A 71325-nucleotide genomic window follows, 5' to 3' on the forward strand; every position below is an offset into this window, starting at 1 on the left:
GGCTTTTCGGATGAGGATGTTCAATGATATGCTGACTAAGCAAGCTGTTGGGATGTTCGAACATGGACTTATTGATATCTGTGATGCATCAATTACGTATGGGCACAGAACAAGCACCACATTCTTTACAATTGGATCACTATTTACAAAAGATTTGGCTATGCTTTCTGTTTGTGCTGCTTCTGTTAGGACTCTTCTTCGTCGACAATACCCTGGAAGAGTTCATCTTCTAGAGACATTAGATAAAGAAACAACATGTAAAAGCTCTCTCTAATCATGATAGTCACTAAATTTAAAATATCTTTGCATTGTGTAGCTTCCAAGAGAAAGCGGAGTTCTGCAAGCTTAGTAGCATTGCCATATGCAAATGGTCCATGAGGTGAAAGCTTTACAAACTCTGGTAACTATACTACTCAGTGATTCACAAAGTTAATTTCTTTTCTTGATTCATTATGTAGGTACAACCTGATGTTGATCATGTTAAAGTCAGATGGATCCCAACCAATTATAAGTTCGCAATAACGGTTAGCATTATTGATCAAGACCTTGCTCAGAAAAAAAAATGTGTACCAAAATCAAGGTGTTTCCTTTCCGGATTTGTGCTGAACTGAACATGAAGCTATGCAGAGAAAGCTTGAAGCCTGGCAGAATGTAAGCTTTTTCTTTCTCAGATAATCAATATGTGGCAAGAAATAATGATTGCTGGATCGATTTTTACAGGAGGAGAAGTTGCACAATCTGCGGAATTAACAGTCAAAAGGACAGTTTCAGAGACCATACAGCTTATGCACTCAAGAAGGCACGCAAGGTATTGCTGCTCAAGTTAGTCAAAATCACAGACCCTCCTCTCTCTATCAAGCTTGGATTTTTTTTCTCTTTTTAGAAAAGCAACCTTTGGTTCAGTTTTCCATGTTGACCAAGGAAGAAGGGATATTCTTAATATCTCAGACGTTAATTCTGCTCAAGTCCACCTTTAATTCGAACCGGCTTCCAACCTTCAGGCTTCACAAAACAGATAATAAATTAAGATGTTCTTAATATCTCAGACGTTATTGGTGAGCTCACTGCTGTGAGAAGTGATGATGTTGATCAATAGAGACCATAAGAGGCGTTGTTGCGGGAGGAAGTGAGGGCTTTTTCAGAGATGGAGGATGATGACTTGAAGGCAGCGATTGAAGCGAGCTGAGTTTGCTAGATGCTTCTGCGACTGGTGTTAATCTTGGAGCTGTTTGGACTTCTCAAAAGAAAACTGAGAAACAAAAGTGGCAGAGCAAATAGAGAACGAAGCAGCTTTTAATTGATGTGTGTGAAGGAACATTCAATTGTTTTTTTTTGTTTTTGTATTTGATAATTACTTACAGAACATAGAAGCTTATATCGACAGAAACCAAAGGGTTTGTGATATGGTGTTTTGTGTTTGAGTTCTTTATTGATAAATCAAACCATCTCTACTTCTGGCTATTTTTTATTTTGATATCCAAACACCAAGCCACATTTGATGCTGGCATCAGCAGTTGCAGTCTTGCAGATTTGATGCTGTGGAGGAAGAAGAACGCGAGTGTTGGTTCTGTTAACAGTGATATTAGAGTTGCGTGGATTGTGTTTGAGTTTTGCTTACAACCATCTTTATTCTTTCAAAGATTTGTTTAGATGATCATTTACGAAAATTAAAATTAAATAGATAGCTACTTTTTTAACTGAAAAATAATATCAGTTTTCCGTTCATGACTATCCATAAATTGTAAATATCTTAATAAAAACTGGCATAAATTTTTGTTTTTTTTCCTACAGAAAAATTAATAGTAGTACAAAACAAATAATTTTGACAATAAAACAAAACCGCAACAAAGCTAAAACATCTTTGCATATTAGCAAACAACAACTGTGGTAGATGTAACTAACTTGGTAAGTATCTTTATGCCAGAATTTCGCTATACATGGAAAAACATAAAGAATGTATGAAATTTATAGATCGTCGTGAACGGCAGACCAACATGTCTGGAACAGACAAATGATGGAGTAGATTAAATGTTCCTTATGCAATGTCTCTATCGAAAAATAAGTGTTATAGAATTAATAAGATCTTTATAATGCCACTAAAAAAGCGCCACATCAATAATCTAAAAATCGATGCATTGATTGTTAATACTATAAACAAATGGTGAAGTTCTTGGAGTTGATTTTATGGTGACTAACAAGTGGCTACACTCATCGAGCGCTACTTAGTTTTCACACTTTTCATTTGCAGTGTTTTCTATATTTTGATTAGGTTTACTCTACCTTCTTCACATTCAATATAACATTTTACTTTCAACAAGAAATGTAGCTTCAAATAATCACCAATTCCACTCCAATTACATGTCGAAAGACAATGATCTACACGTAAAAGCTACTCACAACCCAATCATTCTGAACCCAAAATATTGCAAACCATCTGAATATGGGATCAGATTATTGTTAAAGAAAATGACATGAAGATCATTTGAAGCCTTCACATCATATCAATGCCACACCTTTTTAATATAGGAACAACTATTTATTTTAAATATATCTTATCATATATAATCTCTCCATACTTAATATTTTTGGAAGAAAAAAATTATTATCACACATTTCTCTTGCAAACACAAACCTAAAACACAAATTACAAAATTATTCAAAAATAATAACATAGATCACAAATAAAGAATATCCCGCCCGTAGGGCGGGCCGATCCTAGTCTTATATAATAAAGTAGATTTTTTTATCTCCATAGGGGAAAAATGCCATGTGTCATCATCATTTAATTCTTTTTATATTGAGTCATTAAAATTATTTATATGCAAATTTATTTAATTAAGATGTTGAGACCCAATTCCAAAATTTTTGACAACCAAGCCCAATATTTTACATACTTCTTTTTTTACTGTTATCGTGTATTCAGATCTATGTTCCACCTGCAAAACTTTTACTGAATTATAACGTTTCCGTGTCACTGAAACATGCTCATCAAGTCTGGCCATTAATTCTTTCATTGAAGATATCTCTCATGACGTTGATTTTAAAAACTTTTTATAATAAAGTAGACTATTTTATCTCCATAGGAGGAAAAATGCCATGTGTCATCATCATTTAATTCTTTTTATATTGAGTCATTAAAATTATTTATATGCAAATTTATTTAATTAAGATGTTGAGACCCAATTCCAAAAATTTTGACAACCAAGCCCAATATTTTACATATTTCTTTTTTTACTGTTATCGTGTATTCATATATATGTTCCACCTGCAAAACTTTTACTGAATTATAACGTTTCCGTGTCACTGAAACATGCTCATCAAGTCTGGCCATTAATTCTTTCATTGAAGATATCTCTCATGACGTTGATTTTAAAAACTTTTTTCCTAATTTCATAGATGCTAATAAATAGGAATGCAAATAATCAAACTTTTCCTGCTTCACCAGATTCAACCTTCTGCTTCCTTACACACATATGCCGCCACAATGGTTTCATCCTACATCCTTCTTTCTAAGTTGAAGTTCGGTTGTTGCTCTCAGATGGTGGTTACACGTCTTTTCCGTCTCTGGAAAACATGCAATCTTAAGAAAGTAGAGGAGTTATGGGAGTTCACGAATGCCATCAAGAAATCTTATAACGAATGCCAATAAAAATCTTACAAAAATGCAATTCATATAAAATATTCAACAACAAATAAAATATTTATATTCAAATAAAAATAAAATACAATTTATAATGTTAAACTGTTAATCTTAAAACAGCAAATGCAAAGTTATTGAAATTTAATATGTTTTACATCAGAGACTTTACTATAATATACAAAACATATTATTGAAAAATACAAACACAAAATATATTAACCTATAACCTATTACGATATAACATAATAAAAACATTAAATAATGTTCTTAACAAATAGAGATGACCACATAATTACAACATCCAAAAAAATTTACTCAACAACAATAAATATCAAAAATTTTAAAATTTAATACTAAGATTTAGGATTAAAAATACACTGTACCAACTTCGAATGTATCTTTACGATCAATATACATCTGATTGGTTAAATCGATATAGTCACAACTTCTTAATTTTGATAAATCCAGAGCGAGAAGAAACTAGCGGTTAATATAACACATGTGATTATTTGAAATTATCATCATAAGCACCGCTCATAAAATATAATTCATAGAAATCAACCTAGAAAAGTCCAAAGCATCAAACTATTATAACACCTCCCCATCATCCCAATATACAAAACTAGGTCTGGGCATAAATCTCAAACCCGAACCCGATCCGAAGTAAGAATATCGGTTCAGTTATGGATCTAGCCAAAAACAAGATCAATTTCATTTACTTTGGGTTATCGGTTTGGTTCCATTTTAGCCGATAGCTGAAGAGTAACCCAAGTTGAACCGAACAAATACAAAGCTGATAGTATAAAACGTGACAAAAAAAATCATCTTATTCCAAATGAGATGACGCAAAATAAAAGATAAATAAAAATGCAGTTTATATAACTAGCATAGATTTATCAATTTAAGTTTTTCCACATATTTACTATCATATCTAATTATTGATATATATAATGTGAAAAGTAATATTTTTCACAACATATATATATATATATATATATATATATATATATATATATATATATATATATATATATATATATATATGTATATACATATAAATATATATGTATAAACTCTAATTTAATATAATCATTGTAAGATGAAGTCCACATTTATAAATTTTCTAAATCATAATTTAAATTAATAAGTTTCAATTAAATAATAAATAATCCAGCTATTACACTTTCAAACTCTCATGCATATATTTAAACTTAAATTTCTTTCATGGTAACTTTGCAAAGACTACAATCAAATTAATAAATTCCATAAAACCATATACATATTTTGTTTTCTAAAATACTGTTGAAAAATGTTCTAAATAATAAAACTATAGTCAAATTATAACAATATTAGCAAAACCGGCGCGTAGCGCCGGCAAACCCCTAGTTAAAACATAAAACATAGTTTTTATGTACAGAAAATAATAAAGTACATACAATAATATGTTTGTATTTTAAATATATATTATATTTTTGCAGATACAAAATTAATGTCAATGCTAATAGATGAAAACTAGGTGATTTTCCCGTGCTCATGCACGGATATAAATATTTATAATATATTATAATAATTGATTGTTATTTAATTTTAATTTTATTAATTTATAAACTTTATGCATAATATTATATTAATTATAATAATATTAAACTAATTTAATTAGACATGATTTTAGATATGTTATATCTAGTTGGTTTATTGTTTTTACGGTTAATTTAGTTATCATTTGGATATATTGAATTGCATATATCTCTCTAAATTTAAATATAATATTTTTTACTAAATATATTAATTTTTAATTTTGTTATTCATATTTAGGTTGGTTGTTGTCTTAGATATATAAATATATTTACGAATATTATGTATAACTTAAGATATATTGTGCTTAGATTGAAATAAAAATAAACTAAAATGTCTGATTCCAAATTACATAAATTAATATAACGATAATATATTGTGCATATATATATATTATTTTTTTACCAAAGAACTAAATTGTAACAGTTGGTTAATATTGTATTTTCATTGTTAATATGTTTTGATTTATCCTATAATCTATATTTAAAAATAAATTATTATTCTAAAATTATATATATTTTTATTGCAGTTAAGTTTATGAGTTTATATTTAAGTTGAATTAGTTGAATCACTCATGTTGTGAATATATTGAGTTAAATATATTCTTTCAAATTCAAACTTAAATATAATTATTTTATTATATTTAAGTTAAATCAAATTAGTTTTATTTATCATTTAAATGTGCATGTGTTTTCATAGTATTTATCAAATTATATATTGATTATTAAAAAATATTAGAAAATAAGCGATGATCAATATGAAATTACAATTTAAGTAACTGATACATTTTTGAAAGTTCATGAATACATATCAATATTACTATAATTAAAATGTTTTATAAACTCTAAATATTTTTTTCCTTAGATTTATTGAATTATAACTAAGCTGAAATTTATTTTAAATAATCTTAAAATGAGAATTCAGATTTGTCTTGGTATTTTGATTATGGTTATATTAACTTTCACAAACATTAAAACATAAAATTTAAAAGTAAATTTAATATTAAGAAAATAAATAATTTCACAAGTGATAAAATGTAATATATCTACCTTGTCAGAGTATATAGTGCTATGTTATTTTAAATATTTTGTAATTATTTGATCAAAAGATGTTTAGTTTTATTTTTTTTTAGTTTTAATATCTCTTAAAAATAAGCAATAAAAATATTGTGATAGTATTTGAGAAGTCATATTATATAATTAAAAATATAGTTTTAGATATTTGTTTGCACTAACTGAAAGATATTATAGTCAACTAAATATAAAAAAATAAATAGAATATTTCAATACTAATTATAAATTTTTTTGAGTCAAATAAAAATATATCAATTAATGTTACTTAAGAAAATGATAGATATATAAAAATACTTCTATTACATTGAAAATATATGTTTTTATATTATTAAAATTATATTTTAAAATAAATAATCTTTCTTTTTCTATATCACGATTATATGTGTGAAAATTCTGTTATTGAATCACATTATATAAAAATATAAATTTTTCATCTAAGAAAATATTCTATCACTTCAGAAGTATTTTTATTTTATTTAAAATATTTCTTTTTTAAATGGAATATTACTATTTTGTGAAATTTCCGTTTTGATAAAATCACATTAAATATACATATATTTTCGTTTTAAATTGTTTTTTACTTTATACATGTTTCCTTTATATTATATATGTTATTTGTAAATTTATAAAAATAAAAGTAAATAAAATTTTAACAATAATATTTAAATGTAATAATTTTAATTCATTAAGAGTATCACTGTAATCAACCATCGTGAGAGTAAACGTGAGCGCGACACATAAGAAACTGACTTAATATATTATAGTCAACTAAATATAAAAAAATAAATAGAATATTTCAATACTAATTATAAATTTTTTAGTCAAATAAAAATATATCAATTAATGTTACTTAAGAAAAGGATAGATATATAAAAATACTTCTATTACATTGAAAATATATGTTTTTATATTGTTAAAATTATATTTTAAATAAATAATATTTCTTTTTCTATATCACGATTATATGTGTGAAAATTCTGTTATTGAATCACATTATATAAAAATATAAATTTTTCATCTAAGAAAATATTCTATCACTTCAGAAGTATTTTTATTTTATTTAAAATATTTCTTTTTTAAATGGAATATTACTATTTTGTGAAATTTCCGTTTTGATAAAATCACATTAAATATACATATATTTTCGTTTTAAATTATTTTTTACTTTATACATGTTTCCTTTATATTATATATGTTATTTGTAAATTTTTAAAAAGAAAAGTAAATAAAATTTCAACAATAATATTTAAATGTAATAATTTTAATTCATTAAGGGTATCACTGTAATCAACCATCGTGAGAGTAAACGTGAGCGCGACACATAAGAAACTGACTTCTCAAATAATATTATAGAGATTTATGACTGATAGTACAAAAAATCAAAAAGGAAGTCCATAGTACATTCATGGAAACCCTTAACTTAAGAACCAATACTTTGTAATAAAAAATCTTCATAAGTGTTAATGGAAAATAACGTAATTTGCGTCTTTATTAAGCTATATTTCCTTTCTAATACACTGATATTACCATTAGTTTTTTGTTATTTTGAAAATAATATATGAGCCTTAATATCAAATGTGCTGATTGTATAGTTACGAAATATAAATAAGGATGTGATCAATATATGATTGCCCCCAATTAATCTCTAAATTTATTAGGAAAAATCAAATATCTGACACAATTCGGTCAAATGCAAAAATAACCTGTTTATCCTGGACAACTTACTAGTAAGTCGTCTGGAGTTTTTTTTTTAACAAACAAAATTGGACGACTTACAAGTAAGTCGTCCCATTTAAAAGTCAATTGCAAAAATGACCTCTCCAGACGACTTACTTGTAAGTCTTCCAGACGACTTACTAGTAAGTCTTCCAGACTTATGTCATTTTCTCTAATAATATAAAGACTTTTTAACATTTTCTTATTAATTCATGTATATTAATCAATATTGGGGATACTGAATGAAATTTATAACATAATTGGTGATATTTATGAGGTTACCAATAATCATGTTACTCAAAGTTTCTAGCTAATATGTTTTTAACTCATACATGTTCTATCTTTGTTAATGTGTTTTATTTTGAATTTTTGCAGATGACGCGTTAGATACATGCATTATATGGAGAATAAAAGCATTCATATGTTGCGTATAAAACAATACAAGTTTGAAGATTTAACAATTACAGAAGACTTACCAGTAAATCTTCTGATAAGTCTTATACACAAAAGATTTACCAGACGACTTACTGGTAAGTCTTCTACACAAAAAAAACATTTTCAACACAAACTTGTAAAAAATGTGATATGTTATAAAACTAAATGGGGAAACATGTTTCTTCTTATTAATCTTGACCAGAGGTCTTATATATATATATATACATCAGGTCGTGTTTATCCTAAGTGGATAAGTATAACAGTCGATAAGCATTATCTCCTGCGGTCGGTACGGTCCTGGTCGGTCCGGTTATGTCGATCACAATCTGGTACATAACACTCCCCCTTGATCGACACATCCGGTACTGGTTCGTTGCATGCTTAATGTTGCCTCATTAAAACCTCTCATGGAAAACCCCAAAACCAATGTGGCAAAATGGGAAACCATGGACATGAAAAAAAGTACAACACATGAACTCCCCCTGATGAATGCATCACTGTTGATCTTTGGACGATGCATTCATATCTGGTCGATGAGCTTCTTGTAATACTTTGTAATTTCGCCGGCCTTCTGGAACTTCATTTGGACATGGTCAAGACATGCTCCTTTGATGCTGACCACTCGACAATGTCTTCATGTTCTGGTCGGATGGATGATGCTCAATCAGTACTCGGATAGTACTCGACCAGTACTTGGATGTACCTCTATCCTGCGATTAAATCTTTCTTGCATGTCCTCTCATGTCCCACGGTTCCTCTAGTCTCATGGCTTTGCCATACCGTGGACACTTTCATTTTATTATTGACTCAGACATTGTTCTGGTCACTATCTCTGGATGATGTCTCATGACTTCTTTCATTTTGTAGTAGACAATGCTATGTTTTCGAAAACATACATGTTAAGTCATAGACCTTGTCATCACACGCCAATATACTCATATATGGCTAAGGTTTCTAGTCCCATCATATTCTGTCCAAAATCAATCGATAACTTGTATCATTGAAATCATTGAACCATTGAACCTCTCTTTAGGTTGGTTTGGTATAAACATAAACACAAGGAATTATAATATCCTCTATAAGGATCTATGGACTGATTGTACTAAGTATTTTCTTAGTCTATCATTTGCAGCTGCCTTGTTTCAGTCCATGAATAGTTTAGGAACAAAACTATTCTATGAGAATTTCTTTTCTCATCTTTTTGATATTCTTATCATTTCTTTATCCAGTGATCAACATGCTGCTTACTACATTTCTTTCTTACTTATATCCAGACATTTATCATTTTCGAATTTATAGTAGCATCCACCACATAGGAGTACATCTCCTTATAATCTGTTCCTTAGTCTTTGTGTGTATCCTTGTGTAATCAAGCCATTCTTTGAATGCTGTAAATAGGAATATGAACACCTTAGTCCATGTCTCACGATTTCTTCTTCTTTCCCACACATGACCTATTTTTCACTGGTTTTATCTTATCAGATGGTGTTTCTATATATGGCCAATACACCCATCTCTTTTATAGATTCTTTGAATCTTTCTTTTAAACCCCCACGGTTTCAACCTTTTAATCTATGAATGCATTCTTGTATTCACGTGGGTTCTGATCCTCGCTTATATATTTTAAACTCAAGTGCTATTTCCTTATGCATCTTTATCTTTTATGTGTGTATGTGTCGACACTCTATTATATGTATGGTTCCATTGTGTTCCAGACATGAACTAATCGATTAGAGATTTCATTGTTACTAAGAACCTTCATTACCTTGTAGTTTGGCGTTCCAAACTACATGGTCTGGTTCATTTGATGTTTAGCTGCGCAGCCTTATCTCAATGTCTGGTATGGTTTCCCTTATGACCTCGGATATATCATTTCTATGCACCTTTCTTTTCATTTCCGAGGTTCCTTATCTTATGGAACATATTGGTCTATCTTTAGACTCTATAGCAACTTGATTATGTCTCTTCTAGGACATTAATTTCGTGGTGCTTAAGCTGGTATGACTTAGTCATTCTTTTTCTTTTCTTTTCGGGTCTAATCTGTCTGGCATTCTTTTAGCTAGCTTTGTATGATCTTTCTTTGGACGTCTTAAATCATATTCTTTGGTCCGAGGATCTTGCCAAGACAAGGATGGTTAATACCATTCCATTTCTTTATACTTGTACCAGCTTATTTCTTTCTCCCCCTGATGTTGGATAGTCGGATTTAATCATGCAATCCGTAAACCTGGCCTTAATCTGATCACCCATATTTGGCTCAAGGTTTCTTATAAAATCGTGGGAGAAAGCATTCTCATATCCAACATATATTCCCAATCTTATCTCATCTTTTTATGAGGTTCCATCCTAGACGGCACATATTATTGTGGTGGTCTATACATAATCTCTTAGGATGGTCTATGTCTGGATCATGACCCTTTATCATTCTTAGATGGGAATATCTATGCTCACTTTATATGGCCTGATGCATATTTTTATTACATGTAAATCCATGTGTTCCCAAGCATTAGCTAGTGATCTTTGTATCACAAAGAATTCGGCCAAGTTCTATTCACTCGGATTTTTAGTGTTGTTCATGGACCACGGGAGTGTCATTTCTCCCCCTCATGAACATGCTATAAATATTTTAGATGCTTGGAACATTATAGCCTATTGAGTTTCCCTTGTGTACATGTTACACAACGTGAGATTCTATGGGATAACTCTTTTGTGCCTTTTTCGATATCAATCTTTGCATCAATTTTAAAGACCTGGATGGCTAGTCCAGTCATGCCATAAAGTGTATAAAATTTCGTGGTCAACCTATCTGGTTACCTAGGCCTTTTGCCTTTATCATACTGATCCTTTAGCATAGTTTAGATCAGTTGGGAGTACAGTCTCGACCATTTTTATGCCTTGGGCGATTTTTACTTTCTTTATAATCTTAAGGAATTTATATTTCTTTTGCCCATTGGTTCAATGTGGAAACCATTCATTTTCAAAATTTTATAACTCAAATGGGTCTTTTATTTGAGTGAATAATTCATGCCCCCTTTAGGCAATGCCTTTGGTCGGATAATTTTAATTACTATACTCTTTTTTAAAAAAAAAATCATTTGTCATTTATCATTCAAGAAATTATCAAGCAAGTCAAACATGATAATATAAAACTAAAACAACTCTTATTATATACAAAAATATAAATGACAAACAAATCAAAACATAAAATCAGAATGTCGAAATCTCGATTCTTAGGCAATGTATAAGCCGACCACTCCTTTTATTATTCTGGACGTGGCTTCTTTGGATTCACCCTTATTCTCTCCAGCCTTATTGGCTTCAGGAAATCTCATCTCACTGGTTTTCTTTAGTATCTCATTATTCTTCTCAGCTTGTAATAGATACGAGATCAAATTCGTATAAGTGGTGAAACATTTTTTCTGTAGGTATATTGTAACAATAGATCCCTTGGATCAGCTGCGAGGAATGACTTTTCCAGTAAATCTTCCTCTGTTACCTCTTCACCACATAGTTTCAATTTAGAAACGATTTTGATTAGAGCTAAGTTATATTCATCTACGGACTTAAAGTCCCGAAATCTGAGATTTATCCACTCATGCCTAGCCTTTGGTAATAACACTATTGTGTATCTGGATTTTAACTATGTCCAAAGTTCTAGAGGGTTCGCAATATTTAGATACTGATCTCTGAGATCCTCAGTGAGATGTTGGCGAATAATTGTTACTGCCCCATATTTTTCATTTTCAGTTGCATACTCGCCTTTGATGATACATCTGTCAAATCCTCTTATCTTCAGGACAATTGCAGTGTTCATGGCCCATTTTAAATAATTATCTCCAGAGAGATTAAGGGCTTGATAATCCAAATTTGACATCTGAAAATATAAATTTTAGAGTCTTATTATTTGACTTATAATCGGATTCAAACAATGCATTTTGGTTTCTTTCAACCTTTTATTTATGCAATGTGATTTGGTTTCTTTCAACCATTTATTTATAATTCAATCCAATTTTTTTAGTCAATATAGCAATGCAGGTTTTAGTTTCTTTCAACCTCTGAATTTATACAATGCAATCCAATTTTTCTTTCAATCTAGCAATCTGATTTTCTCATATGATCAATCAATTAAAAAAAATGTTTTTTTTTTTCTCAAAATAACTTTCCATTAATCAAAATAGTCGTTTGACAAGGCATTGTGTAAGAAATTTGGTACACAACTATAATAATAGAAAGAAACAGAGCCAGGGATGGTTTTTTTTGCGAGAATATCTGCACAAGTATTGGAATTCCTCTTTGCCCAGGTGAAGCGAACCTCTTGAAACTTTGCTGCCCATCTCCTTATGTCACGAATCCAATTGATGACATCAATATTTGTAGTTTCTCCTTTGACCAGCTTCATAACATTAATATTATCACCTTCAAAAATGATATGTTGATAACCTTTACTCCAGCAGTGCATCATGGCTAGTAGTAATGCCTGTAATTCTCCTTCCAAAGCAGACGTTGGTTGTTGATTTGAGGCGTGTGCTGCTCCTTTGAAAATCCCCATCTCGTCTCTGATTAACCATCCTGCCGTTGTAGTTGGTTGCATCCTGTTGTAGGCGCCATCATAGTTGCATTTAAGAAAGCCAGTAGGTGGTCTTGTCCATTTGGATTGTTGGTTCTCCATATTACTCCTCTGCTGTTGCCTCCGAGTATCAATATCACGATGTTGATAGGCTTCTAACCATTCTTTTGTGTCAAAGTAGGCTGCCTGCAATGTTGTACGCCAATGTATAGTTTTTTGCTGAAAGATCATTTTATTTCTACACTTCCATATACGCCAAAGAATCCACCAAGGAAGATGCCGTAAATGTTCTGGTAGTGTTGGTATTCGTTGGAGTAAAGCTGTGATTTTCCCTTCTGTTGTAGTAGGTGATTGAAGAAGAAAACTCTGTGGTAGACCAGATGCCCGCCATATACGTTGAGCATAGATGCAATCAAAAAACAAGTGATCTGTAGTTTCGTCTTGTAGGCAGTGTGGACATTTGACAGTAGTAGTAACATGACGCCGTTGTAAATTGCTTCCCAACGGTAATGAACCAGTGATCATTTTCCATAGAAAGTGTTGTAGTTTTGGTGCAGTCGGTAGCTTCCATATCATTTTCTTGATGTTGAGATCGCCTGGAGGAGCTTGGACTGGAGGAACCATAGGGTCATGTGTTGCTAACCAATACGCTGACTTAACTGTATACTCTCCCGACTTGTTGTAATGCCAAATAAGCGGGTCTGTAGTAGCATAGGGGCAGAGTTTCATTGCTAGTATTTTCTCTGCATCAGGAGCTATGATTGTTGCTCGTATAAGTTCCTCATTCCAGCCAAGTTGATTTGGGCTTATTAGCTCGGAGACCTTTGTTAATGTATTTGTCGAGTCTAAAGGAGTTGGAGCTCTTGGTGGAGAAGTAGGTAACCACGGATCAGACCACAAGCTGACTGATTCACCATCACCAATAATAAACCTCAAGCCTCTTTTGAGTAAACTTTGACCATGTAATAAGGACGACCAGATATATGAGCCTTGTTTCTTATTCTTAGCATTAAGAATATTAGTAGAAGGAAAATATTTCCCTTTTAAAACTCTTGCCATCAAACTGTTTGGCTTTGTTAAAATCCTCCAGACTTGTTTCCCAAGCAAAGCATCATTAAACTTTTCAAAATCACGAAATCCCATACCTCCTTCTTTCTTTGGAATGCTCATCCGTTGCCAAGAGAACCAGTGCATTCCTTTAGTTCCATCACTTCGACTCCACCAGAACCGGGATAGAGTACCATTTATATCTTCACAGACCTTCTTCGGTAGTTTAAAAACATTCATAGGGTAGACAGGCATAGCAGAAACTACAGATTTAGTAAGAACTTCTTTTCCACTAGTAGAGAGGAACCTATGATGCCATCCATTTGTTTTGGCTTGAACCTTTGCTGTAATATACTCCATATGCTCTGTTTTTTTACGTCCAAATAACTCAGGGATACCAAGATATTTTCCTCCTCCTCCATCGTTGTGGATACCAAGTATGTTTCGCATTTGTGTCTTGACTTGGTCTTTAACACGGCTGCCAAAAGTGATTGCAGATTTACTCAGATTAACAGCCTGCCCTGAGATCCTTTCATACTGACTTAGTACAGACTTAATAGCTCTCCCATTCTTTGGATTTGCAAGAGTGAAAAACAATGAATCATCAGCAAATAAGAGATGATTGACCGCTGGACTCTGAGTGCTTATTTTCATTCCTTGAATCTTCCGCGTATTGGCTGCTTTAGTCATCAAATGGGACAGAACATCAGCACAGAGTATGAATAAATAGGGTGATAACGGATCACCTTGATGTATCCCCCTTCCTGGTTTGATTAAACCGCGAGGTGAACCATTGATGAGGACTGAGAATGTCACAGTTGATACACAGATCATGATAAGATGAATCCAACGATCACAAAATCCCATTCTTCTCATGGTCTCCTCTAAAAAGCTCCATTCTAGGCGGTCATATGCTTTTGTAATATCAGTCTTGAGTGCCATGTAGGACTTAGAATGCCTTTTACTGACTTTCAAAGCATGATATACTTCATGTGCAATGATGATGTTGTCTGAGATGATTCTTCCTGGAGTAAACGCATTCTGGTTTTCAGAGATGATGTCTGGAAGATGTGTTTTCAGTCTTGAAACTAAAATCTTGGAGATGATTTTATAACTTACATTGCACAAAGCAATGGGTCTGAACTCAGTCATTGTAGTGGCTGGTCGAACTTTTGGGATAAGGCAAATGTTGGTGTGATAATGGCTCTGATCAAGGAATTCTCCATGAAAGAACTGAGTGACTTCTTCTACTATACTCGGACCAATCTCATCCCAAAAATTGTGGTAAAAGGAGGCAGTAAAACCATCAGACCCCGGCGCCTTATGTGCTCCTATAGCAAAGGCAGCAGTTTTAATTTCCTCCACCGTGACTGGTTTAGTGAGGTCTGCATTAATCTCAGCAGTGACTCGAGGAATATAACCACTGAAGGCATCATCAAACTCCGTTTGTGATGGTTGTTGAGAGCAAAACTGAGTGTTGAAAAGTTCCTCAGCAGTATGAGCAATGTTGTTGTCTCCATGAATAAGATTGCCACTTGCATCTTTGAGAATACTGATCCGGTTTCTGATTCTTCTGGTTCTTGTAACAGAATGAAAATACTTGGTATTTCGATCTCCCGCGCGAAGCCAAGGATTTCTGCTTTTTCGTTTCCAAAAGTGTTCTTCATCCCAGTAAGCCTGCTGAAGTTGTGTATGAAGTTGTTTACGTTCTTGTACAGAGTGTCCATCTGTGCAAGCAATATCAAGTTGATGGCGTAATGCATTGATTCTTTCTTTAGCATTGAAAACGTTCTTACGCTTCCACCTAGAGATGTGAGTTCTACTTCGTTGAAGCTTCTGAGCCAGACTCACATTTCCATTCCTCTCTTGTTGTTTCCATTGTGCTGTAACAGACTGTGTGAATCCTTCGTGATGTCTCAATCTATCATCATAGATAAATTTGTATCTCCTGTCTTCCACTTGACCATCAAAGAAGGTAATCAAAGGTCTATGGTCTGATTCTCCCAGCTCTAAGAAATGTGTTTCTGCAGCAGGAAATTGTTGATGCCATTCCGTATTACCCATAGCACGATCAAGGCAACAAGAAACATCATGATTTCCTCTCTTTCCTGTCCAAGAAAAACGGTTTCCAATAGGCTTAATATCAGAGAAATCACATGTTCGAATCATTTGTCTGAAGTCATTGAAACTGCTGTCAGAGCGCACGTTGCCTCCTGTCTTCTCATTGTGATTCAGTATTTCATTAAAGTCACCTGTAATGAACCAGCTTCCTTGTCTATGAACTGCAATACGTTCTAACCGTTCCCATAGAAGATGACGGTATTGTCGTTCAGGGTAACCATAGACACAAGAGAAATAGAAACTGAATCCATTAAAGTTGATTTTACAATCGATAAGATGAGCAGACTGAAACAACACAGTGATATCTACTTCTTGCTTACAGAACAGAACTAGACCACCACTTAAACCAACAGGAGGAACAGAAACAAAGTTTTGGAATCCTAAATCACAGCATAAATCTCTGATGTAGTTGTCATTTTGCTTCGTTTCTGAAAGGCAGATTATGTCCAAGAGATACTTCTGATGTATCTCTTTCAGGCGTCGAACCGTCGAGTCTTTACCTATCCCTCGACAGTTCCAAGCGGCTACTCTCATGGGGGCAGAGGTGGTTCAGGGCCCACCGCGCCTCTCCTTATGTTGGACGTTTCTGCATCAGTGTCCTCCTCCCTCTCTGCTTCTGGTGTGATCTCTTTCTTTCTCTTTCCATCAGACTGACGACTCTGTTCTCCTCTGATCATATTAGTAAATTTACCAGTGTTGTCTGCAGTTTCCTGCATCCAGGCCTTACGCTTCAGCAATTGTTGACCATCATTTCTTGTCGCAAAAGGCTGGTTTGCAAACATCTCCTCTGTATTCAGTTCATCAGAATACATTGTGTGCATAGCTGCTCCATTCCAGAAGACGTCTTCAGTTGTCTCTCCCATGAAACGTATCTGCTCATCAACAACTTCTTCATCTTGTTGCACTGGCATCGCTTCTTCTTGCAAAACAGGTTCACCCGGGTTAGCATCTCCTTGATCTTCAATGATAGCATCTTCATCAGGTATCTCTTCAATGAGGACACCAACATTGCCATGATGTGGGATAGCATCATCATCGGGTGCTTGATCATTGCCATCATCATTATCCTCATCAGGATCTTCTCCTGGGCCTCCGTTTTGAATCAAACAGCGGCCAGAATCATGGGTTAACAGCCCACAGGTCTCACAGAAACCCCTTAGTCGTTCATAGGTCAACTTGAGCAGTGTGTTGACGCCTGGTGTGAACTGAAAGTTGCGTTGGAAATGCAGAGGAGTGTTGATGTTCCAGTTCAGACGCACTCGCACAAACTCCATCCTGCCACCATTTTCTTCGTTGTAGTCCATTTGGATGTACTCTCCTAGTACTCGAGCAATGGATACAATCACTTCCCGATTCATATATTGAAAAGGGATACCATGAATTTGAATCCAAAATGGAATCATGTTCAACTGATTCAGATCCATCAAAGGAGACCACTTCTGGAGAGTGATCATTCTTTCTGCATACGACCATGGTCCTCTTCTGATGACTGTCTCCATTGATTCTTCTGAAGGGAATACAAACTGAAAGCGGCGTCCCTCCATTGTACGGCCACGTACAAGACCTTCAAGACCCCAACTTCTGGGCATTGTTGCAATGATGGCTCGGATGTTTTGACGTCGAGGGATGGTGGGGCGACCAATGAGGATGAAGCGGTTTTCAGCCGCTGCCTGTTGCACCACTGCCTGAGGGAGGACAAATAATGTTTTATGATGCAACCTTAGCAATCATTGTCTACATGATCAAGATGAAAAAAAAAATTAAATCAGATCAAATAATTGATTCTAGATGATTTAAAATATTATCGGATTCTAGAGAGAGAAAATAGGGTTTAGGGTTTCGAAAATATATGGTTTCATTTTTTAATAATTATTTTCGAAACCATTATATGACTTAAAAAAAATCAGATCAATCTTAACAATTATAGCATTTTTCTAATCTTCCAAAAGAAAAATGAAAAGTTTCCAGCAACTTATAAAAGACAATTTCTCAAAAACAGAAGTTTTTAGAAAAGTTAATTTTGCATTCTATCAATCTGGAAAACGTTCAATTATGGTTTTAAACTAGTTTTACCAATCTTCCATTATTCTAAAACTAATATGGAAGTTTTCAGAAACCATAAAAAGTTAATTTTCACAAAACCGGAAAGTTAAAAAAAAAAAAGTAAAATTTGCAACTTTGCAATCTGGAAAAATCCAAAATTTTTCAAGCAATCTCCAATGATTCAACCAAAATCAGAGTGAGATCCTAACAATCGTTTCTAGGTGATTCAAATAATTCAAACAATCACACACTTTTTATGCACTTTTTCGGTATGAAAAATTTACACTATGACTATGTGATTAAAAACGAATCTGAAGAAACTACTTATATGATTTCTTAGTTAGGATTTATCATGGTTTTTGGTGAATTTTAATTAATTTTTCGGAATTTATTTGAAGGGGTCAATTTCTGACCAGAAACCGAAAAATCGTTTTCCACATAGTTCCAGACCAATGGGTCGGATTCTGATGATGGAAAACTAACTTTGGGGATTTTTAGGAGATTATCATGAATTTTAAATAATTTTTAGACCATAATACATAATATGTCATATTTAGGATTTTAGTTACTTTATAGATCAATAGATCAAGCTGTGAGATTCAAAACCATTAGGGTTTCGAGTTTAATTGTTAGAAACAATCTCTGTTGGACTTGAAAGCTCCAACTTACTCAAAGTATTTTGGGATCTATTATCTTAGGGTTTGGGGTTTTGCAAATTTGAATAGTCTTAAACCTTTATCAATACAACCAAATTCAGTATGGGTTCTCTTTTAGATTTCAGAATTTTAATTACCTAAATTTTGATGTTTGTAGAACCGGACCACCGAGAGCAGGAACGAGTCGGATCGCGAACTGCATGACCGGAACGGATAAAAAATCGGTCGCCTCTTCTTAACCTCCAATTGGGTTGAATGGAATTTATGAATCAAGGGTTTGATCTTGGTTAGATCTTAAACACAAGAGTCAAAAACAAGTTAAAACAATGATCAAACACAAATTGTAAAACAAAAGAGGAGATTAGAGTTTTAGGGTTTTTAGGGTTTCTGGCGGCGCTTATTGAAATAGAGCGTGAAAGCGCGTCTAAGATCGGATCGATACAAGGTTTACGGTGATCTGTTCGTCTCGTCAAGAGCTTCAATTTGATATATTACTTGGCTTCTGGTTCCTCAGGATTGAAGAGATCGATCGATTTGAAGTTGCGCCAAAATTAGGGTTTTTAGGGTTACTGGCGGCGCGTATTGAAATAGAGTGTGAGGGAGCGTCCGAGATCGGATTGACACGAGGTTTACGGCGTTGGATTAGTTTCGTCGAGAGCTTCGATTTGATATGTGGCTCGTTGTCTGGATCCTTACGGTTGGAGAGATAGAGCGATTTTAAGATGCACCGTTTTTAGGGTTTTTGGTGGTTTTAGGTAGCTCGGGTTTTTGGAGAACGTATCGTGCTGATAACGTGTTATAAAACTAAATGGGGAAACATGTTTCTTCTTATTAATCTTGACCAGGGGTCTTATATATATATATATATACATCAGGTCGTGTTTATCCTAAGTGGATAAGTATAACAGTCGATAAGCATTATCTCCTGCGGTCGGTACGGTCCTGGTCGGTCCGGTTATGTCGATCACAATCTGGTACATAACATGATATGCTTTGACTAGTTACTATTATTTTTTTCCATCACATAAGTATTTTTGTTATAGAAACCAATAATGATTATTGTTATGAGTTGGAACAATGATTAAAATGCTTCTTAAAATGTTGTATCAGTATGAAGATACCAACATTTTTATTTATTACATATATTACATCTTGGGAAACATTATTAATGATTTTACAAAAAAGTCACAACTAAGGGAGTACACATGCAAATCACAAAACATACCACAAACAAACTATTATATATCATTTCTCTACAAAGACAAGTTTAGACTCCACTTAATATGGAAGAAGACTTCTTCAGAAGACTTCCAGGAGGTCCAGACGATTTCCAGGACGTCGAAAAGACTTCCAGGACGTCCAGACGACTTCCATGAGATCCAGACGACTTCCAGGATGTCCAGAAGACTTCCAGGAGGTCCAGACGACTTCCAGGAGGTCCAGAAGACTTCCAGGAAGTCCAGACGACTTCCAGGAAGTCGTCTGGACTTCCTGGAAGTCGTCTGGACTTCCTGGAAGTCTTCTGGACCTCCTGGAAGTCGTCTGGACCTCCTGGAAGTCTTCTGGACCTCTTGTAAGTCGTCTGGACCTCTTGTAAGTCGTCTGGACCTCTTGGAAGTCTTCTGGATCTCCTGGAAGTCGTCTGGACCTCCTGGAAGTCGTCCCAGAAGTCTTCCAGATCTGAAAAACCTGCATATCCAGATCTGAAAAATCTGCACATCCAAAAACGTTCAAATGGCTTAAAAACATAGAAAATGAGTGGAAGATTAGATAGACATACTTATATAGAACACACAACATACATATCCAAGTGGAAGTTGAGAACCATCTGATTAAAAACCTGCAAAAAAATAGATTATTCAGAAATACATGAGACAAAATTGAAAAATTCATATAAAGTTTGGTGTTTTGAAGTCTAAGAGATTAGAGTGGCTTTGGAGAGTATTAGTTTGAGAAAAAGGTAAGAACTTTATGCAATAAGAAGTTACAAAATGAAGAAAAATGAGACATAAAAATACATACCTAAAATTAATAGATCTACCTTTAAATGAGTGGAAGATGAGAATCATGTGATGAAAAACCTGCAAAAACAAGATAAATTAGTGAGAAAGACATGAGACAAAAACAATCAATTGATATAAAGCTTGGTGTTTATAAGTTCAAAGAGATTAGAGAGAGGTTTGAGAGTTTTAGAATGATGAACATTACATTTTTGTTGCAGCCATTTGAGAGGAGAAGAGAGAATGTGTAAATTTTTCTTTATATAGGGAGACAAAAAATCCAATTAGGTTAAATATTTTAGATTCAGAAGACTTTCAAGTAAGTCTTCTGAATAGAAGACTTCCTAGACGACTTACTTGTAAGTCGTCCAGAAGACTTCAATATTTTTAGCGGGAAACTCAAATATTTTTAGCGGGAAACTAAATACTTTCACTTATCTATGTTGAAAACAATTCACTTTTATTGTATCTTAATTTATATCACTTATAACATATGTTAATTACATGATTTCAATTTTTCACTTATCAAAATATTTTTTACAAATTTTATAAATTATTTTTAATATCAACTATACCAGAAGACTTTCAAGTAAGTCATCTCGTCCATAAGACTTACTTGTAAGTCGTCTCGTCTAGAAGACTTACTTGTAAGTCGTCCAGTCGTCTAGAAGACTTAGTTGTAAGTCGTCTAGTCGTCTAGAAGACTTACTTGTAAGTCGTCCAGACCCTAAATTTAACCTCTAAACTAAATTGACTAAAATTAACTAACTAAACACGTTATAAAATCAAATTAAACTTGCTTAGTGTTTACTATACACGGAAATAAACACATTTGGGTAAATTTCATATTTTTCAAAAATACTTTTATGTTTTCCAAAATCTAACCCTAAGAACATATACAATACTACAACATATGTTGGCAAAATCTAAAACAAAGAATATCATGATTCACTACTTTCTTTCATCTATGTTGAAAACAATTCACTTTTGTTATATTTTAATTTATAACACTTTTAACATATCTTAATTACATGATTTCAATTTTTCACTTATCAAAATATTTTTAAAAAAATTTATAAATTATTTTTAAGATTAACTATACCAGAAGACTTACTGGGGTTAAAAACGTAAAAAAAAAACTGTTTTTTTTGTTTGGTCACAAGGGGCTGGTTGTAATTTCAATAGTCTTTTAAGTTACTTCTGCATTTGATTCAAGTTTGGATATACTTTTGCATTTGAAATCAAGTTGTGAGTCATATTTGGCAATTTTCCCCATACATTATTGAGAGAATTGAGTCTTTTTAAACCTTTACTTTCAGTTCGTGTTAAGATTATCTGCAAGAAAAAACAGAAGTTGGATCGAGGTTCAAGAAAACCAAACTTATACGGGAGGATGGGAAAGTGAGTTTTTTATTGTTAAAACTTACATGGATTCATTATATTAATTTATCTAAGTTTTTACTAACGCATTTTTACGTGTCTCAAACAGAGAAATGCCATACAAGCCACATTTTTTCTTATGTTGCGGTTTTTTCAGTATTGTTTATAGACTTTTTTTTTATAAGTTCCGCCTTTCATAATTTATTTTTATATTTCGTATGTTTTGGTTTTATCTTATGTAAGCAATAATTCGATTGTCTATTTTTTCATTTTATCTGAAATTCATAACTAAGTTTATATAAGTTCTTGCTTATTCTATAGACTTACTTCCACATACTAAACTTTGATTTAACACAATTTTTTTTTAAATATAATTTACCTTATATAAACGTAATCAATTTAATTCAATTTTTCATTATATAACATGTAATATATGTTATCCACACTTTTACTTTTCGAATATTTATATATTAAAAATTACAATTTTTTAGTCTATTCACCCTGCACAGGGCGCAGATAATCACCTAGTATCAGTTATTATGTATGTCAAATATAATTCATATATTTTTGTTTGTCTGTTATTATCCATGAAGATACATAGTATTAATATTTAGTGTTGCAGTAAGCACCATTAGAATTATATTCTACTCTGAATTATATATATATATATATATATATATATATATATATATATATATATATATATATATATATTACAGTTATAATGTGATATAATATATAATATTTATACGAATATTCCAATACTGTCACATATTATAAATATGAGTATTTGCAAAATTGACTCAAAATTCAAAGTCAAACACAAAATTAACTTATGTTTTGTTTTGGAAATTCCATTTGTCCTATACACCCCATAAGTTCAGATTATTCACGAAAATGTCATTAATTTTTTTTTTCCGAAAATGACATTTTTACTATTTCAACTTCATCATCTTCAAATATTTACAAGATTGACATTGTCATCAATACACAACCACCATGAATAATCAATTTGAATCTCTTAATGCACCTAAAATCGAATTACACTACTTCTTTTTCATTTCTTATGAACTAAAAGCAACATCTCTTCCACTCTTTCTCTATATTCATCCAAAAAATACAAGATTTTGATTCTAAAATTTCTATGGTTCATAGAGCTATTCAAGCTTACGATTCTTGGTGGGTCACTTTTGTTTGAGTTTATGGGTGCTTGGAGAAGATTTCTGTGTGTTAAAGAAGTTATCTCACTGGTTGAAATATGAAATCAGTTTTTTCCAGATTTGTTCCTCAGACGATTTTCACGGAAGTCTTCTGGCAGTAGACGACTTACATGGAAGTGAATGCAGAGGTCATTTTTAAAATTGACTTTTAAACGTGTTTTCCAGAGACGACTTATTTGGAAGTCATCCAACTTTCTTTGTAAACAAAAACTCTCGAAAATATCAGAAACGACTTCCCCGTAAATCGTCTAGAGTAAACATGTTACTTTTGTATTTGACCGAATTTTGTCAGAAATTTGACTTTTCCTAGACGATTTACAAAAAAGTCGTCCAGAAGAAAAGTATAATATTTTATTATAATTAGACGACTTATGTGTAAATCGTTTCATATTACTTTTTCAATTGAAAAAATAAAACTTAAATATACTTTTATCTGGACGACTTACACGAAAGTCTTTCAGAATTTTATTCCGAGATTCTGGTCAAACCTTATTTGTTTTGGACGACTTCCATGTAAGTCGTCGGACGAACGACTTCCATGTAAATCGTTTAGAAAAAAAATAACTTTTTAAATTTTATTTTTCAATTGCTGGACAACTTATATATAAGTCATAAAATTCAATTTTTTGACAGAATTCAGTCAAATGCAAAACTAACCGATTTAGACTAGTTACATGGAATGTAAGTCGTCTCTGAATTTCTCTCGAAGTCTACCAGAAACAATGACGGATGAACATAAGCATGAATCTCCGGCGGTTGAAGTTGTAGAGAGGGAATTATTGATGATGACGAGAAGAAACCTCCATCAGATACTCAGATGACGAGAAGAAACCTCCATCATATACTCTAATGCCACCATGTTCATTCACAAGTAATACTCACGTTTTGTTATCCTATTAAAGTGGCTTTCTTCAGTTTACTGATTCATTCTCTTTCAGGTCTCCACCAAAGATTCCTGAAGTTCATATCCCTGAAGAACCTCTTCTTCAGCTTGCCTCTGGGCTTGGAATTGAAATCAACCGTGGGTTCTCTTCTCTTCGCGATATTGCATCTGGAAGAGATCTCAAGAAGTTCCTTTCTGTAAGTTTAAGCTGTTTCTTCTATCATAGTATCTTTTTAAGCTTGAATGCTTGATTATAACTCTACTGTTTGATCAAATTAGGCTATCTTCGGATTGTGGGTTCTATCAATCTTGGGCGGATGCTGTAGTTTCTTGACATTGGCATACATAGGTAACAACTCTTGAAGTATTGCTTCTCTCTTCTTTAACACATCTTTAATTAATGGATATGGTTCTTGGTTCAGCTTTGGTTATACTCTTCACTGTTCCTCTTCTCTACGACAAGTATGAAGACAAAGTGGACTCGTATGGTGAGAAAGCAATGGCTGAGTTAAAGAAGCAATATGATGTGCTGGACGCAAAGGTATTGAGCAAAATCCCAAGGGGACCGTTGGAGAACAAGAAAAAGGATTAGGAGTTTTTAATGTTTTCTTTGCATGCACTTATGTACATGCTCTGTTTTAAAAATGTGAGTTGTGTTGTGAAATCTTCTCTGTTAAAAGAGAAGTACATATTTTATCTACCATTTAAAAGTCATATTGGACCATTTCCTAGAAATCACAACTGATATTTATCTATTTGCATAATAATATCATAACAATAATTGTTATTGTAATCTTCTCTATTAAAAGAGAAGTACATATTTTATCTACCATTTAAAAGTCATATTGGACCATTTCCTAGAAATCACAACTGATATTTATCTATTTGCATAATAATATCATAACAATAATTGTTATTGTAATTTATTATGTTCTTTCCCTAACAACTAATTAAAAGTATTGTTAATGAAATCTTTTCCTCCTGATTTCTTTCCTAAGCATATGCTTCTTTTTTGTTCTAACTTGTGATATTTAAATTTGTTGGTTTAATTGTAGCTATCATATAACCATGATTTTAATTAAAAGGACTATTATAAAACGTATCTTTTCTAAGTTCAAGAACATTATAATAATACATGTTATTCATTTAGCTTTTTAGATCATATGATACAACAAATTATAAGACAATAAATATAGATTAAATAAGGGGTAAATATGCAGTAACATAAACATGTAAATAATCTATGTTACTTTTATACTTTGTTGTATAGTTTATAATGCTCTAAATATTTTAATACGGATTGATATATTTATACCACTATTATATTTCTATACTATTAAAACATAAGTCATAAATTCTTTCATGTGTGATTTTTTAATTTGGATAATTCCTTAAATTTTATCAAATTTTACACGCCTTAGTTATAATATTTTATTTTTATCTTTTTAATTTGAAATACAATTAAATATTCAAAACAATTCTAGCAAAATCTTTTCAGATTCATTCTAAAATTTATGTCCAAAAAGTACTTAACTTAAATTTTAATTATTATAAACTATAATTAAAAATTAAAATTTTATTATTTTATTTTTAGTTCATAAACGAAAATTTAAAGTAATATAAAATATTTTAATTATATTTTAGTGAAGATAACAATTTGAACTTATTAATTTTCAAAAAAGTGTTACAATTTTTTTAAAAAAATATTTTGTTAGAAAGATCCATTTATATTTCAAATTAAAAAAATTATCCAATTATATAGGTATTCTTCTCTATTATATAGGTCCAATTTAATTTATTTTCATACAAATTTCAAATTTAGAAATAAAACAAAAATTATTGTAAAGTAATATTGTTACATCATAATATTCTTAAAATAAATTTTGTTATAGAAATATAAAATTTACAATAATAATATATAAACCAATAAAGTATTTTACTATTAAAAAAAACCCGCACGGTTGTGCGGGTCAAGATCTAGTAGTAGTTAGATGGGTAGGCGATAGAAGCGGTAGTGTAGGGCACAAAATCATTGTCCAATTTTTCTCAAAGCTAAATTTGTCCATTTTAGAAAGAAATTTTTTTTACCCAACTGACTAATTAATATATTTTAGTTTGGTTTAGGGCATTGACCACTCATGGACCGGCGCTGGTTAGATCTCATCTTTCTTCTCTCGAATTTACATAACAGCTTTGCTTCTTTTTTCTTTCTTCGTTTTGTGGTATTGTGGTGTTGTGGCATGATGACAAAACTTGTAGTTGATCTCTTAACAATATAAGTACACTCTTGCAGTGGCGGACCCAGAATTATATTAAACCTGAGTCAGAAAATAAATGGGCTTGGGATCCAGACTAAAAAAAAGTAAAAACGAGTGTCAGGGAGGTGTTGAACACAGGTTTAAGGGGTGTCAGCCAAATGAATTACACCACCGGAACTAACGAATCTCAATGATACAGGGTCAACAAATCACAATTATATATTTTAAGGTGTGTCAGCTGCATCCCCTCTTCTCCACATGGGTCCGCCTCTGCACTCTTGACCTAAGAGCATCTCCAAGATAAAATCTATAACTTCGAATATATACTTTTTTACTCTCTAAGATTATCTCCGAAAAAATATTCTATTTTGAAATCTGCAAAACTTCATATTTGAGATTTAAAGAGCCTTTTCTCCATAAGTAAAATTTCAAATTGAATTTCAAAAATACTCATATTTTGTATTATAATCCTTCTATTTATCATAATTGATTTAGATTCATAAAACTTTGTAAATAATTAGCATATATATAAAAATACTACATCAATATTACTTAATAAAAAGTTACACGCAAATATAAAAATTTATATAGAATATATAGCAAAATACTAAATTATGAGTAAACCATATGATCAATTAGTAAATTAAGGTTTTCTTTAGTTTTATGTGTAAAAATTAAATTTATGAAAACAAATATGAAATATTATGAGATATAATTTTTAAAAAATTAAAATGATAAACAACATAATATCTAAGAATCATAAAATATAATATGTAATTTTAATTGTAAGAACCAAAATAAAAATAAAAATGTGAAACATCAAATTTAAATTTTTGAATAGTGAAACTTATCACTACTCAAAACTTCAAATTTGAAGTTTTGAAGTTTTTTTTTTTTGAATAAAACCCATCATATTTGAAGTTATATATTGTCTTTTCGAGATGCTCTAAAAAATAACTTCAAAACTTCATATTTAGAGTTCTAAGGTACGAAATTTCAATATCCAAAATTTCAAATTTGAAGTTTTATCTGTTTATTTGCATTTTAGTTCTTACAGTTAATTATACATCATATTTATGATTTTAAGTATTTTTATCGTTTTAATCCTAAAATTTCTTTATATATCACAAATATTTCATAATTGTTTTTATAAATTCAAGTTTACACATAAAATTAAATAAAATTTTAAAATAATTTTATGTTATTTTAAAACTAGGATTATACAACAAGAATATTATAAAGAAACTTAATAGAAACCCTTTTTAAAAGGTACATGAAGACATAATTATTAAACAAAGTTATATACTACAATAACACTAACAGTCAAGTAAATTGCTTCGGGATCTCCAAAATATGTTCTAAAAAACTTTTTGTGTGACTGAAAATGGTGTATTACAAAATAAGTTCATGGAATAATATGATATTTTGCTTGTATTTTAGTATTTAATTATGTATTTCTATTTATATTATTATATTTTAATGTAAGATTCTATGAATCGATATTTTGTAATCTTTTTAAACATGTGGTAGTTATTTATAAACTTTTTAAAATTTACACTAATTATGAAAAATATAAAGACCATAGAGTAAAATACAAATAATTATGAAGATGAATTTGAAGTTTTGCTTTTGAAGAAGAATATCTTGAAACTTTAAAAATAAAGTTTTGCAAACTTTAAATTATAGAATCTTTTGTAGATGATCTAATGCATTGATTATGTGTTATAGTTTATTTCAGTGTTGTATATATAGAATTATCTTGTTTCATTTTCGTCAAAGTCAGGATGGCCGAGTGGTCTAAGGCGCCAGACTCAAGTTCTGGTCCTCGTAAGAGGGCGTGGGTTCAAACCCCACTTCTGACACAATTTTAACTTATCTTATTTTCTTTATATAACCTTTACGACTCATCATTTATTTAGTTACTTTATGGGATTTATCCAAGAGGATGTAAATGTAATCCATTTCCAACACATGTGTTGTCTCTCCTTAGTGGCTTTGCCACTGGTTGTTAGCCGTGTTCTTGTTGAAGAATACGCCTTGGACTCGAGCAACTGGTTCCGAGAGTTAGTTCAGGTCAACTGGTTGTGCGTTACTGCATTAGCCACATTATCACTATGCTAGGCCATGTTATGGAGATGGAGGATGAAAATTTAAATGGTTTTATCAATTTTTTTTTATAAAAAAACAGGATTTCATAATCAGATTATTTTACCAAAAGCTTGTAAAACTGATCGTGGATATGTTGCTCATGAAAGAAGATAACCCGAAAAAGGAGATACTTTAAAAGTACATTTATGTTTTGGTAAACAAAACAAGATAATTATTATCATCACAAAACTCGTTACAAGCGAATTACAATACCATTATGTTGCAACTTGAAGAATCATCACCTTCAATGCATTATTGAAATGTCCACACACACATGCAACCCAAACGGAGACAAAAGGACACATATATTAGTAACACTCGTAGAGTTTAATATCCAGTTTGATACGAAAATACTTGCTGCCTTCAAAGGTGTCGGTCGTAAACGTAACAATCCCACGAGTCATGAGGAAATCACCGGTCCCACCAACAATCGATAGGTCTCTGGTCGGCTCCATCATAGGATTCGCATCGATTATGGTCATGGTCCCTTTGTGCTGCGTTGAGTTAAACAACAACGTGAAAGTCATCCACGTGTTGTAGGTTGTCTTCTTGTTGTAGAAAAAGAAGCCTTGGGCACGAGCCACCGGTTCCGAGAGGTAGTGCTCGTCCATTGTTACAGGGTTGTCAAAGACTACAAACTTCCCAAAATTGAAGTTGCCTAGTCCTATAGGGTTTACAATGGTTGCTGATGTGGCATTATCCGCGTTATCACTATCGTAGGCAATGTTATGGAGATGGAGGACGAAATGTTTGCATGGTTTTTTCAGGTCGATTGATTTTCGGACCGATGAGACCGTATCAGAGAGGAGTAAAACGAATAAGAAGAAAGACAACATGATTTTGAATATTTGTTTGGAGACTTGATTTGCCATGGTCCTTGAGTTTAGTATAATGAGTAGCGGTGTCGATTTGTGAATAGAAAGAGGGCTATTGAAACCTAATTTATATACAGCATTCACTATCTTTTTTGGTCGGTAAAAATGGCTTTGAGATATACATTTAAATTGGTTGGTTGTGATATTTTGTTTCGCCTCCCAGTTAAATTAGTATATTTAACTTTTTAAAATGGTCGTGTAGGAAATTCGATATATTGAAGTTAGATTGGTTGGACTTTATCTCTTTATTTAGCTTTATTTATTTTTAAATCACTAAACTTTATTAATCATGTTATATCTTTATTATTAATAATTAAAACCTACATCAGATTTCTATAATTTTTTTTACCAATCGTGCTTTAGCTTTATTTTTAAAGCTACAACAAAGAAATTTAAACAATTTTTTTTTTCTTATGTGTTTTACGTATAAAACCTAAAGCTCTCTTTTATAAACCGTAGAATCTGTAAAATAAAAACTATCTATAATATAAAATAAATTAGATAATCATAATTAAACCATCTTTAAATATTTAATTTAATTTTGGTTGTTTTTAAATTGTTTGAAATATTTTAAATAACATCGTTATCATTTACATATTACATTTAAATAATAGTAAACTTTAATTTATAAAAATATATATATATAAATTCTTTAATTGATAAAAATTAATTATTTTATATATACATTATATATTTCACATATTTATTGTAAAATGTCTACAATCTATAATTTACAGCTACAACAAATTTAACTACATCAAAAGTCTCTAAAAAAAATCTACAGTAACAACTTTACAGATACAACCAATTTATCTACAACTAAATTTTTAAAACTACAGTCAAACCAATCATCACCGATTATTTGCCCAACTATTAACTTTTTCAATAATATATTAAAAGATAGATTCAGCAAAGCGCAGCCTTTGTTTAGAAAGACATAAGAAACATTGGCACCACAAGGCGGCATTGGTCAGATATCATATTCTCAAAATGTAGTGGTGTTTCTCAACTTGCAGTGGTGTTCATATATGTGTCACTATCACATTAATTTTTACATTTGTCCACTAAAATGTTAACTTTCATGAATTAAAATTGTGATGTTTAAAACTGTTTTTAGCCTCAAATTCATATAAAACAACATAAATAAAAAATATTTTTTTTTTGTCAACAAGAATCAAAATATATATTTTTACTTTTAAAATATATATAGAATTTTATACCTAAACATAAATTCAGAAAATAGTTATTTGTTTTAAAAACAATCTATTTTCAAATCTAAAATTTAAGTCAAAATAAATGCAACAAAATAATCAAATGAATATATACAATTCAATGTAGTCGAACAATGGTAAGTAAATCAATCTTGATTCCTAAATTTACAATCAGAAGCCTAATTAAACTAGAAACATATTATTATTCAAAATAGTCATATATTATTTCATGAAAATTACACACGCCTCAAAACTAATGAACAAATAAAATATATGTCAAAAAAATATTATTATTTAGTTTCCTCTTAAATTTTATATTACATGCATAAAATTTCAGAAGATTATCGGTTATGTTCACGCAACTTTGAACTGATAACAGTTTCATGTTTTGGTCCCAACATAATACATATCAAATTATACATGATTACTTTAAATATATATTAATTATGAATCTAAGATTATAAACCAAATTAAATGCAACTAACAAAGTTAATATGATTGTAGTCTATTTAGAATCATTTAACAATTATAAATGGTTCAGTTGAGATGACTAATTTTTAAAATTTCCCTAACTTCTTTATCCAAACTTTCATCTCTTTTGTACATCTTTCTTCTCTGGTCTCCATCAATAAATCGCTTTCTCCGGGATTTTAAATCTGAATTTCCTGTAATCTACAAAAAAAATTATTACCTGGAATTCGAATCCCAGACCTGATTGTATAAGTTTTAAACCTTAACCACCAGGCTACGGTGCTTCCACAATTTTCATCTCTCTATTTCATGTCTTTTCATAATTTTATCTTTTGTTTGCATATTATCCTCTTAATTGTTTTCATCTTTCCTTCTTTAATACCTAACTAAATTTTTACCCGCACTTTGAAAAGCGCGGAATTTTTTTCTCAATTAGGTTTAAGTTCGGTTGTTATTTTATGTTTTAATAACAAAGAGATATAAAATTCATTCGTTTATGTATGAATTCGAACTAAGTTGCCTTGCTCTAGTTAGTTTGGATATTTTGTACATTGAATCGGTTCTTAATTAAGTTTCAATTGGTGCTCTGTAATTTGTTATGTTAAAATATATAAAAATTGATCTGATACGTTTGTTTATTGTCGGTAGATTATTTTAATATTTTATGTTTGGTTATGTTAGTTTGGTTATTTTCAAAGATGATTTATTATAAAACCATTTTCATTACTATAGTGAAAATCTGATATGGATTGTCGATATCAAAATCAAAATGAGTTTTTCCTACCATATATCTAAAGTGAGTATTTCTTGAATATCTTATCGTGACAACCAGATCCGTACTTTATTAGAAAGGTTATTTTCTATACATTTTAATTTGAAATATAAATATTTTAACCCATTTTCCGAAGCCGGAGAAATTTATGGTTGGAAATTATAGTAAATTATATTTTTCTATTTGTATATATATAATTTATGTTAAAATTCGTAGATTTTATATAAAAACATCAAAGATGATAATAAATATTGTAACAAAGAAAAAAAAAGCAAGTTACTAATATTAAAAATAACAACCGTCAAAAGCCTTTTTTCTCTCTCCACTAGGGCAAAAAAAGCAACCCCTTCCTTTCGAAACCACCGTCGTCTCTCTTGACGGCGGCTCCCGGCCGTTTTTGCTCCGATGGGCAAGCATAAGTCCCCTTCGCGTATCCCCCCTTCCATAGCTGCGAAAATCCGTGCCCAATCCACCTCCCCCGACCCTCCGCCTCGTTCCTCCCCTGGATCTGACGAGACTGTTCCACAGTCGAAAGTTCCGGCCAATGTCACCGCTTCTGCGCCTCCTACGACCTCTCAAGGTCACGTCGAGCCGCCCCAAGAGGGATCCGTTGTTGGAACCCCAGAAGTAGACGCTTCAGCCTCTAACTCTAAGCCATCCTCTGTACTCCCTCTGGATACTGAGGTAAACTCCACCGCTAAAACCTCTTGGAGAGATAAGGTGAAGGGCTCTCCCAGCAGGTTGAGCAAGAAAGGGACCCCATTTCAGCTTGAATCTGGCGAATGGTGTATCACGATACCAAATGCTATTGTTGAGAAGAACCTCAAAAAATGGGACTCTTTCATAGTAGGTCATTTCAATGGAAACATGCCCTCCCACGGTGCCCTCCATGCCATCCTCAACGGTATATGGAGCTTCAAGAATAGAGATATCACTGTCTCTAAACTAGGCCCTAAGATTGTACTAATCAAAGTCCCGTGCCCTGCTACTAGATGTCGCGTTCTCTTGCAAGGCATCTGGAATATTGAAGGTCAGACTATGTTTGTGACTGACTACTCTCCTAGAGTCTCTCCAACAATGCCGGAACTGGTAGAAGCTCCTGTCTGGCTTGAGCTAAGAGGAGTACCACCTCATTTCTTCAATGAAGAATCTCTCGAAAGAATCGCAGGGCTTGTTGGTGACCCACTCTACTTGCATCCTACGACAGCAAATATGACAAACCTGGAGGTCGCAAAGGTTTTCACCGTTGTGAGCCTCACTGAACCGCTCCCGGAAGCAGTCAATGCACAGTTCGAGTCTGGAGAGGTAGTTCGGGTTGGAGTTTCTTGCCCCTGGCTGCCTCCAACTTGTTCTTTCTGCAAGGAAACTGGGCACACGATCCGTCGATGTCCCTCTGCTCCTATCACTTGTGAAAACTGCAAATCGACCTCTCATGTCACAGACTTATGCCCTCGGGGGAAGAAATCTGTTGTGCCTGATAACTCTACCTCTGATAAAGAGCTAACCACTGCACAACAGAAGCGCAAACAGAAGAAGAAGGAGGCTAGGCAGCGTAAGAAAGCAAAATTGGCTGCTGCCAAGTTAGCCGCCACTACCAAGGATTCCCCTCGTACTGCTAAGGACTACCTAACTGATCCCTCTGCATCTTAAAAAAAAAGCAAACGCAAAACGTGGTTCGGGGAAAAAGACAGCTAAAGCGGACTCCTCTTCGGATTCTGAACTCGGCTCTTCATCTCGCTCAGACACTAGTGGGTCAGAACACAAACCGGAATCATCATCATCCTCAGAATCAGAGTCAGACTCAGAAGATATAGCTGAGGAAAAGCAGTCAGTTGAAGCAAATGAGTATACTCAGGTTCTGTCAAAAGAGCAGAAGCGGCTCTTGGAAAAGCGCAGGGGGAAGCTCCCCAAACAACCCCAGCTCTGATATGGCGATCGACACTTTTTGTTGGAACATAAGAAGCTTTAATAATAGTATAAAGAGGAGAAGTTTTAGGAGATGGCTCAGAAGTAGGAAGCCCCTTTTTGGTAGTTTAATCGAGACTCGTGTGAGGATTCACAAGTCTTCGAAGTATATACAATCCTCTTTTCCAGGATGGAATTTTTGTGGCAAACTATGAATTTTCTGACCTTGGCAGGATATGGGTAACCTGGGACTCCTCAGTCAGCCTATCTATCCACTCCAAGTCAAAGCAGATGGTTACTTGCATTGTAAGGCTCCCGAACTCAGACTCTGAAGTTGATGTCTCTTACGTTTATGGGGTAAACTGTAAGAATGGTAGAGAGTTGCTATGGGATGAGCTTCGCTCTCTGTCAACAGATCCGATTGTCTCGTCAAAGGCATGGATGGTTTTGGGTGATTTCAACCAAACAGTGAATCCGGTGGATAGCTCTACGGGTAGCACCAGAATATCAAAGGGTATGACTCAGTTCCGGGATTACATTGCTGACTCTGGTCTGTCTGATCTCACCTTCAGAGGCTCTCACTACACTTGGTCAAATAACCAGACAGCAAAACCGCTCGCCAAAAAGCTTGATAGGATCCTAGTGAATGACACTTGGATGCTCTCCTTTCCAATTTCGTACGGACACTTCGGGATATGGACTTCTCAGATCATTCCCCATGTTCTGTAATCATTGGAAACCGTGTCAAGGCAAAGACTCCGTTCAAGATTTCCCACTTTTTGTTGGACCATGAAGATTTCATGCCCCGGTTAAAAGACTTTTGGGAGAACTCTGGTGTTGTAGGGACAGCTATGTTCAAGATATCAAAGAAACTTAAGCTGCTAAAACCGGTCATCAAAGATATAAACAGAGCTCATTACTCTGACTTAGAGAAGAGGGTGCAACAATCTCACGAAGACTTGCTAACTGCTCAGGCTGCGTTTTTCTCTGATCCGTCGGTTAACTCAGCAGAACAACAAAAGCAAGCTCATAGCTCCTGGTTTAATCTGGCAAAAGCTGAAGAAAAGTTTTTATACCAAAAATCTCGTGTAACTTGGGCAAGACTAGGAGATGGCAACTCCTCTCTCTTTGACCGATTTGTACAAGCTAGAAGGGCAGGGAACCAGATCCATTACCTAATCGATGATCAAAACAATCGGCTTGAACATATCGCAGATATTAAAAGCCATTGTGTTGATTACTACTCCAGCCTTCTCAGAACAGCTTCTCCAACTCTGTCGGCAGAAGCTATAGGAGAGATCAGTCGGCTTACGTCGTTCCGATGTGATAACGTCTGCAAAGAAATGCTTATGGCTCCTGTCTCTCAAGCTGAGATTCAAACAGAGGTGTTCAGTCTCCCGAAGAATAAAGCGCCTGGTCCGGATGGGTACACAGGTGAATTATACAGGAAAGCTTGGCCTGTGATTGGGAAGGAATTTACGGAAGCTGTTCAGGAGTTTTTCGCATCTGGGCATATTCTCAAACAGTGGAATGCTACAGCTATTACACTGGTCCCTAAGTCTACGGAAGTCGATCGAGTGAGTGGTTTCAGACCCATCTCTTGTTGTAATGCAGTTTACAAAGTCGTCTCCAAAATCTTAGTCAGGCGGTTGGAAAAGTTGCTCCCAGATTTAATCTCTCCGTTTCAGTCTGCTTTTGTTAAAGGGCGACTTCTGGTGGAGAATGTGCTTCTAGCCACTGAAATGGTTCAGGGATTTGGTACCAAGAACAGCACTCCGAGAGGCTTGCTAAAGGTTGACATTAGAAAGGCGTTTGATTCAGTTGGCTGGCCGTTCATACTCCAGGTTCTTCAAGCGGAAGAGTTTCCAAGTGTTTTCATAAACTGGATAAGGAATTGTATCACTACAACATCCTTTATATAAATGTGAATGGTGAGTTGTGTGGGTATTTTCAGGGGAAATGCGGCCTAAGGCAAGGGGATCCGATTAGCCCAGCCCTATTCATCATCGCCATGGAGGTTTTCTCTGCCCTACTCAGCGAAAAGTTTGACGAGGGGTTGATTGGGTACCATCCGTTAAGACTCAACCCGAAGGTCTCCCATTTGTGTTTTGCGGATGACTTGATGATCTTCTTCGATGGAAAGTGCAGCTCCCTCAATGGCATTTCGAAGGCTCTTGATGACTTTCGAGAACTTTCTGGTTTGGGTCTTAACAAGGAGAAGACTTCTCTCTTTCACTCTGGCCTGGATTCCACCGAAGAGACAGCTATCTCCAACTGTGGCTTCCACAAGGGCATTCTACCCATTAGATACCTTGGGCTCCCTCTTCACAGCAGGCGACTCAGGAAATCAGAATACTCTCCTCTCATTGACAACATCAAAAGGCGTCTCCAGAGTTGGAAGGTTAGATTTCTCAGTTATGCGGGTAGACTGGAGCTGATAAAGACAGTGATCTACAGCATGGTTAATTTCTGGCTCTCCGCTTTTGTACTCCCAAAAGGCTGCCTAAAGGAGATCGAAGCTTTGTGTCGGAATTACTTGTGGTCTGCCAACCCTAATGCTCGTAGCCATGCTAAAGTTGCGTGGAAAGATTTATGCTTACCAAGAAATGAAGGTGGATTGGGGCTGAGGAATTTCTATCTCTGGAACAAGGCGCTGATGCTTCGGCTAGTATGGCTGCAATTTGCAGGAACAAACTCTCTTTGGGTCGCTTGGAATAAAGAACACTGCCTAAAGCGCTGTACTTATTGGACTGCAGTCACCAACCAAAGTCATTCATGGGTTTGGAAAGCTCTGATCTCTCTACGCCCGTTAGCGCGACGTCTTTTAGGCTGCAACATTGGTAATGGCTCCACAGCCAGTTACTGGTGTGACGACTGGTTACCTCATGGTCCCCTAATTGATTTTATTGGCGATATTGGACCCTGAAAATTGGGAATTCCGATCTCCTCTATGGTCTTCGAAGGAAGTTCCCAACATGGATGGATTCTGCCTTCAGCTAGATGTAGGACTGCTTCTCTTGCTACTCTGCGTACTACGCTCCTGGACATTCATCCACCGGAAGAACAAGACCCCCCTGATCAATTTACTTGGGGAACACGGGGTAACAGATCCCCTCTCTTCTCCATCAAGGCGACATGGGAGTTTGTGCGCGACTCTGCTCCTTTGGTTTCTTGGGAAAAAGCGGTGTGGTTTAAGTATGCTGTGCCTAAACACGCTTTTCATTTCTGGGTCACTAATCTTGACCGGCTACCGCTCAGAGAAAGGTTGGAAAAATGGGGTATATGTGTTCAAGATACTTGTTGTCTCTGCGGGCTAGCGCAAGAAACAAGAGATCATGTGTTTCTTCACTGTGGAGTAGCATCTCAGCTATGGGACATGATCATGCTGCGGCTCGGACAGAGAGGTCTAACCTTCGTGGACTGGTCCTCTCTAATTGATTGGATGATATCTGATACTGCAGGTTTATCACCAGTCCTCAAGAAGCTCACTGTACAGAATGTCATTTATTCCCTCTGGAAGGAAAGGAATTGCAGACTACACAACGCTGGATCAGACACTACGATAGGGCTATTTCGGAAGATCGACCGGTCTCTTCGGGATGTCTTACTGGCTTGCTTACCCCATAAGCGATGTCAGGACCTTATTGCTCAATGGTTTGAGTTCGGGTAGCAAGCCTCTGCTCTGATTCAAATTCGATTTCCCTAGTTCCATCCTGGTTTTTTATTTTTTTTTGAGCCATATGTAACTAACTGCTTCTCAAGCCTCTGTAAAGAACTCTTGTTCCATTTTGGTATAATATTCACATTTTATCAAAAAAAAGAAAAAATAAAAAAAAGCAAGTTCATCACGTATACAAATAAAGATCTGACTATTTAATTCAAATTCTATGTGAAACTATATTAGGCAATTTAAATTTGATAAGATATATACTGATATTTGTTTGTTTAATGAATATTGTTTGTTCAGATTTTCTAAAGATCTCTTTAAGATATTTTAGGTCATTTAAATATTTAATAATTATTCTATTTCAGTGGCATTCATGTAAATAGTTTGAAAAATTAAGGGGATGTCTAAATTATGTTTGCTGTTTTAATTGTTTTGATATGTAAATCTATAAATTATATATGTGCTTCTGTGTTAGATCCAATGTTTTGAAATCCGATCCGACATTGAACCGGATGACTTACCGGCTCATCGAGTTATTGGATCGACCGCGGGCGAATCGCAGGTCAATAAATTAATTAATGTTATAAAATAAAAATATATTAGCTATTAAAATAATCTATATATATATATATGTATATATATTATGTTTTAAGAATATTTAGAAAACACTTAACCTTTCTTAAATTTTTTTATTTAACATACAAAATATCAAAAAAATAATTCAGATTATTTAACAATTTTGTAAGAAGTTACCACATCTAATGAAACGTATCAAGACTTGAAATCCATAAGTATTTAATGTGAAATGTAACTTATAAAACTAAACTTTAAATCCCAAAAAAATTAAATATTAAACAGTAATAATAGATTGTAGATAAATAAAATAAACTAATACCAAACAAATCACACCAACTAATTTTGGTTTTCTCAATCATTGGTCATTTCATTTTTTTTTTTCAAATGAGATAAATCTTTATCAGGATCTTAAAAATAAAAATAAATCAAAATTAAATAGTGTAAATGAGATTCATGAGGAAAAAAAGAGATACATAGTCGACATCCGACAACAGAAAAAAATATTAATAAAATCTGAAAATCTAACATTTTAATTTGAATAAAAATCAAATATTAATTACATAATTAAGAAATCTAAAAAATAAATAAAATTTACTTACAGATTTAACCAGTGATTCAACTGGTTACTGGGTTTCGGGTTTTAGTGGTTTTTTGCAGATTTTATTGGTTTTTAAATAATGGTTTTTTTCATAAAATCCAAACCGAATTATATTTGGGTCAATGAGTTTACCGGTTCAACTGCGGATCCGAATCAGCTTTCAAAACACTGGTTAATTAGATATATATTCAAATTGCTCGAACCAAATAAAAATAAAACACACAATATAACTAAAGCTGATTTCTCTTTAAAAAAGAATTGGCGTTGGGAATTTGAAACAAGTCAGAATAGAATCTAAAGCTGCATATCGGCACATGGTAAACAAAAAACAATAACTCATATCAGATCTGGAAAGTGAGTGAGGAACAACCAACCTTTCTCAAGAAAAAAAAACTTAATATTCAGTGTCGTGTTGAACATAGAAAAGGAGTAGAAATCAAATCAATTTATTAAATTGATTATTTTAGTTATTAAAATTTAAAAATTAATATTTTTTGTTAGTAAAAGATTTTTACTTTATTTTTTTTTTGAAGTTTTTATTTATTTTTTTAATATTATTTTTTATCGAATCGGATAATTGATTATTAGAAAAAAAGATTGAATCACGATACTTTCAAAATAGTGGATGTTTGATTCATGTAAACCCCAAAATTAACACAAAACTCACACTTAAAAAGCCAGTCAAGATAAAGGACATATGTTTCTTCTTTATATAAATTAGAAAGAAAACGAAACCAAGTGGTAATTGAATATCATAAACTCTATGAAGTAACAATATCAACAATATCGAGACTTTGTATTTTATTAAAATATAAATTTATTCCTTTAAAGGAATGTTTTTAACATTATCATCTTCTAAAAAAATATATAGATAAAATATGTGATTTTATTTTCGTATATATCTGATCAATTTAATAATATATATTATAAACATTACATAAAATATAATAATTATATGATTTAAATTTATAATTCTGTAAATATATGTACATAACAGATCAAACCATATGTGCTTTAAAATACTAGTATTTGTTATTTCTTTCATTTCTAATGGATATTGTATATTAATATTTGTTTTGTTTTGTAGAGTTAGAGATATCAAGATTGTTGGGTTCACATTGAAAACGGATCACGAATCAAACCAAAATTTACGTATTTTTTGTAACATCCAGATTTGACTATCTATGTTATCAAAGGACCTTATCATTTCTTGTACACATCCAGAGAGAAATTCAAAAAATAATGTGCTTGTACTGGAAAAGTGACTGATATATCATGGTTTTTACTACTTTTTGACTATAAGTCCTTTATAGAATCTTTATATTGTGTTTTGAATCTATTTTAAAATCTTTTCAAGTTCATATTCGTCTTGGAACATTTTGGAGATCAAGCGAAGAAAACTCTAAGTTCTGAAGTCAGAGTTGAGATTTACAGTTGGTGTTGATCGCCAGCATTGTGGGTGTCGCTCAACACCTGCTTTCAGAGTCAGACGACCCGAGTTTCTACAAGTTCTCGCCTAGAAGTTTCCAAATATTGCAAAGAGACTCCTAACTAGTTTAGACATATATTATGTTTTCTTTAGCTGCTGTTTGAGCTACGTTTAATTTTACTTTAAAAGTTTTGGACATAAGGTCAGAGGACTCATTCAAAGATTGATTGGAACTCCAATAGTTATATCCCATATGTTATGCAGAATGCAGATTATTCATTCAGTGATTATGTGTTTTATTATTATGTTTAAGTAAACTCATTATTAGGTTTAGGTATTTCATTAACTTAATATCAAACTGATAATCACTAATCGTGAGGGTTATTTACTGATTTTTACACCAGGGTTGTTGGGTCCAAATCCTAACAAGAGAAGACACTCAGATAAGACCCGACCCGTTATTGGAAATAATCGATCTCATCCATACCGAGCATGATAAGAGTATGAGGTGCCCAAAGAAGGATGAAGAGTATGTTGCAAGAAGGATATTTTCCTCGCTAAGAAAGCTAGGGATCTTGGAACTGTTAGGGGAGAAGATTATGGAAATTAAGGGAGGAAAAAGGTCTATAAATAAAGAGAAGGATGAAGAGGAAGGAACATTTGAAACCCTAGAGTAAGCACACACTATATACGACCTCGACCTGGACCTCTCACGATCTCATTCTCTATATTTTAGTCCTTATTTCTTAATCGTTTTAACATGATATCTTTGTGATCATTGTACTCAATATCTCTTAACCAAAAAATTTTATTTTTTATCAACTGGAATCTTATTACATTTTGTTCTGAGGATATAATTTCCCACATTATTTTCTTCCTTAATCTTTACAAACAATCACTACCAAACACATAGTATGATTTTTTGGTACCCACATTTTGGCGCCGTTTATGGAAAAAATAAATGAAAAACAACCATGCTAAGAATCTGATCTAAGTTTCTTTAGCACGATCATGGATCCCACGCGAATTCCATCCGGTTTCACCGTACCAAGAACGATCGATTTCGGTCTCCCCATATCTGACTCGAGAAACGAAACATCAGCAGCAGGCGCAGAGAAGACGAACCAGACCACAACGACCAGAGGCGTTCAGGCACAGCGGAAACCCTCGCCTAAAGGCAAGATCGGGACCTCAGTCCCATAACGAACAAACACACAAGTCTGGAATCAATCTGGCGAAAGGCAATCCGCCGAGAACACGACCACTCGAACACAATCATTGTGACTGATCTCTCCTCTGCCTCTGGTAGTACAGACCTAGGAAAAGATGGTAGAACTACGTGGAATGGTTTCAACACTTATCAACAAATCCTAAAAATAAGAAATCGCGTATCGAACCATAACCAATCGACTGAAACTAGCCGAGAGATAACTCTTCCTGCATCGAGTTAAAGCTCTCGAGAGTTCAGGAAATCACCCAGATCCAGCAAATCGAATTCCTATCTCTCAAAGACACACTAAAGGAGTGTTCGGAAACCCCGGGTTCCCGTGTGTGGGAACCGAAATTCGCACTGTCGATTTTAGTTAAATTAAAACGGAGGAAAGCTAAGTAAACCTAACTTTCCCTGAATGTCCGGATTCTCTGCGACAACCAACGACAAGTGATCAAATAAATGCGGAAAGGTTTTATTGAGATTTGGGACTGGACCTTAAGGAAGGCTGCCTACGTACCCCTTTCGAGGATCAAGTCGGACGTAGTTCAGTTGGAAGGGTTTGAACAAGAGATCGAACTGCCTGGCGGAGTTCGTCTAGTACGAGCGTTAGTCATAGAAACGGGCATGTCGAGAATAATGCCTAGGGTTTCTATGTGCGGAACTCTAAGTAAAAGGATTGTTAGATCCTTCCGAGAGAGACGGGAGCCTGCGGACAAGATGAAAATAGAACGAGAGGCGGCCGGACGTTCTAGGTCCTACCTTGCTAGTCTACCGCCTAAATTCTAAGTTCTTAACCTAACAGGAGCTCTCTAGGTCTCCAATCTCGGATTTCTCTCTCTCTCCCAAAGCTCCTTTATATACTCCTTCTTATGACGGTCTATTCTCCTTTTGGGCCGCGAAGCGGGCTTTTTCCATTTTCGTCGGCCTTCATGTTTATCGGGAAACTTGACATTTATCTTCGGAAAACTTGACATTTATCTTTCTGGAAATTTAGCATTTATCTTGTTATGTGAAGATAAACGTAAATCGTCGTATCTATCTCAGACAATCGTAAGCGGACTGTCCGATCGCGTTTGGTCCCTTTCGGGCCGTTTCTAGGACTTCCGTTGTTTTCTACGATTTCTTCGGAAGATCTTCAATCCTTCGTAGAGTTGAGATGATTGGTGTCTTAAGATAACCATCACTGTTTCGCACGAAGAATTTAAGATCTTCCTTGCCGTTGATATCTTACGAGTTTCCGAAGTGTTTCCGACGATCTTAGTTTGGAGTAAGAGCGGGAGTTTTGTACGCGGAATCTCAACGATTCGTTCCGCGAAAACTTGGAAAAGACGCAAAGTACAGACTTCTGACGGCCGGGGCCTAGAACTTATGCACGGAAGCTTGTCATCCGACGACCCGAGCCAGCACGGGGTTAGCCGCCCGGCGGCCATGGCCAGCACAGGCGCTAGCCGCCGGCAGCCACGGCCAGCACGGGGCTAGCCGCCCGGCGGCCACGGCCGGCACGGGCGCTAGCCGCCGGCGGCCACGGCCAGCACGGGGCTAGCCGCCCGGCGGCCACGGCCAGCACGGGGCTAGCCGCCGGCGGCCACGGCCAGCACGGGGCTAGCCGCCCGGCGGCCACGGCCAGCATGGGCGCTAGCCGCCGGCGGCAACGGCCAGCGCGGGGCTAGCCGCCCGGCGGCCACGGCCAGCACGGGCGCTAGCCTCCGGCGGCCACGGCCAGCACGGGGGCTAGCCGCCAGGCGGCTACGGACCAGCACGTGCGTCTCGACGAGGGCTTCGATTTGATATGTTGATCGTTTTCTGGGTCCTCACGGTTTGAGAGAACGGGCTCTTTGAAGTTTCCCGGCGGCCAGGACCAGCAAGGGGGCTAGCCGCCCGGCGGCCAGGACCAGCACGTGGGCTAGCCGCTGGCGGCCAGGACAAGCACGTGCGTCTCGACGAGGGCTTCGATTTGATATCTTGATCGTTCTCTGGGTCCTCACGGTTTGAGAGAACGGGCTCTTTGAAGTTTCAAGGCGGATTCCTTGTCGTTCGGCCTATCCAAACTTAGATCACTTCCCGTTTCTTCCGTATACTTTCGTATGGTCGTGTCATCTCAGCTACGGACCTAATGTCTCTCGGTTCTTCTTGATTGTATCATCGAAGTTTTACGACTAAATCTGAGTTGGTTTTCTCGTAAAGTTTATCGTGTAAAACAAGAACGATCGACTTTAACATAGGTTTTTTAAGCTGTACGACTTGTTTTGCTTTCGACGCTTGTTTTATGGAAAGTCTGCGCATGATAAATATTTTTAGCCGATGATTTCGAGATAACCGTTTTTGACCCCAACAGTTAGCCCCCAAGCCTGTAAGACGCTGAAACGATCTTGCGGGCGGAAGATTATGAGTTGAAAATCGAAATTTTTGGCTAAGAGTATTTTGTTGCGGAAATCCACATCACCTTTGATTGGCGATCTCGAACGTGACGTCGGGAAGACCGTGAGTTCGTTGCTCAACTTCGACTCGATTCTTGCTGGTCTGAAATCCGTGTGCACCCTTGTCCTGCATTCGGAGGGTTCGGAGGACCAGGACCACGCAGTCAAGGATCGCGAAGCCGGCGCATATGAGACATGCAGCGGTGGTGCGACCAATGGAGGCGACGGTGAGACCGTTCCTACTTTGGGTGAGTTTTGAGGATGAAGGTGATGCTCCGGGGAGCGTCTAGGTTTATCAATCCCTTTAGAGATTTTTATTTTGATTGTGTTTCGGCCGTTTAAGAGGCGATGATGTATATTTGCGGGACTGGCTGTTGGTGGCTTCGAATCCCGGCCTTTTTCAGGGCATCTGTTGAACTCTGCGGCTCAATCTTTATAAAATATTAATGTTACGTTTTCAGAACTTCTGTCTATCGAAGTTAGAGGGACAGGGTGTGAGTTGTCGTCTCATTCCTGCCTCCCTGATGATGACCGTATCCGTCGTTTGTACAAAGCGAGATTTTTCTGCAGTTTACGATTTACGCGAAAATTCGTGAAAACGTACAGACTTGAGTGAAGAGACAAGTTTTGGGATCTCGCGTCGTTGACGCTTTGCCTATGAGATGTTAAGATACCAGCAAGGCTGGGTTTAGGGCAAGACCTAGGTTTACTCTCAGACTGAGGCTGTGCGATGACAAATCGGCTTTCGTTTTGCCTGTTTGTGATTTTAACCTGATTCGTACCGTTTTAAAATCCGCGAAGTGGTATCGGCTTATATGATTTGTCTGGGCACGAATCGAGCTACTTCCTTTACGAAGTGCTGAACCAAATTTGGATTTTTTGTATAGCGCTTTGGGATCCTTGTCGGATGTAAAAGAGCCTACCCTTAGGTGGCTTGTCTGTTTAGGACGTTAGAGTTCGTTTGTTGTGATCAGCAACAACGATATGATGCCGTTTAGAAGGCGTATGAAGGTTTTAATCGAAAAACGAATGTTCAGGCACGAAGCGACGTCTCGCAGTGCTTTGAAGTTTGTTTTTCTTATGCCATAAAGGACTATGGGTTTTAGAAATCGCGGAATGTTTCCGGGCGATAGTTTATGATTTTTTTGGTGGATACTGGATCCATTGTTGAGGCCGTTTAGCGATTGGCGAGTTTGTTTGCGAAGAGTTTCGAAAATTCGGTTTCTGTGTTTGTAAAGAGTTTCGAAAATCCGGTTTCTTCAAAAAACGTGGGATTATACAAGCATACACATTTCAAATGTGTACGAGTTAATTTTCCCTTGTGCCGCATTTCAAATGTTCGCGGGCTTGGAGATGTTTTGCGAATGTCCGTAGTCAGAAACTGTTGTTTCAGTTTGGACGTGCAAGTTATAAAATTTTGATCGAGGAATTAGGACCAGGGGTCGCGTATATTTGACCCAGGGAGAAGTGTCTACCTTCGCTTTGCTTCGCGAAGTGTTGGCCTTCCGGGATTTTAAGGACGACTCGTATAACTCTTGGAGCTTTTTCACGAGTGTTTCTTTTCATGCTTTGTTTACGGGGTGTATTGAACTTAATCAGTCGATGTTAAGTTCAAATTTTTCCGTTAACCGTATGGCTGTTAGGACTGATTTTATTACGAGAAATTTATCGCATGATTTCCGCTTTTGGGCTATGCGACAGAGTTGCTCGCGTAATGGTCACTTGGCGTTTTATGACAAATCGTGGATTATCGTTTGGCCCTTAAGTGATTGGAGCGGCGATCGTTCAGCTGTTTTGTCTTGGCGTGAAGGCTGTGTTCAGCCGTTTAACCGAGGAGTTGGTAAACGATCAGACCGCGATCCTTTCGCATTAAGGTCATATTGGTTCACGATTGTCCTTAATGGTGATGCCGAATTCAAGTCCGGACTTTATGGAAAGACGTAGTTGGCCGAGGGCCGAATAGAGTTCGTCGAGATAGACATGCCAATCATAGCGGAGTTTTCCAAGTTATGGGTGATGGCTTTTCGAAACGATTTTCCACTTTAGGTTTCAGTTATACGATAGATGCTTCGTATAAAGTTTCCTTTGGTCGCATGAAAATTGTTTCATTTTATCCGAGGAAATAAAGTTTAAGGAATCGACGAAGAACACGTTCGGATTCAGTTTTGGGTTATTTCCCGCTTGGACGTAATTTTCCGTATTGCGATGTCGTTTTGCATGAGACCGATCTTGGTTTTCCTTATGCTGTTTTTGTGTAACATGTTTATATGAAAATAATCGATGACCGGTTTCATGAAGATAGAAAATCGCAGATAGTCAAAGTAGTCTTGTTTCCGTGGTTTACACGGGAAATGTTTCCGCTTTGATTTCGTTTTTTGGCGAAAGTTGCTTCGGGTTACTCATGAAGTTTTACCGAAGGTTATTTCGTTATTTTTGTAGTTCACCGTCGTGCCATTAGTCTCACGGAACGGAAAGAGTATGCCAAGGATGCGCGGCGATCGTTTCTCGGTTTTTCGAGAGATTAGATCGGTTTGCGCGTTCTGCCTAGACAGTCAAGGAACAATAGAACGAAACTGGAAGAAAATGCCTAAGACTTATCTTGCTAGACTATCCACCTATGTTCTAAGTTCCCTAAATTTTACGGCAGTTTACAAGACGTTCCCATTTCTTTCCTACGAAAAAATTAAAACCTTGATAAAATTTTCTAAGTCGGACGTACCTTAGTCTCATTGATTACTCGAGATTGCCTCATGTCCGTTCCTCTTTGTCTTCTACCGTTTCATAGTCAAAGGTCTTCGAAAAGTCTGATACTGAATCGAGAATCGATTTTTGATGAAACCTGAAGGAACAGTGCAGAATCGTTGCAGAATCGTTGAAGCAAAGGGAGGAGAAGTAGGCGAAACTCGAAGAAGGCTAAGGTGGGTAGACAAGTGAAAACGAATGGAAGATGTCACTTGAGTGGGGCTTCTTGTTTCGTCAAGCTATGAGCGAACTGGTCAGGTCAAGAAGCTTACGATCTTGTTATACTTCACGAATGATGTTTCGTAAAATATTGCCGAGCTTTTATTTAACGAGAGTTATTCAACAAAATGTTGTCGAGTTAATTTTACGGAAATTGTTTCGTAAAATTAGTTTGGATAATATTTGGGTCAATCTTTACGAGGATTGGCCGTGCTTGACGAATGTTTTGTTGCCCGGCGACCAGCGCAGCACGGGCGCGTTAGCCGCCCGGCGCCTAGAGGCAGCACGGGCGTGCTAGCCGCCCGGCGCCTAGGGACAGCACCGGCGTGCTAGCCGCCCGGGACTGTGCTTCCTCGCGGGACCTGCCTGTTTTTCTCATTTTTTTAAAGGTTTCTCGATCGACACTTAGTCTCTCGAGGTTTCTTTAATTGTTTTTCCGAGACTTTTGGACATTGATTTCATCATGATCCCAGCAAGGAATTGTTTCTTAGAACGTTGTTGACCTTTTATTTTACGAGAGTTATTTCACAAAATGTTGTCGAGTTAATTTTACGGAAACTGTTTTGTAAAATGTTGTCGAGTTTAATCATGCAAAAGCTGTCTCGTGAAATATTTTCGAGAATTTATTTTACGAAGGGTGTTCCGTAAAATGTTATCGAATTTTAGCATTAGAAACACTGATTGGTAACCCGATCAGTCGTGCTTTCTGTTTCATGAGTAATCTGGGGTTCTCCGACATTTCCAGGAGAACAAGTCTTTATTTTTCCGGGAAATTCTAAAAAACATTTCCAGTCGAAACTCTACTCGGTAATCAGACCGTCATATCAGCCTTGGGCTCGATCCTACCTAAAATCATATGCGGGTCGTTTAGCCGTGATTCGGGCCCTTTCGGGCTGTCTTGGGACTTAGACGTTTTTACGATTTTTCTTTAGAAAAAGCTGTTGATGTGACGCTGATTTTTCCGAAAGGATTTCAATTCTCCGTATAGTTAAGGCAACTGGTGTTCAAGCTAACCATAGCCGTTTTATACGGCAGGCAAGAATCCGTCTCCACTACCAAGTCTTTTTATGAATTTTCCCGAAGTCTTTCTTCGATAATCCCAAACGAGGGGGTTGTGTCCATGGACCCGAGGACCGTGTTGCAGGAACATGGACGGGGGTGCATGGTTGATAGGACCCGAACTTGGTTGGGATGGTCCGTTGACGTCTTACGGGTTCTTCGAAATCTTGGAGCAGAAAAGGAGTTTTGTTTGCGGGATCTCGGAAAGTCGCAAAACACGGATTTCTGGCGACCCGGGGGCCTAGAACTTATGCACGAAGACTAGCCGCCCGACGACCCGAGCCAGCACGGGGCTAGCCGCACGGCGACCACAGCCAGCACGGGCGCTAGCCGCCGGCGGCCACGGCCAGCACGGGGCTAGCCGCCCGGCGACCATGGCCAGCACGGGCGCTAGCCGCCGCCGGCCACGGCCAGCACGGGGCTAGCCGCCCGGCGGCCACGGCCAGCACGGGCGCTAGCGCCGGCGGCCACGGCCAGCACGGGCGCTAAGCCGCCGGCGGCCACGGCCAGCACGGGGGCTAGCCGCCCGGCGGCCACGGCCGCGACCGGAGTCGGCTGCTCGGTTCCTTCGGCTTGTGCGCGTTTTTGCGTTTTTAGTTTTCCGTAGGTTTTTCCTTGTGTAGAAAATGTTTCTAGCCGTTGATTTCGAGATGATTAATCTCGAACTTAATATTTCCCAAGGTTTCTCGATTAACAATTAGTCTCTCGAGGTTGCTCTAACATCTTTCATATTTCCAGACATTGCTTTGATCAAGCGTTTTGCGGCCGTAAGAGTAAGAGTAATCCGCCCCCTCCTCCTTCTAGCGCCAAACTGTGGGAACCGAAATTCGCACTGTCGATTTTAGTTAAATTAAAACGGAGGAAAGCTAAGTAAACCTAACTTTCCCTGAAGGTCCGGATTCTCTGCGACAACCAACGACAAGTGATCAAATAAATGCGGAAAGGTTTTATTGAGATTTGGGACTGGACCTTAAGGAAGGCTGCCTACGTACCTCTTTCGAGGATCAAGTCGGACGTAGTTCAGTTGGAAGGGTTTGAACAAGAGATCGAACTGCCTGGCGGAGTTCGTCTAGTACAAGCGTTAGTCATAGAAACGGGCATGTCGAGAATAATGCCTAGGGTTTCTATGTGCGGAACTCTAAGTAAAAGGATTGTTAGATCCTTCCGAGAGAGACAGGAGCCTGCGGACAAGATGAAAATAGAACGAGAGGCGGCCGGACGTTCTAGGTCCTACCTTGCTAGTCTACCGCCTAAATTCTAAGTTCTTAACCTAACAGGAGCTCTCTAAGTCTCCAATCTCGGATTTCTCTCTCTCTTAATGATTTTCGCTCTGCCTTTCCTCCTCTCCCAAAGCTCCTTTATATACTCCTTCTTATGACGGTCTATTCTCCTTTTGGGCCGCGAAGCGGGCTTTTTCCATTTTCGTCGGCCTTCATGTTTATCGGGAAACTTGACATTTATCTTCGGGAAACTTGACATTTATCCTTCTGGAAATTTAGCATTTATCTTGTTATGTGAAGATAAACGTAAATCGTCGTATCTATCTCAGACAATCGTAAGCGGACTGTCCGATCGCGTTTGGTCCCTTTCGGGCCGTTTCTAGTACTTCCGTTGTTTTCTACGATTTCTTCGAAAGATCTTCAATCCTTCGTAGAGTTGAGATGAGTGGTGTCTTAAGATAACCATCACTGTTTCGCACGAAGAATTTAAGATCTTCCTTCCCGCTGATATCTTACGAGTTTCCGAAGTGTTTCCGACGATCTTAGTTTGGAGTAAGAACGGGAGTTTTGTACGCGGAATCTCAACGATTCGTTCCGCGAAAACTTGGGAAAGACGCAAAGTACAGACTTCTGACGGCCGGGGCCTAGAACTTATGCACGGAAGCTTGTCATCCGACGACCCGAGCCAGCACGGGGCTAGCCGCCCGGCGGCCATGGCCAGCACGGGGCGCTAGCCGCGCGGCGGCCACGGCCAGCACGGGGCTAGCCGCCCGGCGGCCACGGCCGGCACGGGGGCTAGCCGCCGGCGGCCACGGCCAGCACGGGGCTAGCCGCCCGGCGGCCACGGCCAGCACGGCGCTAGCCGCCGGCGGCCACGGCCCGCACGGGGCTAGCCGCCCGGCGGCACGGCCAGCACGGGCGCTAGCCGCCGGCGGCCACGGCCAGCACGGGGGCTAGCGCTCGGCGGCCACGGCCAGCACGGGGGCTAGCCGCACGGCGGCTACAGAGCAGCACGTGCGTCTCGACGAGGGCTTCGATTTGATATGTTGATCGTTTTCTGGGTCCTCACGGTTTGAGAGAACGGACTCTTTGAAGTTTCCCGGCGGCCAGGACCAGCACGTGGGCTAGCCGCCCAGCGGCCAGGACCAGCACGTGGGCTAGCCGCCGGCGGCCAGGACCAGCACGTGCGTCTCGACGAGGGCTTCGATTTGATATCTTGATCGTTCTCTGGGTCCTCACGGTTTGAGAGAACGGGCTCTTTGAAGTTTCAAGGCGGATTCCTTGTCGTTCGGCCTATCAAAACTTAGATCACTTCCCGTTTCTTCCGTATACTTTCGTATGGTCGTGTCATCTCAGCTACGGACCTAATGTCTCTCGGTTCTTCTTGATTGTATCATCGAAGTTTTACGACTAAATCTGAGTTGGTTTTCTCGTAAAGTTTATCGTATAAAACAAGAACGATCGACTTTAACATAGGTTTTTTAAGCTGTACGACTTGTTTTGCTTTCGACGCTTGTTTTATGGAAAGTCCGCGCATGATAAATATTTTTAGCCGATGATTTCGAGATAACCGTTTTTGACCCCAACACCGTGCTCCCGATCTGTTCGATTCGAAGGAGAGAGCTTGAGATCGACGATGCAACCCGAGATAATCCATGGCAGCTTAAGCTATAGCGGCCTTGATGAAGTCCAAACCAAGATCCAGGAGCGTGAAGACCTTCCGATTTGCGCCCATAACAATTCGGCTGAACAGCGACGCGAACCGCGCCACAATAACCTCTCACGGATCATTGATATAAAGAAAGCAACACTCCAGCGGCTCAGACCACATATCACACTCATGCCACCAGATTAACGAATAACGGCGTGCGAACAGAGGAATATATCCCTCACGACTTCGTCAACTTGAACTCGCCAAGGAAAGATCCAAGAAACTTAACCGACTCTGGAGATTTCTAGAATTATATAGAAAGAAACAACACCAAACTAAGAAGGATACACACCATTAAGAATGATACACACCATGTAAGGCTACATGGTGTAGGACATATTAAGTTACCTGAATATTCTGGTAACACTAACCCAAAGCCCATATTTGAGCCTTCTGGATCGCTATATCCAGGGTGCACCTCAATGACGGCGAAAAAGAAACCGGATACTCCATCGACAATTTCACCCATCTCGTGTCGGCTTTCATAAAGCAGTACTCGGTGTTCATAAAAACAAGAGAAATCAAGGCTGATCTTTAGAATGTAATAAAAGCGGCATTTGAACCTTTGAGAACATATATCAATAAATTTAGAGACATCAAAGCAATGATCTCGCTTTTAAAAGAAGGGGTCGATCTCATATCCCTGAAGAACGGTGTTTGGTTCTCATTTAAACTCAAAGAAAAAAATGGTGGTTCGAGCTCTAATCTCGCTTGACAACGCACTCCACCGAGCCTCATACTTTGCAGCACACAAAGAGAAGATTGTTGCTTTAAAAGAACAGTACAACGCAAGTAAAAATAATATCAGCATCCAGCAAGGAGACCACCGAGCACCAAAGAACCTGCCTCGCAAGGTCAATGCTCTTTCACAATCAATAGCTCAACCCAAAATAAACCATCCACCTTTGATCCTAACAAATTATGCACTTTCCACAAACGAAAAGGGTATTTCACACAAGAATTCTGAGAAAAACACAAAACAAGAAAGTAGAAAATGGCGAAAAATCTAAAGAAGAGGAACCTCCGGTAACCCTGAAGAACAATGCGAAAGCAAAGCCAGACTCTAACAAAAAGGCCAAAAAATCAAAGAAGCATTGCCAAGTTCGCACCCGCCAGCACCCAAAAGAGAATAAACACAATCCTTTGGGGAAATGTGCCTAACAACAAAACAAACGACAAGCCGAGTCATGACTAACCCGCAGCCAAACCTCAGAACGACCAAGCAACCTGCAGATCATTATCACAATAGCAGTTCAAAACACCGGAGACCCAAACCAAAGCACCAATGTCAGTACGACCTCGATCCCTCAGCCTAACAGATCAGAGGTAACACGTCTCTTCAACCTAGCCGCTAGAAAAGAGCAAGCCCGGAGAATGCTTAGAGTTAGAGGCTCTTGGAGAAGCCAGTTGTTAATAAAAAGAAAACCCAACCAAAAGATAGGCCGAGTTCACACAAAGTCTTCCTCAAACAAGAGTTGACCTCACTAATCGGCTTCGCTAGAGAAATGACCTACTCCCTCAGATTGATCAAGCTCGCAGTTATTGCAGGATAAGTCAAAAAGATCATCGAGTTCATCGTTATAGATCGACCTCCCATTCAATGCAATATTTAGAAGACCTTGGCTATACAACATGAAATCAGTGCCATCGATCTTTTCACCAATGCCTAAAATTTCCAACCTCGAATGGAATCGAGACAATACGAGGAAGCCAAAAGATCTCGAGAACTTGATACATGGCAAACTTCAAAGACATTGGTTCTCACCAACCTAGCTTGCCCACTGAAGTCGAGTAGGAGATCCAACCACTCAGGAAGAACTTACACACCTATGTACACGAACTAAAGATTACACGATCCCACGAATAATGAGTGGCTGTACACTCAGGAAGAACTACGTTAAGGCCTGATTCCTCGACAAAGGTACGTAGACAGTTCAAAATTGAGTCCAGTCGCCCATTCTTAACAAAAATACTACAGAAAACCCACTAAACCAAAACCTATACTGTACTTCTACAGAAGTTAAAGACCTAATCTCAGCCACTATCGAGGAGCCCAATTTTCCGTATACACGCATCAACTCACTCCGGCGTCTCCAAAAAGTCTTGACCTGTATACACAAAAAAAACCCAAAATAAAAAAAAATCAACAAATGCAGAGAGTTTGACGAAATCCTTACACGAACTACCTGATAGGAAACCAACGTAGAGCTCCCGAAAAAAGAGTCCACGATGTTATCAATCTTGCCCACCATCCACCAAACAAAGAAAAAGGAGTGTACAGCCACCCATCACAACCTCGAAGATCCATCTTCACGAATTATCGTCATCCTCGACATCAAGCTAAAATTACAAAGGAAAGGAAGTTCATCCATCTCAGACCAAATCCATCCACGAGCATGATCAAAAACGACGAGGTGCACCTATCTCCCGACTCCTCGAAATAGCCAGGGAAGAAACCTAGGCTCGAAGAAAAATTTGTATCTTCTAAGATCGAATTCATGTTCTTACCCCAAATAAAAGCCAAATCACACTGAATACTAAACCCAATTTTTTCCCAAACAAACAAGTACGACCGATTGTTAATTTGAAGTCCTGATTATCATATGTTTTGCGACTGCTATATGTAGTTTCTAGGTAAGACCATAAACTAAATCTTTTTCCAAATAAACAAGACCTAATATGTGAATTTTGCATTCTTTATAGATTTTTTTTTCTTTACCGTAACTTTTATTTTTTTTTTGTCGACTACCCATCTAAGCTAGATCAAGTGGAGATCAGACGATTCGATTCTCCGAGGAGCCTCTCTATCTGTCCGGGTCTGATCTATATGGGAGAATATATGACCTCTGGTCCTTGCTTCTTTCGCTAATGCATCTGCACGGCCATTCCGGTTCCGAGGAATATGAGAAAGACTCACATCCTCAAAATCTTCATGTAGCTTCTGGAGCATCTCAACCTCTATTTTAAACGATGGCCAATCCATCGGGTTTGTGGTAATGTCCACCAGGTCCGATCGAACCGAATCGAGGTTATCCCTCTATCTCGCATACATGAGGCTGCCCAAAGTAAGCCCTCCATCTCAGCATGTAGAGCTGAAAGGCTCCTATTGCACGCCCGTAGACCAAAGTATTCAATGCCCGTTTGATCCTTGAGACTCCACCCTAAGCCACTAACGTTGCCATTATTGATCCATGATGCATCAATTTGACAAGTAGGGATTCGGGAGATCCAAGGGGGCATTGTCTCAACTACTATATCGGGGAGATCATCGGTCTCTTCAATTTCCTCCTCCTTTTCATTAGCCTTCCTCCAACATTCCGCCTCGAGGGATGCATGTCGAAGGGTGTCCATGGGGGATATGTCTTTCCCATTGAAGAGTTTGTCATTCCTAGCCTTCCAAATAAACCAACAGATCCATGGAAAGGTATCGAATTGTGGTCGCAAGGGAGCCACCTCTTTGCTCGTCCAAAACAGGAGATACATGTTTTGGTAGATCGATGTACACGGGAAGTAACCCGGAAGGGACGGGTAGTCCGATAAAGCCCACACCTGTAGGGCTGGGGGGCATTCAAAAAGGAGGTGATTAATTGACTTCACTGGACCATCACATCTAGGACAACTCCTATCGGTGCCCAGGTGTCTATATGTGAGCCTCTCTGCTGTCGCCACACAGCCCGAGATAGCCTGCCACAAGAAGTGCTTCATTTTACTTGGGGCCTTAATCGTCCACACCTTGCTCTGCAGCCTCGTGATACTTGGTTCTAAAACCATCTCTTGCGTAAGGCTCAACTTGGTCGAACTAAATAAATCATATCCGGTTTTTACGGAATAAACTCCAGACTTTGTGTGGTTCCAAACATATCCATCCGGGACGCTAGATCGAGAGATCTTTAGTCCAAGTATCAATGGGATATCGTCTGGGTGGAAGAATTGATGTAACAGCTGGATATCCCACTCCTTGGTATCATTCCTTATAAAGGACTGAACAAGGAGTTGGGGCAGTCTGTACACAATGTGATCGGCAGGTCTAGGCAGACGTGCCGTGGAATCTGGAACCCAAGGCTCACTCCAAACCCTCGTACCTTGTCCAGTTCCAATTGTTTTCCGTAATCCCGACATGAGAAGGGGTTTGGCGGCCATCATACTACGCCATCCATATGATGGTGAGTATATACGCCGATCTTCTAAGGGAGAAGTACCATTATAGTATCTTCCTCGAAGGACGCGAGCTAGTAACGAATCGGGAAACTGAATAAGTCTCCATAATTGTTTCGCAAGAAGCGCTATGTTGAAACCATGGAAGTCACGGAACCCTAGCCCCCCCCCCCCCCCAAATCTTTGGGGGTACAGATCTCGTCCCATGCGATCCAATGTAAGCCTCTGCTATTTTCTTTAGAGCTCCACCAAAAGTTCGACGTCGTACTCCTTAGTTTATCTGTAATGCCTTGTGGGAGCAAGTAACACGACATCACATAAGTCGGAACTGCTTGAGCAACTGATTTAATTTGAACTTCTTTTCCCTCTTTGGATAGTAGTCTTGATGACCAGGTGTTGACTCTCCCGTTAAAGCGATCTTGTACAAAAGAGAACACTTTCATCTTCGAGCCACCTATCTGTTCTGGTAATCCGAGGTACATCCCCATGCCACCTTCTTTAGAGAAACCTAAAACTTCTTTTATGTCTTGCTTTCGGGAAGGCTCCACTTTGTTTCCAAAAAACATCGACGATTTCGACGCATTTAGCCGTTGTCCCGATGCCTTTCCATATATGTCAAGAATGTCCATGATCTCCTTGCATTGGCTTAATTCCGCCTTGCAGAAGAAAAGGCTGTCATCTGCGACAAGAAGATGAGAGATCCTTGGGCTCGCTCTAGCAACACGAAGCCCTACAATCTTCTTCTCCGCCTCCGCTCCATTAAGAAGTGTGATCAAGGCCTCTGTGCATAGGATAAACAGAAAAGGCGATAGAGGATCTCCCTGCCTTAGCCCCCTCATCGGTTGGATCCGTCCCCTTGGTTGCCCGTTGACTAAGACTTGATATGAGACTGACGTGACACAACACATAATGAGGTCAACCAGTCTTTCATCAAAGCCCATCTTTAACAACAATGCTGATAGGAAGTTCCACTCCACTCTGTCGTAAGCTTTACTCATATATGTTTTGATAGCCATGAAGTCTTCTCTGCATCTCTGGTTTGTCCGTAAGGCATGAAAGTTTTCTTGAGCTATCAAAATGTTATCGGTGATCAAACGTTTTGCCACGAAGGCAGATTGTGTTTCCGAGATCAAGCGCGGGATAATCCTCTTAAGTCTCTTGCATAGAAGTTTGGATATAATCTTGTAACTGACATTACAGAGGCTAATGGGTCTGAACTCAGTCATCTCACGGGGTTTCTTCTTCTTTGGGATGAGGCAGATATTTGTTTGGTTCAGTAGTGGGTCGAAATTGCCAGTAGCAAAGAAATCGCGGACAAGGCTAATAATATCGTGCCGCATTTCCCGCCAGAACCTCTGGTATAGTCTGCTTGTCATACCATCTGGGCCAGGTGCTTTGTCCGGATTGATATCAAAAAGAGCTCTCCTAATTTCCAGCTCCGACGGTTCCTCCAAGAGTAGCCTATTGTCGGTGCTAGATACCTTGGTCGAGATGAATCGGAGAGAGGCATCTAGCTCTGTCGGTGAAGAGGTAGAGAAGAGATCTCGAAAGTATTGAACAGCCACGTTCTCCACCTCGATTTCACTCTCTACCAGCTTTCCATGTTTGTCTTTTATACTAATTATCCGGTTTTGGGCTCTCCGTTGTTTCGTAATTCCATGATGAAATTTTGTGTTCCTGTCCCCATCTCTGTGCCATTGGTCTCTGCTCTTTTGTTCCCAGTAAGAGTTTTCTTCTCGAAATGCCACAATAAGGTGTCTTCTCAAATCGTCTAGTTCTTCTGTAGTGGTGAGATCGTCATCTTGGGCCAAATCTATCTTATTTTTTAAATCCTTAATCAATAAAGCGGAATTAGTCGGGTTTTGCTTTCTCCAAGAGCTAATTTTGTTTCGACATGAGGTAACCTTTTGATGAAAATTCCTCATTGGGATCTCATCAAATTGTCCCCATCCCGGGAGAACCGCTTCTTTAAATCCCGGCTTGCCGATCCATCTCTTATCAAACCGGAAATTCTTCCTCGTCCTCCTAACACGCGACTGGATTCGTGCCAGGACTGATATGTGATCTGATCCCCATAATTGTAGGAATTCCACAACAGAGTGAGAAAAAAAAAGAGTGTCATTCTTCATTTGCCACTGCTCTATCAAGTTTACATTTTACTTTTCCGGATCTTCTTTTTCCCACCCACGAGAAAGAATTTCCTTTATATGGGAAATCTGGCATCCCACAATTATCTAGCATTGTTCGGAAGGGGATAAAAGAGCTCTCCAAGCGGCGTCTTCCTCCTCTCTTTTCATGATTGCCGGTAATTTCATTAAAATCACCAATCATGAACCAAGCTTTGTTACGTGTTGTACTCATGCGTGACAATCGTTCCCAAACTTGGTCTCGATGTCTAACCACAGGGTCACCATACACAAAAGTCATAAAAATCTCATGTCCTTCAAGTCTAGTCTCAACATCAATCATATGATTATCCGCATATAAAATGGTAACTGACGGATCATCCATATAAAAAAGTGCTAAACCTCCGCTCCGACCAACCGGATCAACCGTACAAACATGATCATAACCAAAAGACACTTGCACATCTTGCAAGAGATTCCGATTGTTTTTAGTCTCCGAAAGAAAAAGAAATCTAGGTAAAAAACAGTGATATAGTTCGGTGAGGTGCTCCTTTGTAAGGTCGGCACCCGCACCTTGACAATTCCAAGCGATTGTGTTCATTTGGGGATCTTGGGTGGCCTACTCCCCACCTTTGCAACTTTGTTTTTGTTCTTCGAAATTGGTTCTTCCTTGCCTGATTGCTGTGTAATTCCTGGTTGGGCCTCAGAAGAAGTTGAACCCAAGATAGGCCCACATTTGGCCTCCTTGAGTTTGGGTGAAGCCCGGCCCTTTAGCATGTTTCTCTTCCTCAACGAGACTCCAGCAGCAAAGGAACTAGACGATTCCTTTTTCTTCTTCAACGGAGACTGATATGCACGATTCGACGGTGATTTGTCGTGGAGATGGCCCGCAGTAGGAGTCTTCCCTGCAGCTCGGTTCTGTCCCCCGTTCTGTTTTGTCACCTCTAGAGTCTCTGTCGACTCTGTAGGGCCCTCTGTCAGACGAGTCTTGGGATCAGACGCCGTCGGGATTGCCGGCTCGTTTCCCTTTTGAGTTTCTTCAATTAACAGCTCATCTTCCTCCATCAGATCATCATCATCAACATCAAAGGTATCTCCATCAATCATCCAATCCTCTTCTTCCAATATTTTTTCTCCATTAGGATCTTCAATCGCCAATGCCTTGTCACTGTTCACCGAGTTATCTTTATCATCAGCTTCAACTTCCTGTTGCAGAGCCTCCTCTTCTTCCTCCATAGTTAACTCATACCAACTCTTTTTCTTTTTTTCACCACTATTATCAGATGGTAAGAGCAGTTGAGTCTGAGAGGTGGGGCGTGTATTCTCAGTGGCGAATTTGAGGCTTTTCTTTGCAGAGCTTACTGATTCAGATGAGTCTCCCAAATCGCCAACCTTGCCTTTTAATTTCCCATCCCCTGTAGATTTTTGCTGTAGAGCCAGTTTGAAAGGTCTTTCTCTTATGTGATCAGGGGAAAGGTTGATCTGTTTAGCCAGATTGGAGCACTCCAAAGGTTGTTTGGGAAGGTCGGCAGTAGGAGGAGCTTGTTGATGATCTCGAGTGTCCTCAGGTGCTCTCTTATCTGAAGGTGGAGCAGCTTGTCCCTCCCGAGTGCTTGCAGGAGCTTTCTCACCCTTTGAGCTAGAAGCTGAAGGTGCGTGTTTTCTCTCAGCCTTCCTAGCTTCTTCTCTATGTTTGCTCGCTATAAATGATTCATCGTACCTTCTCTTATTGTATGTCTCGTTATTAAGAGGAAAGGTATCACGGTCCCGACCACGAGGAGCATATCGTGTGTTCTCACGGTGGTCATCTCGCGGAGCATACCTGGAATCCATATGTTTCCATACGCTGTCCCGGTTATCTCTTTGAGTACCTTCCCCGGAGCGTTTCTCAAGATAGTTTGGAGGGTTTGGTGCAGCTGCACCGAGACGCTTGGAGAGGTCTCCATTCCTACTTGTGTCAATTCTGGGTTGTTGTCCTTGTTCTCTATTATCTTCCTTTGAGAGTCTAAATTGCTCTCTTTGTTCTTCAGATAGCAGGGGGAAAGATTCATCTTCGTGGGAGATGAGACGGCAAGACTTGCACCATCGGTGGAAGTTAACATATTCCAAGGTTACTGGAACAATTTCACCTGAGGGGAGCTGAGCACGGAGGGCAAATTTCAAAGGACGATCAGCATTTAGCTCCACCTGAAACTTGGCTGATTTTTCCTCCACCAAGCCAACACGTCCAAGTCCTCTCCCTAGAGCTCTGAAGATCGGTTCCATCCAGAAGTGAGTCGGGATTCCCATTGTAGTAACCCAAAAGGTCATGGTGTTTGGGAATGAGTCTCCAATATGTGGCTCCCATCTCTCTAACGCAAAGGACCATTTGTTGTAATGGCAAGGTCTTTTACTCAGCACCTTCAGTAAGTCTTCTTCTGAGTCAAAGTCGAATTGGAATCTATGGTTTCCCAAGTCCACTCCACGGACTCTGCCTTCAACATCCCATATACTTGGCCGTGGGAGGAGAGCAATGAGAGATTCAACGCTACGCCTTTCTCTGTTGAAGAGCCTTCCAACGAGGCTGTGTTTGTAGCGAGCTATCAGCTCTGAGTTATCCACTTGCGGAAGAATAACCAGGTCATCGTCCTCCTCGTCTTGTACTTGTGCCTTGAGTTTGTTTGAGCTTGTGAGTGATTTCGACATCTTTTTGTTTTACAGGCAGATTGTAGATCTAGAGCAATATGGTTTATATGAAGATTGAGGAAACTTGAAAGCGTGAAACAGAGCTCGAGGTCCACCGGTTAGAGACTTCAACGCCGTTTAACTCCCCTTCCTAAGTGGGAGCTGGGACCCAGCAAAGGAGAGAGTAGAGGAGACTTGAAACTGGATCTCAAGTTTAAAACAGGAACCAAAACACTACAAGGAGTGCAGGTGAGCTGTCTAAACTGAGACCATTTCTTGTCTGAGATACTGAAGCTTTCCAAAGGCTCCGAAGAGAACGAGAGTTCATGGCTTTGTGTGAATCAGACATGGTGAAGACGTTTGGATGTGTTGTAGGGATGCATAGCAGGTTGTCGCATGAACTGAAGAGCCGGAGCTAGTAAGAGCCACCGTCCGTACTTGATTTCCGATGAAGCATCTTGCCAAGAACCAGTGGATAAAGCTATTAGCGGTAAAAATTTGAAAAAGCTTTAAGAGTTGCAGAAGCTTTTCGGCTAGAAATGGAAAGGAACTGGTGGGTAAAAGAGTGCGTGTTGTTTAGGTCAGCGGGTAATGACTTTCATTGTTTTTTTTTTTTTTTTTTTGAATAATATGTAAAATTAATTCAGAAAAAAGTATTTGTTACAGCCTTAGCTACTGGAGACAGAGCATGTTTTTAAATAAAAAACAGAGCACTTGGTGAACAAACTATCTTGTGGAAAGCCAGAGTTGGAGAACACCTTCATGGTGTCGGATCTTCTTGGATATCATTAACAGACATTGATTTCGAATCTGTCTGTCAATCATTTTTATCAGCTGGTTTGGGAGAATTGGCAGGGAGCCGTGTCTGCGATTATTTCTTTCTCTCCAGAGGAAGTAGATAATGACTTGAAAACTATAGCGGAGGAGGAACAGCTTCAGCGTTGTATGAGAACGATCTGCAAGCAGTGCCATGATGTCTTGCCATTTATATGAGAAGCGGGAGAGAAGTAACTCTCGAAGAAGATTCGTCCATACATCCTGCGAATAGCTACATTCAAAAAACAGATGGTTCTTGGTTTCTAAATGCTGACGACAGAGAGTACAACTTGCATCAAGATTGATGTTCCAGGTAAGCATTATATCACCGGTTGTTAATCTGTTGTGCATGGCAAGCCATGTCATGAAAGCGAACTTCGGGGTCGCATTGGAGAACCAAACACTTTCATGCCAGTTCACCGACAGAGAAGAGGATCGGATTAAAGACCAGGTACTGCGGGTAACAAACTTTTGCTTGAAAGCATCCATACTATACTTCCAGACAGGTATATCTGAGCCCACTGATATCTTCTGCCGTTGCTTATCGAGGGCCTCCTCAATCATGTTATAGAGATCGTAACGGTAGCGATGTCGACGTCTCCGTCGAGTTAACGCTGACGAAACACTTGCATTTAAAGAGATGCCCATGTCAATGCTGCCCCTATCCCCCACTAGTTCTGATAGGCGTCCCATATCTGACCAAGCATCATACCAAAAAGATGTGTCAAGACCATTCCGCACTTCTATACGATGAAAACTTGCTGCCATGTCTCTATATTTCAAGAGCTTTTTCCACATCCAGGATTCTAGACTTGATGTACTTTTAACTGCCCAGAAAGTATCTCCCTTGAGCAGATAGGTCTTCACCCAGCAGGACCAGAGAGACTTTGTTGATGTGATACGTCAGATTAACTTCAGACAACAGGTTACATTCACTTCTTTTAAAGGTCGCAGTCCAAGTCCACCTTCTGACTTCAAGGTTGTTAATGTGTCCCATGCTATCTTCGCTCTTCTCTTGTTTAGAGATGGGCCAGACCATAAAAATGCACAGCATAAGCTGTTTATCTCCTTCAGGCACTCTCCTGGGAGACAGAAAGAGGACATCCAGAAGTTAGTAATGCTCATTAGGACAGACTTGATTAACTGTAGGCGACCTGCCATTGATAAAAACCGATTCGTCCAAAGACTGATACGCTTCTTTATCTTTTCAATAAGCGGCTGATAGTCATTCTTTCCCATTCTCTTTGTTAGAAGAGGTAGCCCAAGATACCGAACTGGTAGCACACCCACCGCCAAACCATACTGAGCTTGAATTCCCTGTCGTGCCTCATCATCAACCCCAGCACAAAATATTGTAGACTTCTCAACACTCATAAGAAGACCCGAGATGGCAGCAAATGTATTAAATACCTCCAGGATGCTTTCAATAGACCGCGAGTTTCCATCAGAAAACACAAGGATGTCGTCCGCGAAGCTTAAATGTGTGAGGCCAAGATTTTTACACTTTGGGTGGTAACCCATCCTTCGCTCAGCAGCTGATTTATCCAACAGCTTCGATAAGACATGCATGCTGATGACAAAAAGGTAAGGTGATAAAGCACAGCCCTGTCGTAATCCTCTATCACTCTTAAAAAAACCCGCCAACTCACCATTGACTTGAACCGAGAACAATGATGTTGTTACACAGAGGGAGATCCAATGAATAAATTTTTCCGGTAAACCCATCGCTGTTAAGGTGTTGATAAGAAAGGGCCATTGGACCGAGTCAAAGGCCTTTGATATGTCCACCTTGATCGCACACCGTCGAGATACTGTATCTTTGTGATAATCCTTAACAAGTTCTGTGGCAAGAAGTAGATTCTCAATAAGGAGCCTGTCCTTAACAAAGGCTGACTGATTCAGACTAATGAAGTCTGGCAGTAGCTTTTTGAGGCGATTTGCGATGATCTTTGATATTACTTTGTAAAGAACATTACAGCAAGAGATAGGTCGATAATCTTTCATCTTCCTTGCACCCGTGACCTTTGGGATGAGGGTCAGAATCGTAGTGTTAACCCCCTTCGGTAAAAAACCCTTCTCAAAGAAAGCTTTGACAGCAATGGCAAACTCTGATCCTATAATCGGCCAAGCAGACTTATAAAATTCAATGGTGTATCCATCTGGTCCAGGAGATTTATCTCTAGGCATTGCGAACAGAGTCTGTCGTACCTCCTCAGTAGTGATATCACGAGTCAGGTTCTCCCCATCCATATCAGAGCATCGGTACTGCAGGAGTTCCTGCAGCTCTGTTACTCCAATACCCGTAAAGCCTTCAGGTTTATGCTGCAGGAATTCTCGGAAATATTTCTCAGCTTCAGCCTTAATATCTGAAGGAGATGTTACCACCGCTCCATCTGCACACTCTATCTCTTTGATGGCGTTGATTATATCTCGGGCCGTTGCTCCTCGGTGGAAAACTTTATTATTTTTATCTCCCACATCTAACCAATGCATCTTCGATTTTTGTTTAAGAAAACTCTCCTCCAAACCTGAGACAAAATCCCATCTCTTATATGCTTCGCTTTCCTCCTCCATGTTCTGTTCAGTTGGGTTTCTCATCGTAGCATCCTGCTTAGCACAAAGCTCATCTAGCGAAGCCTTTGATTTTATGGACAAGTTCCCCATCCTTTCTCTCCCTAGCTTCCGAATGAAAGGCTTTAAGCCCTTTAACTTCTTTGAGAATCTGAAAAGCGATGATGTGGATGTGTGGATTGGCTCTGTGGTATCCCAGTACTGTTTCACTGTTGGCAAGAATTCCTCCAGCTCTGTTATGGCATTCACGAACTTAAACGGTCGCTTTGGACGAGTTAGCTCTGAATGAAGATTGATGCGGCAGCGGAGATGATCAGAACACCCTCCACTTTCAAAAACTGCATAGGATTGAGGATAAGCAGCCAACCAGTGATCGTTAAATAGAACACGATCAATCTTCTTGGATATAAGTCCCTCTGATCTCTTATTACTCCAGGTAAAATGGGGTCCATGCGAGCCTAAATCCATCAAGGAACAGTATTGCACAATCTCTCCAAAATCTCGCATTCCTTGAGTTACCATTGGTGAAATCTCATGTGACGAGTGATCCTCCATATCTAACGTCTCATTGAAATCTCCAGCAATCAACCATGGCTTATTACGAACAATAGGTGAATCTTGATGAAGTTTCAGATCCTTCCATAGTTCCTTTCTCTCTTCCATTGTGTTCAGAGCGTAGACAATGGAGTAAAAGAACTCCTGGTCTCCCTCCGTACATATAGAAACTGTGAGCATCTGTCCACTTTTAAAAAATGGCGTTACTCTAATGTCTGGTCTCCACACCAACCAGATTCTTCCTCTCGTGTTATATTCATAATTTGAGATCATACTCCAACCTTGAAAGACTGTCGATAGTATTCTCTCACTCCTGCCCTCTTTAACTTTAGTTTCTAGCAGACCACCAAACATGAAGTCTTGTTCTCTGATCCATTTCTGTACAACCAAATGCTTCTTCTTTTTATTAAAACCGCGGATATTCCAGAAGAAACCCGACATATTAAAGTTTTCTTGAGGTACGTTTTTTCCCCGCTGTACTCGCCAAATTGCTTGTACTTTGGGACCTTTTCTCAGCTGCAGGCTTTGTCGAACCTTTTATTTGTCGAGTAGATGTCCTCCGAGTGTTACCATCTACCACCCCTTGGTTCTGCTGCTCCATACTCTTTTGATCATCCGAAACAATATTAGTTTGATCCTCCACTATCTCGCCTTCTTCACTTTCATCATCTTCCTCATGTATAACATTACCACTTTCAGTTTGGTCCTCACTTAAAACGGCAAAACGAGATGGAGAGCTAATAGCACCAGTCTCCTCATTCTTTTTTGCGGCAATACGTCCCTGCTTAGAAGGTGACACATCCGTCCAACTTCGCTCTTCTAGACCAGTAACCTTTAGCTGACTCTCTACAACTGTGTCCTCTCTTAATTTTTCATGCCCATCCTTTTCTTTTGCCACCTCACACGCATCTACGTTTGCTACTTCCTGCAGCTCGTCCCTACCATCTTCCTTCTCACTTTCACCCACAACTTCCTCCTCTCTACCATTCGATACCTCATCCTCTTCTAGAATTACTGCTAAAGCCGCAACTTCATTTGAGGAACTAGAATCTCCGTGTTGCTGTGGTGTAGAGTCAACATCAACAACCTTAGTTTCTTCAGTCACTACCTCTTTCCTTTTGAGAATTCTTATATTCTTTCCTTTTCCTCCACATGTTGCACCCATATGTCCCCATCGAGAACATAAGGAGCACTTTGGTGGCAGCCAAGGATATTCAAATTGAACATCTCCTGCAACACCTAGTTTGGACTTAAAATGATGGGACTTTGGTAATTCCTTCGTCACATCTGCTTCCACAAAGACTTTGGCTTCCTCAAAGCTTTTACAGAGTATTGTGTCTGGGTGCAACCTTTTAGGTTTACCAACTGCACTAGCAATAAAACCAAGACCCTTCCATGTAAACATTTTCCTTGGAACATTCTTCATAATTACCCACATGGGTATCGTTGTGATCTCGGCTTCCTCTTCCTCCTCCGGCGACCACTTTGATACAACCATTGGGATGTTTGCAATGTTCCACATCCCTCTACGCAAGATCCGTGCTCTTGTGTTAGCATCTTTGATCCTGAACTTGACAGTAGTCTTGTCCACTTCAAACACTTCGATTTTTATTAACTGATTACCCAAAGGCCAAATCTTGTTTACTATTGCGTGAATCTTCGCAACATGTGGGGCAGTGTCCATGAACTTCCCTTCAACAAGATCTTCCCACAACGGGACTGTGTCCTGGATTACTCCATCCGGAACTTCCACATACTCCTTTCCCTCCTCCGTTCTAAATGACAGCACATGTTCTGCCAAAACCGAACCAGATTGAGTCACCGTAGCGTATGACACTTTCCTTCCTTCTTTCACTGTGATACTGCTCTTCTCCTTTCCCACCAGAGGCGGAAAATCAGCCAGATCCGGCGCCGGAGGCGGCCCGGACATCGTTGCGTGAGGAGAAATCAAGAAAACCCTAATCACCAAAAAAATCGCCTTGCCACGTCACCAAAAAAATCGCCTTTCTTCCCTACTTTCGACTTTCATTGTTTGTCGTGTCTGGGAGAAAAATTTTCCACGCACATTTGTAGAGTTGTTTACCGTAACTTTTCAAATTTATAAGAATCATATTCTGAATTTTTCCACGCAAAAGAAAAGAAAAAGAATCATATTATGAACTAAAATTTCATCCATAATCTGAAAACGCAAAAAATTTGAAGTGAATACGCAACTTAAAAATAAATGTAAAACAAAAAAAAAGAGAAGAATACAATGTGAACTAATAAATTAAGTATAAGGATGTAGTTGTAATTATTTTGCTCGCCTAAAAGTGTTCTTCAACGAGAAGAAAAAAAGCCTTGGAAGGTATAAAAACTCATAACCAGAATAAAGGCCAACAAAGAGATCTCAAAGGGGAAAAATTCCGACCTGCCGGAATCGAACCAGCGACCTAAAGATTACAGCAACTACTACAGTCTTCCGCTCTACCAACTGAGCTAAGGTCGGTTTGCAGAATATTCGAGTTTAAACTAATTTAATCGTAAACAAAACTAAGCTCAAGGGACATGAAACAGTGGATACAAAGTAGGCCTGGGCGTTCGGGTACCCATTCGGGTTCGGTTCGGGTTTTTCGGATTTCGGTTCTATTTTGTAACACCTTCTAGGTCCCATTCTAGTAAATCTACAAGTTCGGTTCGGGTTCGGATATAACACATCGGTTTCGGTTCGGTTCGGTTAATACCCGAAGTAACCATATATCATTCGGATTCGGGTTATATCAGATCGGTTCGGATATACCCTAAGTAAAATCTAAAATTCAATAGAAAAACATAAAAATATATACTTATTTATATATAATGGAGTATTTAAGATATTTTTTAAAAAAATTAGATACTTATTGTTAGATATCATGTTGAAATAAACATGAAATTGAATATTTGAAGTACATATTTATGTTTTAAATATTTATATTATATATTAATTCGGACATTCGAATCGGTTTGTTCGGATATTTTTCGGGTTTTTCGGGTTTTCGGGTTTTTCGGATTATCCATTCGGGTTCGGTTAATAACACTTCGGGTTCGGATATGTTTTGTAACACCCTACAAGATCCATTCGGATATTTTTTAGAATTCGGATTCGGTTCGGATCGGGTTTTTCGGTTCGGGTTCGGTTCGGATTTCGGGTTACGGGTTTTATGCCCAGCCCTAATACAAAGTACAACTGCTCCTTGTTATCAAACCGCAACACATCACGAGAATAACCAGAACACGATATATAATTTTTAGCATCCATTTATTTGACGCCACTTAAATGAAAGAGTTTGTCAGTTCAAAGTAATTTTCATTACAAATTGTTCGTCAAAAGATTTGAAGTTATGCATGAAACTTTCGGTAACAACAACAAAAATTATTATCAGGGTAAGATCCCTAATATAAGAATTGATAAAAGGTTTTTAAGATATTCAGCACTCGATTCTCACAGCTCCACTCTCAGAGGAAACGAACTTAGGTTTCCTAATGACTGCCTCCATGCATTGAATCACATCTCCAACTCTAAAATCATTCCACTCTCCCATCACAAGCCCACACTCGTTCCCTTTCCCTACCTGTTCCACGTCTTGTTTCTCCCGTTTCAGCGACGCACACGACCCTTCAAACACCACTTCTCCACTCCTTAACAGCCTCATCATCCCGCTTCTACATACCCTACCATCCATCACTTTGCAACCCGCGATGCTCACTCCATCTTCCTCGCTTCTTCTCTTTCCCAACACCTTGAAAATGCTGAGAACTTCAGCTTCACCAGCCACCTCCAGCTCTGAGATTCCTGGTGCTTTCTCTACAATCAAGTTCCCTATGTCTTCGAGCAGATGGTATATCACACGGTGATGGAATACCTAAGAGATCATCATTTGTTACAACGTTAAACCTCTCTCCACAATACAAATGCCAAATCAAGAGCATAAACCATATACCTTGACGCTGGCTTGAGTCGCGGAGAGATTGCCAGAACCTCCACCCTTAACGTTAAAGGCAACGATACACGCACCGCAAGCTTGTGCCCTCTCTAAATCAGAGTGAGACACTGCTCCTACTCCACTATGAACAATGTTCACAAAAACCTATCCAAATAAAAACCATAAGAAAACAATCACAAACACATAGACTTCACTAAAGTATACGCACCTGTGGGCTATTCAACGTTCTTAGGGCGTCAGCAACAGCCTGTGCAGTTCCTTGCACGTCAGACTTAACTATTATGGGTAACTCAACTCGAACAAACCCTTCTTCAGACTCTGCTTCTTTCTTCTCTGCTTCAGCTATTCTAGCTTCATCTGCTTTCAACAACCGATCTCTTTCGTATTTCCTTTTCCTCCCTTCACTAAGCATCTTCGCTCGTTCCTCTGACTCCACTACAATGACATCGTCACCAGCCATGGGAAGACCCTTAAGCCCTTCAATCTCAACTGGCATTGCTGGTGTTGCTCGGTCCGTTTGCTTACCGGCCATATCCCTGATAGCCCTGAGTCTTCCCCACTGAGACCCAATAACTACGTGATGACCACTCACCAACGTCCCAGCCTTCACAATAATGGTGGCTAAAGGTCCACGGCCTTTGTCGAGCCGAGCCTCCACCACATATGCTTGAGCTGGTCCTTCCACACGTGCTTTAAGGTCCATATCCACTGCTTCTAGAAGCAGAGCTTCTTCTAACTTGTCTAGCCCTGTGCTCTTCATAGCAGACACCTCAACAACCTGAACGTTTCCTCCAATATCTTCAAGCTCAATCCCCTCAGCTGCGAGCTGGTTCTTAACTCTTTCCGGATTAGCTCCCGGTTTATCGCATTTATTGATAGCAACCACAATCGGAACATTCGCCGATCTAGCGTGTGCAATAGCCTCGAGAGTCTGCGGCATCACACCATCATCAGCAGCGACCACTAAGACGACTATATCAGTAACAGCAGCTCCCCTAGCACGCATCTCACTGAAAGCGGCGTGACCTGGCGTGTCTAGGAAGGTGATTGAAGTGCCGGAGTCCGGCATGCCAACCACGAACGCACCCACGTGCTGAGTGATCCCACCGGCTTCTCTTGCCGCCACGGAGGTGTTTCTTAAAGCGTCCAACAGAGAGGTCTTCCCATGATCGACATGGCCCATTACTGTTACAACCGGAGGCCTTGGGAGGATTTGTGATCCTTCTGTGGTATGTTGCCTCCTTACATTGATTCCTATTTCCTGCAAAAGAAAAAGATCTTAACATGAAATGCCCTGCAAGATCCATTATCTTGGAACTAGAGGGTGGGTTCACTTTACCATTGCAAGAAGCTCGGCGACATCTATGCTGATTGCGTCAAATTCGGAACTAACGGTTTCACCAACATTGAGGAGAATGCTCTGCAAAACCGCCAATGACTCGCCAGTACGCTTGGAGAACTCAAGTAAGGTCATGCCTTCGAATACGTCGACTGTTTTCTCGGCCAGTCCCTTTGCCAATCTCTGCAGCCTAGGAGGCACATAAGGAGCTTCAACGGGTGGCTTATCCGTTTTCTTCTCCCGTTTTGAGAACTTTCCTTTCGTTTTGACAGTCTGTTTCTTGAGCTCACGATGGCTAAGCGGGCGATCAGGATCCTCTTTTCTTCTCGCCAGTGTTTCTCGGCTTGCATGAAAGTACCTGTTCAGAAAAAACACAGGACAGTGATCATTTCTACAGAATCATATAAGGGAGAACGATTAAAGAGTGTAGGCGAATGGTTTACCTTATGGATGTTAAGGTTGGGGAAGATTGATGATTAGGCGAGCTGAACCCGAAACCTAAAACATGAATAAATATTTTCTTTATCAATTTTCAACAATGTTAGGATTGAATCTTGTAACCATCCTTTTGCACTAGGCTTACCATTAATGTACCGAGCGAATGAGAAAGCGACACTTTGAGAAGTGCTTTTCAAAAACATAGAGGAAACATGCGTCTCTGTGGATGCTGCTACCCGAGGAAGAACCAAACCTCTTTTAAAAGAGGCTTGAATGCCCTGTAAACATATGTGAAATGGTAGTAAAAATGAGACAGAAATGGACAAAAAAAGTGAAGACTAATAATGCTTCACAACGTTTCACTTAATCTTCAATCAACAGGCTTCACGTTCATCCATGGATAAACACATACTCGTATGTGTAATCACATTCAAGCAAATGGCTGAAAGAGTTCGAAATCTAAGCTAAAGGCCTTAATTCATAAAAGAAACAGATTGAGAAACCAAGAAAAGGAAGCTAAAGCTATAATCTCTTTGGACGAATGAAGATTACCTTCTTGCCTAAGTGCCTCAACGCCATTCATACGACAATCAATCTCTGCACTGAAACAAAAACCCTCAATTTGGTAAGCATGAAATTTTCATTTAGAAACAAAACCAAGTTGAGATAATGTCCTAACAGATTCTTCTCGACCCAAATCCTCTAAATAAAAGAACTCCTAGTTACAAATTGGATTGTTCGTTATCTGTTGGAGTCAATTGTTTTCTAAAAAGGAGATATACAGATTCCTTTGGTGGGTCGGAGTCAGATTGCACCAGAGATTGACAATGTTTTAGAGTTCAAGTCGTTAAGATAAATAAATATAATCAACGATGCATATGTCGGCAGTAACTTCGTTTCGGCAAATGAATGAACACCTTGCGCGCATACAAACTCAAAAACAAAAAAAATAGAAAACACAAAAAACAAACAAGAGCAAGTGTTATCTAACCTTGGAAGTTTGGATCAGGATACAGGGAGGATCTCTTGTCTTGTGGAGTCGTCTTGTCTCTCGGACAATCGTGGCAGATTGGTCGGAACTGAGAAGCGAAGAAGAAGAAGAAACCTTAGGGAAGGTAAGAAACAAAAAGATCAGAAGCACAAAAATCTCCCTTTCTATTTGGGCTTTTAACTTGGCTAAACTTTAACCCATTACATTTTTAAGCCCAAACAAAAATAAAACAAAACCCTTTCAAGTTTGTTTAGGGTGTGTTATTGGTTTACATAATTTTAAGGATTTGAAAGAACAAATCAAATTACTGTATTTGTTATTGGTTATGTGATCTTATAATCCATATTCAAATTCATTGTTATTGGTTTTATTATTTCAAAATAATTTTAAATCAGGTGTGTTACAATAATAATGATTTGTTTAAGGATTTGATTTAAAATTGGATTTGAATGGATATATGAGTGATTTAAATTAAAAACAAGATTTTGATCTGCGCTTCAAAAGCGCAAAGTTTTTTCGGTAATAATAATATTATATATAAATTAGTATTTTGTTTTGATGTACATTATTAAAGTATAAAGTTGTATTATATCAGAGAAATAAATGGTTTTCTTTTTAAAATAATATAATTTATCAGTTAGTTTATTTGATATTTTTATGTTAAACATCATTTTTATATGCTTTATACGTTTTATAAGATTACATTTTTGATTCAGTGAAACATAAGATTTATTTGGCGGATTTTGTACTAATGTAATAGTAAAAATTTGTAAGATTTTTAAGCAAAATTTTTTTTGTATTCAATCAAGATCTATGGTCAAACCGATTTGACCATAGATCCAATGATCCATACATAATCTT

General features: G+C 37.9%; 7 protein-coding genes, 1 long non-coding RNA gene and 2 other non-coding genes across 16 annotated transcripts in view; 5 read left to right on the top strand and 5 right to left on the bottom strand.

Annotated features, from left to right (window-relative positions):
* LOC130503408 (uncharacterized) overlaps window positions 1–1461 on the top strand; it is a 2542-nt gene extending 1081 nt beyond the window's left edge. For 2 of the 6 annotated variants that reach the window (XR_008940808.1, XR_008940805.1), the window contains exons 3-6: window positions 1–379; window positions 459–651; window positions 721–808; window positions 904–1461. The exon at window positions 1–379 is cut by the window's left edge and continues 64 nt beyond it. This is a non-coding gene — a long non-coding RNA (uncharacterized LOC130503408). Of the gene's footprint in view, window positions 380–458; window positions 652–720; window positions 823–883 lie in introns of all 6 variants that reach the window. The other 4 variants (XR_008940807.1, XR_008940809.1, XR_008940810.1 and 1 more) reach the window with 4 other exon arrangements.
* A 15243-nt stretch (window positions 1462–16704) lies between these two features.
* LOC130508518 (uncharacterized) lies at window positions 16705–18258 on the bottom strand. Its single transcript, XM_057004073.1, has 2 exons — window positions 18248–18258; window positions 16705–17893 (listed from the first exon to the last, which is right to left on the bottom strand). Exons 1-2 carry the CDS (start codon window positions 18256–18258, stop codon window positions 16705–16707), a joined length of 1200 nt encoding a protein of 399 aa, XP_056860053.1.
* Window positions 18259–22027: 3769 nt separating this feature from the next.
* LOC108829865 (reticulon-like protein B2) lies at window positions 22028–24948 on the top strand (the record flags this gene model as incomplete). Its single annotated transcript, XM_018603458.1, has 5 exons — window positions 22028–22064; window positions 24314–24344; window positions 24412–24553; window positions 24636–24705; window positions 24779–24948. Coding segments are annotated over 5 exons (450 nt in total), but the record flags the coding sequence as incomplete, so codon positions are not given.
* Window positions 24949–28392: 3444 nt separating this feature from the next.
* Window positions 28393–28476, top strand: TRNAL-CAA (transfer RNA leucine (anticodon CAA)). The gene has a single exon. It is a non-coding gene; the product is annotated as a tRNA-Leu (tRNA).
* A 408-nt stretch (window positions 28477–28884) lies between these two features.
* On the bottom strand, window positions 28885–29658 carry LOC108829862 (dirigent protein 6-like). Its single transcript, XM_018603455.1, has one exon. The coding sequence runs from the start codon at window positions 29632–29634 to the stop codon at window positions 29071–29073; it is 564 nt and encodes a 187-aa protein (XP_018458957.1). The 5' UTR covers window positions 29635–29658; the 3' UTR covers window positions 28885–29070.
* A 2838-nt stretch (window positions 29659–32496) lies between these two features.
* Window positions 32497–34725, top strand: LOC108829847 (uncharacterized). Its single transcript, XM_018603441.1, has 3 exons — window positions 32497–33700; window positions 33750–33946; window positions 34186–34725. Exons 1-3 carry the CDS (start codon window positions 32497–32499, stop codon window positions 34723–34725), a joined length of 1941 nt encoding a protein of 646 aa, XP_018458943.1.
* Window positions 34726–36946: 2221 nt separating this feature from the next.
* Window positions 36947–37666, top strand: LOC108829848 (uncharacterized). Its single transcript, XM_018603442.1, has one exon. It carries the CDS (start codon window positions 36947–36949, stop codon window positions 37664–37666), a length of 720 nt encoding a protein of 239 aa, XP_018458944.1.
* Window positions 37667–52331: 14665 nt separating this feature from the next.
* Window positions 52332–57131, bottom strand: LOC108829850 (uncharacterized). The gene is made up of 7 exons (XM_057004074.1): window positions 55196–57131; window positions 53898–55076; window positions 53198–53304; window positions 53034–53087; window positions 52857–52955; window positions 52617–52674; window positions 52332–52513 (listed from the first exon to the last, which is right to left on the bottom strand). Exons 1-7 carry the CDS (start codon window positions 57129–57131, stop codon window positions 52332–52334), a joined length of 3615 nt encoding a protein of 1204 aa, XP_056860054.1.
* Window positions 57132–66138: 9007 nt separating this feature from the next.
* TRNAY-GUA (transfer RNA tyrosine (anticodon GUA)) lies at window positions 66139–66222 on the bottom strand. The gene is given in 2 exon segments: window positions 66139–66174; window positions 66186–66222. It is a non-coding gene; the product is annotated as a tRNA-Tyr (tRNA).
* A 772-nt stretch (window positions 66223–66994) lies between these two features.
* On the bottom strand, window positions 66995–70598 carry LOC108829866 (uncharacterized). 2 transcript variants are annotated; one of them, XM_018603459.2, is made up of 8 exons: window positions 70465–70598; window positions 70026–70075; window positions 69619–69751; window positions 69479–69533; window positions 69036–69393; window positions 67905–68957; window positions 67694–67840; window positions 66995–67615 (listed from the first exon to the last, which is right to left on the bottom strand). In XM_018603459.2, exons 2-8 carry the CDS (start codon window positions 70050–70052, stop codon window positions 67181–67183), a joined length of 2208 nt encoding a protein of 735 aa, XP_018458961.1. In that variant the 5' UTR covers window positions 70053–70075; window positions 70465–70598; the 3' UTR covers window positions 66995–67180. The 2 variants fall into 2 exon arrangements, with proteins under 2 accessions (XP_018458961.1, XP_056854061.1); XM_056998081.1 differs by having other exon boundaries at window positions 70026–70070; window positions 70465–70571.
* Between the last annotated feature and the right edge of the window lie 727 nt (window positions 70599–71325).

The sequence above is a fragment of the Raphanus sativus genome, chromosome 2, assembly GCF_000801105.2.
Source record: "Raphanus sativus cultivar WK10039 chromosome 2, ASM80110v3, whole genome shotgun sequence".
Classification (NCBI taxonomy): domain Eukaryota; kingdom Viridiplantae; phylum Streptophyta; class Magnoliopsida; order Brassicales; family Brassicaceae; genus Raphanus; species Raphanus sativus.

Bases quoted from the DNA above. Each gene is read 5' to 3' on its own strand.
- LOC108829862 (XM_018603455.1), bottom strand. From the start codon at position 29,634: ATGGCAAATCAAGTCTCCAAACAAATATTCAAAATCATGTTGTCTTTC.
- LOC108829850 (XM_057004074.1), bottom strand. From the start codon at position 57,131: ATGAAGAATGACACTCTTTTTTTTTCTCACTCTGTTGTGGAATTCCTA. The intron at 55,077-55,195 runs GTACCCCCAAAG...ATTCGTTACTAG, and splicing joins GATCGCATGGGACGAGATCT to CTCGCGTCCTTCGAGGAAGA. The intron at 53,305-53,897 runs GTATGCGAGATA...CTTCGAGCCTAG, and splicing joins CTTACTTTGGGCAGCCTCAT to GTTTCTTCCCTGGCTATTTC.
- LOC108829848 (XM_018603442.1), top strand. From the start codon at position 36,947: ATGGTCTTCGAAGGAAGTTCCCAACATGGATGGATTCTGCCTTCAGCT.
- LOC108829847 (XM_018603441.1), top strand. From the start codon at position 32,497: ATGGGCAAGCATAAGTCCCCTTCGCGTATCCCCCCTTCCATAGCTGCG. The intron at 33,701-33,749 runs GTACTGCTAAGG...TTAAAAAAAAAG, and splicing joins CACTACCAAGGATTCCCCTC to CAAACGCAAAACGTGGTTCG. The intron at 33,947-34,185 runs GTTCTGTCAAAA...CCTCTTTTCCAG, and splicing joins AAGCAAATGAGTATACTCAG to GATGGAATTTTTGTGGCAAA.
- LOC108829866 (XM_018603459.2), bottom strand. From the start codon at position 70,052: ATGGCGTTGAGGCACTTAGGCAAGAAG. The intron at 69,534-69,618 runs GTAAGCCTAGTG...TTCATGTTTTAG, and splicing joins ATTCGCTCGGTACATTAATG to GTTTCGGGTTCAGCTCGCCT. The intron at 68,958-69,035 runs GTAAAGTGAACC...TTTCTTTTGCAG, and splicing joins TCGCCGAGCTTCTTGCAATG to GAAATAGGAATCAATGTAAG.